We start from the raw sequence: 52,247 nt of genomic DNA on the forward strand, positions 1-52,247 counted from the left end.
ATGACTGAAGTAAGGCAACAGTAAATATGAACCTCTTGAGAGCTTGGAGGTCAAAGTCAACCTGAGGGTGCCAGTTGCCAGCTCCAACGGCACAGAGGCAGTGAGATGAGGTGATTCAGTCTGACATTATGTACACTGGGGCCACTGCACCTGCCACCCAGCTGCACGCACCTCCCTCAGCCCTGCCTGATCAACAGGGTGCCAAAGGACCTGTGTACAAATGACATCAGTAGGGGTGCAGACAGGAGATGGAAATCACAGCAGTCATTTGGCAGGAAAAACGTAACATAAACATGTATTAGTAACAAGGGATTCACTACTTAGAAGGAATAAAAGCTCTCTAAAGAATACCCTAGGGCTGTGGGAGAGATCCAGGGTAGAAGCAGACTTGGCTGGGACTCAGACCTCAGAGAGGGGGTTCATGGAGTTTTCTGGGCCACCTCTGGTCCACAGCCAGGGCCAAGGTTGGTGGGCAGGAAGCACCCCAGAGTGTCAGGGAGCACTGAAAGCAATCAACAAAGCTTGTTGGAGGGTGAGGGCCCCTGGATGTCACACATACCACTAGCAGCCATGCCACAAAGCCAGAAGCACCCAGAACCGGGAAGAGAAGCCCCTTCCTTCTGCAATGTCCTTCCAGAATCTTCTAGTGACAAATCTAGCAAAAGAAAAATGTTTACAGGGTGCAGCTCCAGGATCACAAAACAGGGCAGAGCGGTGTGGATTTGGAGTTGAGAAGTAACAAAAGGACACCTGGCTGTAGCACTGTTTGCAATAGCCCCAAACTGGAAATAACCCAAATGCTCATCTATAAAAAAAGGTAAATAAACAAAATGTGGCAGAGACATACAAAAGAATAGTACACTGCAGTGAAAAATGACTGAGTTCTAGCCACACTCAACCACATGGCTGAATCTTAGAAACATAAAGTTGAGTGGGAAAAGAAGTTGCAGAAGACAAATTCTTATAAAGCCTAAAAGGAAACAAAATGATGTTATATACTATTTAGCTATACACACATATATGGTAAAGCTAGTTTTAAATGAGCAAAATAAAGAAACATAATATCCAGGGAAGTGGTAACCTCCAGGGTTGAGATGAGGATGGGAGTTGGGAGGAGCACATGGTAGTTTCAACCATACTGGTAATGTTCTAGTTCTTATATTGATGGCAAGCTCATGAGCATTCATTTGATTACTATGCCTCCTAATTTACATGAATGTAACATTTGTTACATATGCACCTCTATATGTGTCAATTATTACTTAATAAAGTAAAAGGAATCAAATTGTCTAAGTGAGTCAAGGAATTATCTGGTCTACCAGCAGCTCCTGTTTAAAAGGCCTGGACATCTTAATTGGTACAGCTCCATATGAGCCAGCACATGCCAGGTTGTTGGCAAAACAAATGCAAATTTGCAGAAACATAAGGAGAATGTCCAGCACAAAGGAAGCTATGGTTCTCCATCACTCTGTGGGGATCAGATCACACCGGGTCATCTGTCCTCAGTCTTAAGGGGTCTTCCTGAGAACACAGACCATCTGGAGCACTTTCCAGTAATACATGATGGCTTTCTTGCAGAGTGAAGACCAGGCTTCGCCTGCATAGTTCCAGGGCTCACAACTTGGAGCAATGGGAGGAAGTTGAAGGATGTTGGATCTCGGCTCATTTAAAACAACCACGTGTACAACTGAAAATGAAAAGTGTTGATGAGGATGTGCATTGCTGGTGGGGATTTAAAATGGTGCAGCTGCTGTGGAAGAAGGTATGGCCATTTCTCAAGAAATTAAACTTATAATTACCATATGATTCAGCAATTCCACTTCTGGGTGTGTACCCAAAAGAACTGAAAACAGAGGCTCCAACAGATATGCGTAGACCAGTGTTCATAGCAGTGTTATTTACAGCAGCCAAAAGGTGAAAGCAACCCAAGTGTCCATCGACAGATGAATGGATAAACAAAATGTAGTATATACATCCAAATGGAACATGATTCAGTCTTAAAAAGGAAGGAAATTATGACACATGCTACGACATGGATGACCCTTGAGGACGTTATGCTAAGTGAGACAAGCCAGTCACAAGAGGGCACATACGCCCCGATTCCACGTCCATGAGGTAGTAGCCTACTACTCCGGTGACTGCCAGAGTGGTCACAGTCATGGAAACAGAAAATAGAATGGTGGTCGGTGGGGTTAGGAGGAGCAAAGATGGGAAGGTATTGCTCAGTGGGCACAGAATTTCAGTTTGGGAAGATAAAAATATCCTGGAAATGAATGGTGGTGATGGTTGCACAACAATGTAAACGTACTTCAGGCCATAGAACTGTGCACTTAAAAAATGGTAAATTTTATATTATGTATATTTTACCACAATTGAAAAAACAAAAGAGAACCGTGTGTACCAACTAGCATGGGCTGTCTTGGTGAGTTCCCCGTAACTGAGAAGGTACTCACACAGTTTGGTGAGCATCTTGTCAGGAATAGTCTAGCCTGGGGGCTCTTACAGCTTCGGCCAAAAGCTCTGCTTGCAGGAACCCAGTGTGGGGTTCAGCCCCAGGGAAAGGTCTAAAAGCAGGCCTCCTCCAATCCAAAGGGCTCAGCATCCCCCCAGGAAAAGCAGTTGGGTCTCCCCAGTAGCTACACCGCATCACAGACACCTAGGGCTCCTGGGGAGGAGCTGCCTTGGGAGGCTTGGGACCCACCTGGAGGAAGGTGGGATGGTCTGGAGACTGCTTTCCTCCATTAGCACAGGCCCCTGGGAGTGAACTTATCTGCTTTGGGGTTTGGGCTTGAGCCTCAGACCCTCAGTGTCACCAAGCTACCCTCTGTTTGCATCCATCATGGTGCCCATCCCTAGCAGAACCAGAGCCCTGGGTAAGTCCCACTGGGGGTTACCTGGTCTCCACCCCTGACCAGGATTCTGGCCCGCCACCACTGACCTCCAGGCCCCAGCCCGAGCAGGTTGACCACACAACTCCCTCCAACCCAGCCAACTTCCTCTGTTTCTATAGTGGTCAGGGCCCAATGAGGTGAACTTCAATGCAGTCTTATTGATAGCATGAAAATTTCGAAATCTAAACTGAACTGCAACAAATATCCAGACAGTAAGAAAGAACTGAAAGCAAACCTCAGCCAAAGCTTCCTGACAGGTTAAGAGCTTGGTCCTCAACAAGAACAAAGCCTGAACCAGCTTTCAGGCCACATTCTGCCTTGGATTTCCTAGGAGGAAGAGTTTTTACAAATAACGATTTGAATTCCTTAGCTGTCCTTATCCTTCAAGACTCAATTGAGGAGCCACCTCTCTCAGAGGCCACTCCTGCCTCCTCAGGCATAATCAGGTGCCCGTCCTGGGTGCCTTCATGGGGTTGCCTCTGTCTCAGCACCCGCTGTGGTTTTCTCCCCACCAGGCCAGGCTTTCTAGGACCTGGCACAGCACCAGGCCTGCAGCAGACACTCCACACATGCTGGCTGAAAAAGTGAATGCATGCACGAAAATGAATGCAGGAAAAGCAGAATTTTCAGCCATGAGCCCAAATTTTGCTCGACTCCTGAGTCCTGGTGGTGACTAATCTCCATTGTGGACCCAAGAAAATCACAAGCTATTTTCATGAAAAAACAAATAGCAATTAAGCCCTGCCTTTCAAATATGTCCACCCCAACGATCACACATGCCTGTTGAGGCGGGAGATGTGAGACATATTGAAACATACAGGTGTACAGATCTCTAGATAGGTAGAAACATTGCCTTGTGAGAACGGAAAAGCTACATCTGGAGATTCAAGGTGAGCTATATAGTTCTTATTTTCCTTTGGAGTGACATAGTTCTTTCAAATACCCCTAATGAGGTGAATGGACTCTGAGAACAATCCACAGCAACATGCACCAGAGCAGTTCAAAACATGGAAGCCCATGAGCTGAGGCCTTGGGTCCTGGGTCACAGGCTCTGTGCAGCTTCTCTGCCTGGCACAGACTCTTTCCGAGGCTCACATTCACAGCAAATGTAATTACACTTTAATGGCACTCATCTCATTCTGTCACTTTTTCCATAGCTCCTATTTTTAACCAGCACAATGGGAACATTTGTCCTCTGATTCACTAATGAGCTCTTAGGCCAGGAATCTGGCTTTTTAAATGACAGTACCCTTAATCCTATCGCTGATTTTTTAAATGAAATAGCAGCCTGTAATTAAAACAATGTCACACAGGCAACCTCAGTGGGATAAGAATAGCAAGTCAGCACTGATTTCAGGTAATGGGATCTATCAGTCGCTGTGCCAGACAGCAGGAATGGAGAACAGGTTCTGATCCTGGCTTTGTGGCCTTGCAAGTCACTTCAAAGTCCTGCACTGCAGTCCCCATGAAAGGGGCTCTGATTCTCAGCTTCCTTTCAGGCAGGCTCACCCAGCGGGGGTGGACCACAGTCAACCCTAGGCTCTCTCTCCTCTGGAAGAATCCTGGGGTGGCAGTCCTGCCCGCTCAGGCGATGCGCATGTGACTTCCAAAGCAGAAGGGGCTGTTGAGGGTCTCCTGTTGGACCAAATGCCATCGAGAAGTGGAGTTGATGTCACCTCCCCTTGAATCTTGACCTGCTGGGGACAGCTTCAACCAGAAGAATGTAGTGGGAGGGACTCCCTGTGATGTCTGGGGCTACACAGCTTCCTTCTGGCTCTCTTCACATGCTCTCGGGACACTCTCTTGGAACCTGGATCACAGGATGTGCAAAGCCAGGGCCATGAGCAAGGCGTGAATGAGTCCCAGCTGAGTGCAGCCTCGAGCTGGCCCCGCCAGGCCCCAGACACGTGAGCGAAGAAGCTTCCAAGGACACAGCCCCAGCCACCTGAGCTCCTCCTAGCATTCTGAGTCTTCCTTGCTGAGGCCCCAACACCGTGGAGGAAAGGCGAGCCATGCCCACCGGGTCTTGATCCAGGGAATTTGTGAGCATCATAAAAGGGGGTTGTTTATGCTGCTATGTTTGCGGTATATTGTTGGGCAGAAATAACAACTGGAACTCCAGGTCTGAGGAATGAGTTCATGTAATAAACACTTACCTAGTGCTTCATATGTGCGAGGCCCTGATCTAAGCAAGATACAAATATTAACTTGCATTGTAATTATATTAATATTGATAACAGCCCTGTGAGGTCCATACTGTGATCATCTATATTTTACAGTTGAAGAAACTGAAGCTCAGAAAAGTTAAGTAACTTGCCCAAAGTCGCACAGCTACCAAGTAGCAAAGGAAGCCTTCAAACTGAGGGGATCTAGCTCCGGAATGTACCCTCTCACTGTCAGACCACTCAGTGTAGGTACTTTGGTTCTGGCCACATCTTTGTAGCCTAAACTGTGCATCGACACCACCTACAGGCCCCAGCATCCACTCGGCATCCTTTGTTTCTTTCTGCAGTGCCTTGCTAAGTAGTAATCGGATGCTCTGGGGAAACTCACCTATTTTGCACACCGTGAGAAAAGCCTCATAAAAAGATCATTTCTCTCAGAAAAGGGCAAGTTCACTGTGCACCTTTCAGACCAGCCTCACAGTGACTCCTGGTCCTGACCTGATTTTTTGCAGGCCCCAGGCAGGGGCCCATTTACTTTGCTGCAGCCATGCATGCAGCCAGAGATTGCTTCTTGAGCTGCAAGGCCCTGCTTGGCAGTCATTTTGTTTGGGTCCACGTTGAGTTCCCTGAGTTCTTGTGTGCTCATTCAGCAGGCTTTCTGTCTCCAAAAGAGGACACCACCTGACAGTAGCCTTGGAGGCCCTTCAGGAGCTCCTAGGTGTTGGAATTCTTTGCTTCTGTAAACATTTATACACATCCACGAGCAAATCCTGATCAATAAAGGGCAATCCTTTGTGGTCTTTTAGCAGACACTCACTTAAACTCTACTTCTGCTATATTTCCAAGTTTTTCCTAGAACCATGGAGTCAAACCCTGATTGTGGCGCCATTAGAGCATGCAAAAATCCTATGCAGAAGCCTCCTCGGCTCTAGGTTTTTTGTTGTTAGCACAATAAGGTCGATTCTGACTCCAGCGACCTTGTGGACAGCAGAGTGGGACCCTCTACAGTATGCGCCATCCTCTCACCTTCCAGCGCTATATCAGACTCCACTGCCATTCATAGGGTTTCATGGCCAATTTTTTCGGAAGTGAGTGGCCAGATCCTTCTTCCTAGTCTGTCTTAGTCTGGAAGCTCTGCTGAAACCTGTCCACCATGGGTGACCCTGTTGGTGTTTGAAATCCTGGTGGCATAGCTTTCAGGATCACAGTAAGCACCACAGGATCACGCAGCCACCACAGTGTGACAACCGACAGATGAGTGGTGTGGTTCCCTGAGGGAGAAATGAATCTGTGAGGCGCCAGTGAGAGCGCGGCATCCTCACCACTAGACGTCCCCTCTACCCTAGATGTCAATTGAAAACTAACAAAATCTTCCCTTTGGTTGATCCTTTCCTAACAAATAAAAACCCTGAACAAAAATGACACAGCTTCTTATCTACTGTTCTATTTGCAAAAGAGAAGAGACAAACTCATTAACTTAAAAATAATTGTCAATACATGGCCTCCAAATATCATTGATTCTTCCCTCCCTCCTTCCCCTTCCATCTCTCTTCTTTTCCGTCTTTCTTTCCCTCTCTCTCTCCCACCCTTCCTTTTTTTCTTTTCTTAAATTGTGTGCTTATTGGGTTTAGGGTAAGAACTATGGAAGTTCACAAATACAAGTGGATACTGGGAGAGCTGCATCCACTGACATAAGCCACACGTGTTACAAATTCACCTCTAGAATCCCGGAAGAGGACAGGAATGGCCCAGATGCTACACAGCCCAGCAGGTGAATGTTGCTCAAATCCCCTTTCTCTTTCCATGTGGATGCATTCCTGTAGTTTAGAGGGTGCATCCATTAAGAGGGCCGATGAACAGTCTGAGAGAACCCAATCAACTGTCATGCAGTAGAGACTTTGATAGAGAAAAATCAATGCAAACAACCCCAGCATTTAGCACCTCCACGTGGAGGAGAGTGGTCTTGGAAGGGGATACACAAAACACTGAGAACAAAAAATCCCCATGTGCTTTACAGCAAGACTACTACTCACTAGGACACCAAGAAAGTAAAGGATCATCGAGAGAGAGATGAGCCTTTCTTAACATCCTAAGAAAATGGAAAAGAGCAGAGAAAAAAATAGATTCTACAAGGAGGATTATGTAATCATGGCGATACAAAAGGGAAGAAGATTATGCGAAGTTCCCCAAATAAGAACGTTAAAAGACGTATTTTAAGATTCTTCCCAAATTGTACTGATAAACTTACCTCTAAGTTTCTGGGTCATGTGAAGCCCAGTTTATAATCGCAAGTCCTAGGACCAAGCAATTCACCTCACAGGGGCAAATCCATCATGATGCCAAAGCCTCATTGCTTTCAAAAAATAGGATGCTGATGATGATGTCGGTGATGCTTACTAACATTACAGCATCGACGACAATAAAACATCGGCAAACTCTTCTAAGTACTTTACACATCTTAGCTCATTTAATCCTCACAATAACCTTATGAGTTGAATCCTTTTTGCAGATGAGAAAATCGAGGCACAGGGAGGTTAGACAGACCCTCACGGCACTGTGAGAAGCTACCAGCTCTGCTGCAGGTGACGATAAGGATGAAGCCTTTGCTCCATGGGAGGTTGGTCCTTGGGGTCATCTGGAGTCACCCTAGGTTTCAGGGTGTGGTCCTCAGCCTGACATATTCAAAAATACCCTTTGTTAATTCAGGGGTAATCAAGTCTCAGAGATGGATTTGTATGAACCATCATAATTTCAGATTGAATTATAAACCAGAATACCAATTTATAGAGATTCCTAAACTTCCATTGCTTCCTGGCTCCGTAATTTTTTCCCTGTGTCCCTGAGCCTAAAAAAATATCTAACAGTTTCTTTTATTAAGCAGTTAGGGCCAAACAACTTAATAAGCATTTATGTCCTAAAAATTTTTGGCTGTTTGAAAAAATATGTATATATGTGAAAACTGAAAGAAAAATAATCTACTTGCTTTATTACTTCTTAATGTGACGCGCGTGCCTGTGGGACACTGCACTCTTTCTCCAGCCTTGGCATTTGACACCCTCATTTCCTGCTCTGTGTTGGTTTTTGAGCTGTACCTGCTTTTATCACAGCAACTGCATAAAAACCCAGCTTTGGAAAGATATGACATCATCAGACGAAACGCAGCGCAAGCCAATGCTGAAGCAGTGAAGCACCTGGAGCTAGCAGTCCTTTGGGGTTCCATAATGAGCAGGATTGCGTGCTTCCCTTGAAAATTTAGAAGATCCCACTCCTGTGAACTTGCTGCGGGGTCTGGGGCACCTCAGCGCAGTTTGGGAACTGCATTAATTTACAGTAAGAAATATAACTGCCGAGTGTACTGAATCTCTCACATTTTCTTCCCCGTCGCACTGGGAAACCAAAACAGAGTCAGAAAGCCTTTGGGACCCAAAGTCAGTAAGGGGGGTAACCTGGGGCAGATAGAGCGACTCTCGCTCTGCTTTAGTTTCTGTAGTTACATTATGTCCAGGATGGTACAGCTTGCCTTCCTGTGTGTGCGTGTTTGTTGCACTGTTTCATTTGGGTATCTCAAATCTCAGAATAGAACAAAAACTTGCAAGTTTTTTATTCTTTTCTATAACATTTGCTAAAAAGCAAAGGATTTTTTAATTATTCAACTTTTTACTAACTACAAGTTTTTATGAAAAGTATATATATGTATTTTGAAATGTTTCTTTATTTATTTTTTTTTTTTGGTGAGGAAGATTGGCCCTGAGCAAACATCTGTGCCAGTCTTCCTCTACTTTGTACGTGGGATGCCGCCACAGCATGGCTTGATGGCTGTAAACCCCAGGCCATTGAAACAGATTGCACAAACTTAACCACCTTACCACAGGTCCGGCCCCTTCCTTTAAAATTTTTTAATCAGCATCTCAGAGAAAGTTACTTACAAAAAAATAAATATTGGTTTTTAATTTTAAAAAACAGCATTTGCTTTGATAGGTATACAAGGAAGAATAGCAGGACTTTTCCTGTTAGGAAGTTGGTATTCTCAACATTTTAAATGTCAGTAAACAGGGCCGGCCGTGTGGCCGAGTGGTTAAGTTCATGTGCTCTGCTTCAGGGGCCCAGGGTTTTGCCGGTTGGGACCTGGGCGCAGACATGGCACCACTCCTCAAGCCATGCTGAGGCGGCATCCCACTTAGCACAACCAGAGGCACTCACAACTAGAATACACAACTATGTCCTGGGGGGCCTTGGGGAGAAGAAGAAGAAGAAAACAGAAGATTGGCAACAGATGTTAGCTCAGGTGCCAATCTTAAAAAAAAGTCAATAAACAGTTAATGATCTGCTTCCAAAATTAAAAGCTAGAACGGTCAAGTTAAAATAGTCTATACCTCCTTCATCCACTGGGCTATAACTACCTCATTTCCTCAATTCTAAGCACCTTTCGCGCTCAGTTTTAACTTCTCTGAGGCCAGGGTGCATCTTGCAGTTGCTGTTGGCCAGGTGGCAACAGTGATCAGGCTGTTATTGCTTGCCACCTTCTGGTTGGATCAAGGAAGTGCCAGCATCAAAACTAGCAGAACATGGCGGCAGACCTGGACTCTTAGCAGAAGGACATTTTAGGAATATCTTAACCAACTCATTTTGCTTGTTTTCCTTTTTACATATACACAAGAGTGATATAGGATAAAGATCTATGTTTGAATATGTCTAAACAAGCTCTTTCAAATGTATAAAATAGAACTAACTTCCAGGCAAGTTCAGACTCATCTTGGACCAACAGCATCCCACCTAAAAGGCTCACCGTGTCTGACTGCTAACGTCCTTCTCCCAGGCGCAGACACGTGCTCACTCTTTGTGCCAGCACAGCCCAGAAGTGCAGGGGAGTTAACTCCCCTGGGAGTAGCCTCCGAGCAGTGAGGGCCAGGATTGGGAGATCAACAACCCAGACTCCCATCTGAGGGTGGACGACTCTACGTGCTTCTCAGAGGTCCCAAAGGGACTGAGTTCCCACTGCCCACAGGACTGACCTCAGATTCCCACCCTTACATTGGCCTTTCTCCTTCCATGCCTCCCTCCCTCAGCCCCTCACTCCTGCATCCTGGGGTCTCCTCTCAAACTCTTCACCCAAATCCTTGCCTCAGGCTCAGCTTTGGGCAGACCCAAACTAAGACTTCTGCCCTGGAGTTCGTGCACCTTACTACAGATATGTGACAATCAAGAACTGAGCACCACCTTTCTTACATTAGTCACAATTTCCATTTTGATGTGATTCATGAACATATTTTTTAACTTTATTTTTTAGTATAGTGTTAGATTTACAGAAAAATTAAGATGATAGGACAGACTATCCATATACCCTGCATCCAGTTTCCTCTATTATTATATCTTACACTAGTGTGATTCATTCGTTACAATTAACACATCAATATTGATACATAATTATTACCTAAAGTCCGTATTCTATTTAGAATTCTTTTGTTTTGACCTACTGTTCTCTCTCTGGTCCGGGATCCCAACCAGGCACATTACCCTTAGTCGCCATGTCTCCTCAGGCACCACTTGGCTGTCACAGTTCCTCAGATTTTTCCTTGTTTTGGAAGACCTTGACAGTTTTGAGGAGTTCTGGTCAGATATTTTGTAGATTGTTCCTCAGATGGGGTTTGTTAGATGTTTGTGAGGAAGACCAAAGAGGTAAAGTGTCATTTTCATCACGTCATCTCCAGGGTCCATACCAACAACATGACTCATCACTGTTGATGTTGACCCTGATCACCTGGCTGAGGGCGTGTGTGTCAGGTTTCTGCACTGTAAGGTTACTCTTTCTTCTCCCCTTTCCATATTGCGCACTTTGGAAGGAAGTCCCTACGTGCAACCCACGCTTAAAGAATGGCATATGTTAAGTCTGGAGTACCTACCTCAGTTGGTTAAAATTCTGCATGGGAGATGGTCTCTTCTCCACTTATCTATTCAATATTTATCAGCGCAGACTCATGGATATTTACTTTATACCTTGGGTTATTTATTTTCTTGCTCATATGGTTACAGCTTTAGCCATCAGATCTCTCAGTTGGTCTCTGCATCCTTTTGACATATTCCTATCATTGTGGGTTTTTGTTTTTAGCACTTGTTTATTTTCTGACATTACAAGATGCTCCAAGCTAATCTTGTATATTTCCTGCTCCAGTTTTAGAATCAGCCATTTCTCTAAAGAATCCTGGTTCCTTTTTTGGAGAATGGTATTAGAGACCAATGTTTGAGTGCTAAGTGTGGTCTTTGCTGCTGGTGTGTCATTGCTTTTAGGTTCCCTCAGCCGACGGAGGAACAAAATGTGTTTACTAACCTGTGTTTATACACTACCTAAATATATAATCATCTGCATCTATATTAAGCTAAACATGGGTTCACGCTGATGTCTCCATCTCTAATCCATCACCACATGGATCATTCTAACCTCCCCACCTTGCTCATCTGCAACATCATCTCACACTCTAACACTGAGAGACCTGGCTTCCCCATCTGCTATCCATTTATTTAGTGGTCCCATTCTAGTCTATATGTATTATAGCAGTATCAGAATTGTTCACCCACACCATTGTGAGAAACAACTTTATCAAGTAGTGTACCGTGCTTATGCAGTTTTCTTTCCCTTTCATCTTACAGACTCCACGCACTTCCAAGGTTACTTAGGTCAGCACGTCTCCCCCACTCCTCCTGTTAGATTGTTTCATACATTATTTGTAATTGCTAGATTGTTTTGACACATTCTGCATTCCACCCAGGGAACCCAACTCCCTGAATAAAAATTTTTAGATTTGTGTACGTTAATATTCACTCTTTGTGCTGTAAACTTCTATGGGTTTTGATGAATGCATATTGTCATCTCTCTACCGTTATTGTATCGTTCAGAATAGTTTCACTGCCCTAAAAATCCCTGTGCTTTACCTAGTCAACCTTCTCACCCTCCCCCAAGCCCCTGGCACCACTGATCTTTTTAACATCTCCATAGTTTTGCCTTCTCCAGAATGCCATAGAATTAGAACAGTACAGTACACAGCCTTTTCAGATTGGCTTATTTGATTTAGCATCCATGTTTTTTGTGGCTTGATAGGTCATTTCTTTTTACCACTGAACAACATTCCATTGTATCAATGTAACACAGTTTGTTAATCCATCCATCTATTGATGGACATTTTGGTTGTTTTGGTTTTGCCTATTATGAATAAAGCTGCTATAAACATTTGAGTAGGTTTTTGTGTGGACATAAGTTTCAAATCAGTTGGTTAAATACCTAGGAGCCTGAGGTCTGGGCCATATGGTAAGATTATTAGAAATATTATCCATTTATATTTATTGTGATCACATTTTAGATTTATTTCTAACATCTTATTTTGGACTTTATATGGTTCTGCCTTTTGTTTCTTTTTATTCTTCCTTCTGGTCTTCTTTTGAATTAACTGTTTCCCCTCTCACCCCCACTACTTTAAAAGTTATACTCTTTTTCTTTTACTGTTACTTTGAATAAAATATTTTTTGCATGCATATCCATGCCAATATCTTGAATACTTTTTAAGGGTCTAGGAACATTTGAACTCCCATTACGCCTTCTTCAACTTGAATGCTATTTTTTCCTGTTTTTCAGTTCTGTCTTGCTCTTAATGTCACAAACAAGACATCATCTGTATTGTTTTGTCAGGTCAATGTTCTTTTCAGATTTACTCATGTTTTTGGTCACCATCGTTTCTTGAACCTCAGACCTTTCATCAAATCATTGTCCTTCTACACAAACTTAATCTTCTAAATTTCATTTAGTGAGAGTCTATTGGTTACAAACATACTCATTCTTTGTCTGAAATGTCTGTTTCATCCTCATTCCTAAAATACAGCTTCACCGGGTATTAACAATTCTTGGTTAACAGTTTTTGTTGTTGTCTTCCCTAGACCACTGAAGATACTGTTCTGGTCTTCCAGCTCTCATTGCTGCCGTTGAGATGTCAGTAATGCTTACTGCTATTGTGTTGTACGTAATCTGACTTTTCTCACTGACTACTTTTACAGATTTCTCTCATATTCTGCAGAGGTGTGGATTTATTTTACTTAACTCGCTTGGGATTTGTATAGCTTTCTAAATCTGAGGGTTGGTGTCTTTCATCAATTCTGGAAAATTTTTCTTTATCTTTTCAAATATTGCCTATTTCCAATTCTCTCCTAAAACTCTAAGAGACATGTTAGACCTCAGCCTCTCCTCCACATCTCTTAACCTAACTGTCATATTTCTACCTATTCGTCTCTGTGTGCTGCCTCCTGGGTGATTATTTGGCTCTATTTTCCAGTTCATTAATTCTCTCTTCCAGTGGTTATTTTCATAAAAGATTTACTTTTCTACAAGGAACTCTTGTTCTTTACTCTATTTATTTAAAATGTATTCATCTTATATTTTATATCTGAAAACTCCACTATCCTAAGTCTTTGCAGGTCTGATCATACTATGTTTTCTGCTGGCTTCCATTCAGGATGCCTTGAGGCATCCTGCAATTTTGTGGGTTTGTGATTTATGACTGTGAGCTCACGCTCCTTGGAGCTTTACTGTGGAGCAGGTGTGAGGACTAAAGCTGTGTTCTAGTGTGGGTATGCAGTTGCTTTGGTTCAGGGGCATTACCAACTTAGGATCCCTTTAAGAACTTGGCTCGAGAAATTTTTAGACCACATGTACCATGAGAATTCAAACTGCAAACCCATGTGAGGGAAGTCTTGTAAGCCACTTCCTAGGGACAACTGTGTTCTTCTTCTTTCCAATTAGTGCCAGTTCCCCCAATACTCAAGGCAGTCCTTTGAGATTCCAGCTGTCTTCAAGGCGATCTCCTATTAAGACTCCCAACTTTGGTGCTCCCCAGGACTATCTCCTGCCACCTGTACCCCACAAGTCCATTCTAAGGAAGCTCGGCACCACTGAGATTTGGGATGAGCCCCTGGGGAGAAAACATGCCGAGGGCCTGCTTCTCTCTGGAGTTTTGTTCTCACTTCGTTCTCGGCCTCTGAGAACACCTCCCTTTCTTGCCAGCTCAGTGGCACATTTAAGAACAGTAAAAAAAGTTTAATCCAACATTTTGAGTTATTACCAGGTGGGTTGTTCAGAGTATCTAGTCCTCCACACACTGCAAATGGACGTCCTAAAGTCTGATTCCTGAAGCTCCCGAAAGGCAGTGATGATGAGGTTGAGGCAGGTGACAGAGAGTGCTCTGTTTGTCAAGCAATTGGAAAGTGGGGCATAGAAAGCTACAATGGTGGAGGTTTTCTTTGGAGATGGGTGGCTTTTTCAGAAAATGCATCAAGTGCTACTAAGAGAGGGCAGTTTGTTAAGATGGAAGTTACTTCTTTCCAACAGAAGTGCAGAGAGGGTAGTCAAGAGCCAGGTAGTGGCTCCACAATGTCATCAGGAATATTACTCCCACTGCTTTGCCTCTATAAAGATACCCTATGGCCCAAGTAGGCTGCAATCACATCCACATTCAGTCAGAAAGCAGGAGGTCCAGGCCCAAAAGGGCACATGCCAGTTGTCTGCCCCTCTTGAGAAGCCTGCCCAGAACTCCCAGCCAACCTCTGCCCCCTCCCTCTGGCAATCCGTAGCTCCAAGGGAGGCTGGGGGTTTAATCTTCCAGCTGGTCCACTGCTGCTTGAATAGAACTGGAGAATCCTGGATACTTGGCAGGCAGGCAGCAGTCTCTACCACGGGACCTAAACACGCTTACTGCCTGAGGCCCCACAGCAGGGAGAGACTGAAATCAAGACGATGATTTACCGGAACAGAGTCCTAAACAATGTGGGAGAGAACAGGGTCTAAAGCACAGAGGGAGGACGCAGACTTGGAGAGAAGACACATCTTCACTTGAGACTGAACGGAACAGAAAGAGAAGACAAGCCGCTGTGCAGGTACGGGGCGGTGAGACCGGAAGCCGAGGGGTTCCTTGTAGCTCACAGTGGCAAGGTCTCCTGGAGGTCGGTCACTGAGCGTAGGGGGAGCATGCAGAGGGTGGAAAGCTTGGACCTTCTGCTGTGTGAATGGAAATATGAAGAATGCATGTTGAAAGCCACCTGTCAAAAAGGTTATATTCTTAAGTAACAACCGGCTTCCAAAAGCAGGACAGAATCACTTTCATAGGAACACGTTTCTAAAGTAGGTAACACAGTCATGACACATTTGGCTGGTTACACTTGAAAAGCACTGTGTCAAAATTTGGGCTCGCTATATAAGAAAACTAAATTAGAGCTGGAGGTAATAAATGACAAAAAAATTTAGGCACTGGTGACAGAGGACACCTTTCTAACAGCCCTTCCACATCTCTCACACAGCACCTCTCCCATCCAGTACAACTTCTCGCAAGTACCTGATCCCCGGAAGCCGCTCTGTGGTAGGTCTCTGCCTAAGGAACGGTCTGCAACCTCGGCGAGTGAGAATGTGAATTTAGGTCTGCAATGAGCTAGGTGTATAACCTAGCTACATCCTTTTCCTCCTCTACAAATAAGAAAATATGGAAGAATCAATTGTATTTGACTATATAGTCTTACTCCATTTCCCTTCCCCCATTTACTATCCCCGCTTTCTGGAAGTTGGATCACTTAAGAAAGGGCTCCCTGGCACTTACTGAACACCCTCCTCCATCACCCTTTCCTCCAAATACCAGAAGACAGACTCCAGGTATCTTTCTTGTCTGCTTTCCCCTGGTCACTGTGTGTTTCTGCTGTGGAATTAGATGAACTCAACACCTAACAGGCAAGTTTGTATCACCTCTGTCACGTCATGGATGAAAGAGAAAGAAGTTAATGGTAAATATTCCAGGGCAGTCTCCCAGAATGAACTCACCTGGAGAAACGTGCTCAGGTTCTAAACCACAATCCTAATTTTAGGATAGAGATGCTTCTCTCTCCCTCTTTTTAAATCAAGTTCAGTCAGCATGCCTAAACAGCTGCCTGGGGCCTGGCTGCCAGACAGGCCTCATTAACCAAATCCGTGGACACCTGAGCTTTTGTTGAGTTCAAACTGTCTGAGTCTGGCACGGAGGCCAGATCACGAGGCAGTTTTCAGACTTACACAGATCAGAGGCAAAGTGAATATTTAGAATTACATCCTGAATGGGCTCCACAGTGGAATAATGCGGACGCTGCCTCCCCACCACCCTCAAGCACAGCTGGTCTCTCTTCCTGGGGAGCTGTGTGCACTGCGGCTCCCAGGCAAACGCAGCACCCAGGCTTTTCCGCTTTGTTCTTCCCTCAGCACCTCATCGCACTGCCAGCTAACAGACAATCTCAGAAGGCAGTTCTCCCACAAAACCCATGGGGCCGGCACAGAAATGACAGAACTGAGCAACCTCGTTTCAACCCTGCAACCAAAACGTCATGAAAAACCCTTTAAGGTAAACCGTTACAGAGTATGTTTTTATCAGCAGCGCTGGCTCTCATGTGTGTAGAAAAACAAATATCCACCAACGCAGACACTTCTGACAGATAAAATGGGTCACGGAGGCTTGACATTCTTTGAATTAGAGCAAAAATAAATTGTACAATAACCTGAAGGAACTCTGTACCCTCTCTGATTCATATTTTTAAGATTCAAACCAGCATTTAGTACTACATCATTCAACACGAATATTAGGGAATATTTTCCCTAATTTTTCTGTCAATGTCAACTTGACAAGGACTCTGGTTCAGAAAACACCTTGATACGTTTTTGATTGACTGAGATACAGTTTATTTATGTGTGTGCTGGTATCCACCTATTTCCAAAAAAAGAATTTAAGGTGGATTTCGACAGTAATTAAAATCACCTGACATGTCAAGAGTCTGAGACAAAAAACTATTTTAACTAGAAAAAAGTATTCTGGCCCAAAGGGCAGTAAATTCTAATCTTTCAGTTATTGCTTTGATAAGAATGTTTGTTTCATAAAAATTATTGCCTATTCCTTCTAAATAGGATAAATAACATTTTTTCCTATCAATCATTCCTTTGAGCTAATAATCCTGTTGCTACCTTTATAAAAGAATAAAAATAAAGAATAACGTGACTGCCAAGTTTAGTTTGTAATTTTTCCACTGTATAATTTATTCAAATTATTAAAAAACTCTATATTCCTTTTTATTTAGTTATATGTGAACAAATAGTGATAGTTTTACAGCTTAGTTAAAATATAAGAGAAGAAAACATACACATTTGCCATACCAATAGCTCGTTTTTATTGTTTAAGGAAATGTTATTAATTTAAAAAGAGAGTTCCAGGAAATTTAATAGGATTCCCAGCAATGATTATTTCTGAAATCCATGAGATTTGAAACATAATTATAAAAGGCTAAAAACCAAAGGATACACTCCTTTTTAAAAAAATGAAGATGATCTGTCACATCAAGAAAGTCCGGCGTGTCCCTGCGGCTGCAGCCTTAGTCATCCTCAGAATCGCTGTCTCTCCTCGTGGGGACGGAGCACCGCACTGAGGACAGCAAGGCGTCTTCAACTGGTTTCTTAGGGTTTTCCTCCAGGTCTGTCTTGATGGCTCCAGACTCAGACAATTTCCACTCCAACTCTGCACGACAAAGAAAGAGCAAATCACCTAAGACACAGTGCGCAGGGGCCCTCACCCTCAAGTCCAATAAGCCAGGGTTCTTTCTAAGCACAAATTACAATTATCAGCATTTGATGACAATTTAATTTTAGTGCCATAATTTTAAGGTAGGTACCTAGAAAAAAAAAAATGAGACTTTTAGGAAGTAAAACAAAAATACTTTCAAATACTTTTTCAGAAGATGAAATCAAATGAGATATTACATACATTTGAAACTATATGGTAATTAAAATAAAAAACAGGGGCCATTCCCGTGGCTGAGTGGTTAAGTTCATGCGCTCCACTTCGGCGGCCCAGGGTTTCACTGGTTCGGATCCTGGGCAGGGACATGGTGCCACTTGTCAGGCCACATTGAAGCAGCGTCCCACAGGCCACAACTAGAAGGACACACAACTAAAAAATATACAACTATGTACTGGGGGGATTTGCGAAGAAAAAGCAGAAAAGGAAAAAAAAAAAGAAGACTGGCAACAGTTGTTAGCTCAGGTGCCAACTTTTAAAAAAATAAAATAAAATAAGAAACAAAGACTAAACTTGTCTTCTAACAACTAGTTTTCCAACTTGCACAATTTCCCAGGAAAGAAATCAGCATAGATCGTTTACAGGAAACACTTTTCACAGTCTTACTGGCAATCTAATCATTAAATCTAATTTTAGTTAACAAAAGGAAATTCTTAAGCCTCATGTCCAATATCTCAATCTATTAGAGTCAAAGGATGAATGTATGATGACATTCTAGAAGCGATACATTTGTTCCAAGTAAAAAATAAAAAAGACCAGAAAATAAAGAGGGATTGACTATAATTCCCGTATTTCATTCTCTTATAATTACTGAAACTCCACATGGATGTGAGACCTTGTGAAGCAAAATCAAGTGATGTGTTTTTCCACTGCAGAGAAGACCCTGGGCAGAACTGAGGCCCCATGTGAGAGATTCCACAACAAAGAGCCTGCTTTAAAAGTGAGGCTCTGCTAATGAGCTACTTCCGCAGACTCTGACAACTCATGCTCCTGAAGTCACATTAATTTAAAGTGCTCCACAGAGATGACCACCACCAGTATTTTCACCTCTGGGTACCTCAGCTGAATGTTATAATTCAACAAATTTCTTACCAAAAAAATCTTAAGATTTCTGATTCTGGATTCAAGAATATGTTTAGACCCCACACACGTACATGCGTCTAAGTGCATGTATTTAACGTTATTGTTCACTTATATGCAGTAATCACTGTTTTATAAGTTTACTAATCCTCAAAGACTTCTCCTAGAAATAAAGACTGTAACTACTATTGTACACCTCTCTCTCCCCTCGTGGTACGTTCAAAAGGACCAAAATAAGATGCAAAATATATTTAGTTTGAAACGCTGTACGCCTCTGAAGACTGGAATAGTGTGTAACTGATGTAATATTTGTGTGTGTGTGTGTGTTTATACTTTTCCCAGATCAATACCTTATATAAGAAGTTATATAAAGTAGTATATAAAGTCATATTTTAACATATGTTTTTAAATACTACTAAAGCATAGTTGGACATATTATTTCAATAAAGAGACAAAGAATTTGACTTAGCAGGATGCCTCGGGCCTCAGGTTCTCTCTTTCACGTCATGTATGTCTGTGTAGTTTGACACCTCCGTGTGTAACAGGTGGTGGAAAGGAATACAAAGACACATCCTTTAGGAGTTAAGAGGCAGAATAAACTTTTGATTTAATTTAAAAGCTACTAAGCTACTCAACTGAGAAAACATTTCTATAGAGATTTATATATATACACATAATATATACAGATAAGATTCTGTCACTAATTTGTTCATATGAATTAAATAAAACATGAACGATGTGATGTTCAGCTACAACTTAAAACATATTCAACTGTAGGGGCAAATAAAACATATTAGACGTTGATTTTAAATATATATATTTTAAAGTCCATGTGCCCTGTCTTAACTGAGAATTATGAGAGTCCAGCTGTAAGTGCCCCAATGACTGGTCTAAGATGAGAGATTAAATGTGCTTCTTCCCTTTTAACAATCACTCACACAGGACACAGGGGCAAAGGTGAATTTGACAAATCATCGTAACACATGTCTAGGAAACAGGCACCCTCTTCAAGAGAAATATCCCCTCGCCATCTCTACGCACTGGCATCACTCACGTGCCCTGGACTATCTCAAAGAGGCCCTTACCATCTACTGTCAGGTTCATGCCACCAAACACCAGAGGTCCAATAAACTGAGCCTTGATATCACCTTCAAGGTAAACAAATACCGTGGGCAGGTTCTTATCAGGATAATTGGGTATGCAGGTTGTTGAAATGGCTTTGATAAACTTGACATCAGGAAACTTCCTGGCAAGTGCACTGAAGTGCTGATTTATCAGGGCGCAGAGGGGAATCCTATAAAATAGAAATAGGAAACAATGTGAGAGGGGAATCCTGTAAAACAGAAACAGAAGCAATCGTGATTCTGCATTCAGAGACAGAAGAAAGCTCAACTACCCTCCACCCTACATAAAACCTCATAATAGCTTCACAAGTGATTCTGCCACTCCAGCCAAGAGGAATTAACATTTTAAAAAAAACTTTCTACTACGTTCAAGGAAAGCGAAGAACTCGAAATCCAAAGTCCAATTTAATTTGATCCAACAATATGTCAGAAAAGCAGCTTCAATGTAGAGATAATTGTTATGCCCTTCTATATGAGAGAACATTCAGGATTTAGAAGGTGTGAAACAGGTCAGAAAGCATTTCCTGCTTTAAAGAAACTACCACACCAGCGCTTGACTGCACAGTACGGAGAACAGACCGGAGGTGAGGAACACTGAGGACCACTGCCTCTCTCACCGTGACAATGATTATAAAGGTCTCCCGCATCATGAACAAGAGTGATTCATTACACGGAATTCTGAAACGCCAGAGTTTCCCTAGAGGGATAAATAACAGGAACTCCTTTTCAATAAAAGCCAAGTCTTCACTGCCACACTGTAACAAAGGCATTCGTATTAGCCACAAATACTAATGTGAAAGCCTGAAGACAAAAATTAGGCTTTAAGGTTTTGGCAAATCAGCGACGAAAACACATAAACAGTAGTAAAAATCCCTCCAATGTGGATTAAGCCCGAGATGGTCGAGACATAAATTCGGGTTAACATTTAAAGACAGTGATAAGATCAGCTCACCCTTGTTTGTAGAGGTGCAAGATGACCCACAAGCCCTCACCGGCTTTCGTAACTTCTTGAACATAATCCTTTCCTGAGATCTCCAAAACTTCTCCAAATTTATTCTTTAATTTAGTTGCTTTCCACTCAGCCAGTCTTTGCTGTCTGCACAACAGGAGAGAGAGACATCTTACACACACATGCATGTGCACACACACGCACCTTTCAGACAGCAACTTTTATAAAGGTCCAGGTCTATTTATTTGCTCCATGGCAAAAGTCTAAGACCAGAAATCTCTAACATTATTATTTAATTATAGTCCTTTCCTAATGTTATCTCAGTCAGAAAGTTAATTTTTCAAAGGGCACATATTTTAGTGCCACACAAAAAATCGAACAGTCCCTCTGGGCGGCACTAACCTGTACATTTCAATAGCACGTTCGTCCTCCTCATTAAATTCATCTTCATGGTCCTCCAGTTCTTCCAAAGTCATGTCTTCATACGTTTTCACTGAATGTAGTTACGTTAGCAAAAACCGAAAAATTTAAAAGATAAACATGCAATTTTTTTTCCTTCGCTTTTCTCCTAAAGATGTGCATGCAACACCAAAAGACCCCCAGCCCACCAAAACCTAAATAAAAAGTACTTTAGGTATTACACTAGGAAATAAGAAGTTGAGGGTGTTTTAAGAGAGAACCATGTTGATATCTGTGGGCCTGACTCTCTTACGGCCACACAATAACAAGGACATGAATGAGACGTTTCCCCAGTCTATGAAACCAGAGAGCTGTGTCTGCCTGAACTCAGCTGGTCTGATCTTCAAGCACGGGCACAGACTGGGGTGTCACCAGTTCTCATATCTCTGAGCAGGTGGGAGGATACCAGTGGGTGCCCCCCGCCGCCAGCACACCCTTCTAGAGTTAAAGCGATTATCACGCCATTGCTTGCTCTTTTCCTGAGAGCGGTAGGCAGCTCTATCTTTTCTTTTACCCAATGGCTAAAAAATGTGTATTTTGTTTCTATTGCCATAAACACTTGCTTCCTGACATCAAATCAGGCTTTTGTCCCCTGAACCCCACCCCATCACTACACAAAACTGCTCTTATCAAGGTCAACAATGACCCTGACTTCTTCACTGATGAGGGAGCGGCCTTTGATCCAGCCCATCCTGCCTCCTTTGTGCAAGGCCGTCCTCCTCACCTTCCAGGCGCCTCCTCGCCTCCTTCCTCTACGGCTGCCCCTCCTTTAGACCCTAAGCCGATTGACCCCTTTTCTTCCTTATCTATACCCACTCCCTTGGTGGCCGCATCTCACAGCTTTAAATACTGCCAATATGCTGACAACTCCCAAATCTATGCCTCCAGCCCCTATTTCTCTGATTGGGAGAAAGACACCCAACTGTCCACTTACCATCTCTATTTGTCTAATAAAAATCTCACAAGAGATGAGCCATCCTCATGCCAGTTGGTGTAACTCCATCCTTTGGGCGCGAAGCCTTGCAGTCACCCAGACTTTCTCTCACGCCCCTCATAGGCTCCATCAGCAAACCCTGTTGGCCCCACCTTCAAAATATATCCAGATCTGACCACTTCTCACCACTTCCACTGCCACCACACTGGTCCAAGCCAACAGTATCTCTTGCCTGAATGACTGTAGTAGTTTCCAGACAGGTCCTCCTACTTCCTGCCTGGCCCCCCCCACAGTCCATGCTCACTAAGGCAGCAGCAGGATGGTGCTGTCAACATGGCGGGCACATCACCACTCTGTTCACACCTCCAACGACTTTCACTGTAGTAGGTGTAAAGCCAAGGACATTCCTAGAAGCTACAAGGTCCTGAATGGTTTGACCCCTAGTCGGCTCTCTGACCTCACTACTTCTCTCTCGCAGTCACACTGACTTCCTCAGGGATGCCCCAACGTGCTTTTCACCTGCTAAAGTAGCTCGGTTCACCTCCCTCAGGTGACCCAACGTCATCCCCATGAGGCCCTCTCTGACCCCATCCAGAATTATACTCACCCCTCCAGCCCTTTCTAGGCCCTTTCCCTGCCATATTTTCCTACATTTCACTTATGTATTACTTGTTCTCCTCTCCACCACTAGAATGGAAGTTCCACGAGGACAGGGATTGTCGTCTGGCCTGTATGCAGCTACACCCCACTGCCTAGAGCAGCACCTGGCACACAGTCATCTTCCAGTAAAGGTTCGCTGGATAAATGTTTGTAATAAATCTTTCTCCAAATTAGCTCCAACGTGTAAATGGGACAAAAGTACTAGCCTCTGTGATCAACAGTTCTCAAACGTTGCTGTGACTCAGAAAGCCTTTGGGCACTTGTGTAAATGCAGATTCCTGGGCCCCGCCCCCGGAGATTCGGATTCAGTAGGGGCTGGGCTTTTACAGGCACCCCAGGGATTCTGATCCAGAGGGTACAGCTCCTTTGAGAAAACTCCTCTCCCAGACCCTACACATTGCAAACATCCTGTGCTTTCCCAAATTAAGCCATTTTAATATTCTAAAACCACAAAGATAATAAAGGATAAGCTCAGGAGAATATGAACATCAAAACTTTGAGCAAATTTTCATGACGTTATCCAAAGTGAATCAGAGACCAGAAATTCAAGACTCAGAAATACTTTCTTCAGGATTATCACGTGCGCCTCTGACACAGACTAGGAATTACGGAAATGAAGGGAGCCTCTGATGGCCCCCTAAGTCTGTGGCCCAGAAAGGTGAAGGCCAGAGACATCCTGTGACTCGAATGAGTTCCCACAGTGTCCGATCCAGCACTCCAAGCCCTGGCTCCTGCGTCCTGCTCAGAGGGTCCTTCTACCAAAGCAGTCAGAGGATTAGACAGCTGTCTCCTAACCCAGACAGACACAGAACAAATAAGGAATCACCCGCTGACTGCTCACCAATTGACTGCTGAAGGACTCGCTGCTCCTCCTCCTCTTCAGCCTTCTTTTCCAATTCTTTCAAACTTTCCTTTGAGGGCAGGATGCCCTTTTTTCGTAAGATGTCATTCCACTCAGTGTCTGCGTTGGGGTCCTAGAGCAGGTGGACCGAGGATACCATGAGTGCAAAGCCCAGTATGGAAGGTGCCATGTTGGGCAAGGGGTCAAATGGGAAAGGTGTTGGGAAGAAGGATTCAAGCCAAATTATTTTGTGGCCTATTTCTGAGAAAGTATCAAAAGACCCAGAGGCCCTGTTCCATTCTTCTCGTCCTCCACTCCATCCCCCACTGAGGAGCTAGTCTTGGGGCAAAAATCAGGATATGACACACAGGTTGGCATCAATGCTGATACCAAGGCTCTGAGCTGGTTTCTGTTCAATTATTTTTATTAATGACTTGGAGTGATTCATCCAACAGATATTTACTAAGTTCCTACTATATGTAAATTATTGTCCTAGATGGTAGGGAAGCATGGTGAATGCCAGTCACCTTCTTATAGTCGAGAGGAAGAGACAGGCAATGCACAATTAAACATACAAATAGATATATACTACAAACTGTGGCAAATACACTGACTAACAGGCTGCTGACCTAGAGAGTTACAGGCGGCCTGCATTCCACAGGATGGGCAGGGACGTTCTCTCAGAAGAGGTGACAATTTACCATCATGGGAGGATGAGAAGGAACCAGACATCAGGAGAATTTAGGAAGTCATTTTCCAGGCAGAAGGACCAGCACGTGCACAGGACCCAAGAGCGGGGATACTGAGCATGGCCAAGTTCTAAGCGGCTGCAGTAGAATCTGAGAGGGCGGAGAGCCCGATGCCAGGCTGACAGATTCTCCGATGGCCGAACCCCAGAGGAAGAGCTCAGACCCCATGCAACAGCTCACAAAAGCTGACACTTACCGAGTACCAGGTGCTGAGCACTCTCCCAAGCCCTTTACCTGTGTCTACTTAGTTAACCCTCACAAGCCACAGAGAGGCGCGGCATCTAGGAAGACACTGCCTCGCTAGAACAGGTCAGATTTGCCAGGATCAAATGTCAGAAGGATAAATGTCACAGGGGGGTCTTAGCTCCAGAACGCAGCGGCCCAAACACTGGTTTTGCCTGGCTTGGCAGGAACTGCTAATGGACCCAATTTGGAACACGAAATCAAGGAGCCCTGTGGAAAGGGCACTGGGACAAGGCTCCAGCGGTAGCCCCGTGTCACGGTCTTGCTGAGATACATCAAAAGAAAAACGATCAGAATCCTTTCAACGGAGTGGTCAGGGGAGGCCTCTGAAGAGGTGACATTTTTAAAAGGGACCTGAAGGATAGAGAATGTGCGGGAGGCCAGGGCAGCCCTGGGGCTTTCTTCACCATTTGAGGGGGTCTGGCTTGAGGCAGATTGCTGCATCTGCAGATGATCATCTTCTCCAGCCTCCAATACCTCCTGCCCCAACCAAACCCACACTAACCCCATTTGCTAGTTGTCACTGTCAGAATTCCTGGCCACAGCACGATGCGGGAGGCAGCAGAATGACTTTTAAAGGAGGGTCCTTGGACAGTGACAAAATTTAGCTGTCACCTATTTTGCTCATAAAAGCATCCATCCACGGTGTCTTCATGCATCTTCTTTCCCTTTTCTTTGGGTTTTAGTCAAATTCCCTCAGCAAATTCCAAGTACAAAAGAACAAAACTAGGGGATTTGGTTGTATCCATTTTATGACAGTAACTGCGCAGAGGGACCCTTGAGCTGAGCTCTGGAAGCCAGGGAGCCCGAAAGAGGCGCACCTCTACCTGAACACCAAGGTTAGGGGGAAGAGGGTGTAACTAACCCCACAAAGCTCGAAGAAGAGTCAGGAACACTGTTTCACGTTATGGGACCCCCAGGCGGGGCTCTTCACTGCTCCAAGCCTCAGTTCCCACATCTGTACAGGGGGTCCACAACACACCTGCTCAGGTGCTCACTAACAGAGTTAATAGTAGGAAGTAACTTTGTCAGGTGGGACGGGCGAGTCCTTCACAGGCCCCAGGGGATCCTATCTCAAGGAGAGGCAGCGCGAAAGCACCGAGATTTGCGGGGCGGGACACACAGGGGTAGGGACGCCCGGCCCGCAGGTCCCGACGGGACCACGCCCGCCCTCCCGCACTGCGCCTGCGCCCGGCCTCCACCCGCGTGGCCTCCCCCGTGCCAGTGGCGCCCGGCGCTTCCCGCAGGCCGGGCTGGGACAGTCCCCCATCGGCGCGGACCCAGTGGGGTAAACAAGCGGCCGCGGCCTCCAGGCCTCCCGCCCTCGGCTCGCTCACCTGCATCTTGTCTCAAATGCGTCCAGCCAAGCCGGCCGCAGCACCCCCGCCCCTCAGCGCTCTTCCGCGCACGCGCGCAGCCGCCGCCCCGCCTCTTCTCCCAGCGCGGCCTTAGCCCCGCCCCCAGGCGTGAGCGGGGCGGAGCCAGGGAGGACGCGGGGCCCCTGGGGCTGCGTGCGCTCCCCAGGGACAGGCGCGGAGGCTGTGCGCATGAGCGGGGCTGGAGACGCCTACTGTCTGTCCTTGCCGCCGCGGTCACGTGACCCAGAGCCAATCGCGGGCGCTACCGTATTAGGGCAGGTTTTCGGTCTGGGAGCAGCGGGGCCGGACGGAGGAGGTATGCGGTCCCCGTGCGCCCTCTCCAGCCGCAGACCAATCGTGTAAGAGAGGTCTTGGCCCAAGATGTCAGGAATAGTATCTTTCAGTGACCCAATGTTACAACGAAAAATGATGCAGGGCCACCTCGAATTCACTCGCTATCATTTCAGCATCAGAGAAGGCAATTCATTCATAAGACGTATTTATTGAGGGCCTACTATGTGCCAGGCACTATTCTAGGCTCTGCGTATACGACAGTGGTCATGACAGAAAAACACCAGAAAGGCGAAAGTCATTTCACCTAGTTGAGCCCCAGGCGATCCATATTTGCAAAAGTGCTTAGCGCCATCAGGGGCACACAGAAGGCACTGAATAAAACTGAGCAGGGTCTGAATGGTACAATCCAGGCGCTGGGCTCCAGGCTTTTGTTTACGGAGCACTCCAAATTTGAGCTAAGAAAGCAGTGTCCCTCCCTGGATGCCTGGGCTGACTTGCCGCCTCGGGGCAACGAAGCGGACGGAGAGAACACAAACCCACACATCTGTGGGGTAGGCGTAGGACTCCCAACGTTGGCTGCGTATTAGAAACACCTGGGAGGTTTCAAAAACTGCAACTAGCTACCCCGGAGCTCCATCTCCTGTCAAATTACATCCCTGGAGATGGGGGCTGAAACTTATTTTCTTAAAGATCCTCAGGTGTTGCGAATATGCATAACCATTAATATAGAGTGAATCAAATGATTCCTTGAGGGCAAAGAACTTTCACTTAATTTATAAGGCTCCTTAAGAGTTACCTAGCTCCTTCCCATAGAATTATAGGCCTCTTAAAACATTTGTTTATTCATTTATCTAGCAGCACACTGAATGAATTTTCCCTGGTCTCACCATTAAAGTCAGGACCCAGACTAGTTCGGGTGGATTTGGCCCCATGCTAAGGTTTGCGTCCTCCGCAGCAGCAGTGTGGGTGCTCTTAGATCCTTTCCTGATTCCCAGCCTTAGCTATCTCCTGAGGCCCAAACTCACCTCCAATACATGATCCCTCTCTCTGGAGGAGATTAACAATCCAAAATCTCAAACTTTACTGCCTTTGCTCCGCAAGAAAGCTGCCTATCCCACTTTCGTCGAAGACTGGCGCTTTCCTCCTGTGCAGTCGGTCCCACCTCTGCAGAGACTCTGTTTTTCATTCCATCACTCTTGGCTCCGAAGAAAATAATTAGAGCTCAGGAGAAAAAAATAGAGCCATAAGAATTAGAAAAGAAAGGAAATGGAAAAAATATTTCCATTTGTGGATGATTTGATATGATTATCGTATTTGGAAAACCTTGGGAGAATCAAGGCTTAAATTCGTATTGACAATATGAGAATTCAATATAGGAGCAGGATATAAAATTAGCATACAAAAAATAGCCTTAGTCTGTATTTACAATAACACGCTACAGGACATAATGAACCCTGATTACAATAACAACAGAAAAGAAAAAAGCACTTAGGAATAAGCTCAAGAAGTGCACAGAAACCTACATGAGAAAAATTATAAAGCATTCCTGAAGATGCAAAAGTCAACTTGGACGAGAGGAAAGAAATCACTCATTTTTGGATAAGATGACTCAACTCACAGAGATGTCAATTTTCTCCAAGTTAATGTGTTAAAATTAACACAGTCTTATTTTAAAAACTCAACAAATTGTTTTCTGAGGCTAGAGAGGTTGGTTCTAAAGTTTTTTATGATAAAATAAACAAGGAGAATGGCAAACTGAGGAGCCCACCCTTGGCTTAGTGGTTAGGTTCCAGGGCTCTGCTTTGCAGAAGGTTGGCAGGTTGGGATCCCTGTGCTGACCTAGCACCACTCGTCAAGCCATGTTGTGGCGGCATCCCACATAAAAAAATAGAGGAAGATTGGCACAGATGTTAGTTCAGCCACAATCTTCCTCAAGGGAAAAGAGGAAGATTGGCAACAAACGTTAGCTCAGGATCAATCTTCCTCACACACACACACACACACACACACACACACACACAAAAGAATGGCAAACTGAGGGGACAGCTAACCCTACGAGATATTAAAACAGTTTGGTACTGATGCATGAATAGACAAATCGATCAATGGTGCAGCAGGTTCAGAACAAGTCTGGAAATAGAGCCAAGCACACAAACATTAGTGTATGCCCTAGAAGGCCTCTCAATCTGCCGAGGAGGGATGGGCTTTTTATCATAAATGGTGTTGGGACAATGGGATAGCCATTCGAAAATAAATAAAATTGGATACATGCTTCACAGTGTATATCAAATTAAAAGTTAAAAACTAAAAGTACTGGAAGAAAACAGGGGATAATTTCATTATAACCTAAAAATGGAAAAAACCTCTGATGATTATTACTCAAAATCCAGAAAGTCAAATGAAAGAAATGATGGATTTTACCACTAAAAATTTTTATTTTTGCATAAGAATAATGAATACAAGCATGCCAGCTTTGGTGTAAAATAAAAGGTTAAGTAAGAATACACATGTGTATTCATATCTGCTTAATTTTGCAAAAAGAATCACAGACAGAAGAAGTCAGAAATTAATGAAATAGCAAACATGGTGGTCAGGTGGGGTGAGAGGAGGGTGGGGATGAGGTGGTAGTGACAGAAAGTCGGGAGTGAGAATCCTCTGATAAACCTTTATTTAGGGGCAGATAAGTTTTGTGGGGCCCAAAACACATTCCGTTTTGGAGGCCCTCTTTTAGAATACATCACTGATCTGAAGAAGAAAAAAAAAAGCCCAAAATTCATAGAAATAAGAGATCAGATTTGTGGTTACCAGAGGTGGAGGGTGGGGAAAGGGGGAAATGGAGGAAGGTGATCAAAAGGTACGAACTTTCAGTTAAACGATAAATGAGTACTAGAGATGTGATGAACAACATGATGACTATAACTAATACTGTTGTATCATACACAGGAAAGTCAGCAAGAGAGTAAATCTTAAGAATTCTCATCAAAAGGAGAAATTTTTTTCCTTTTTTCTTTTCTTCTTTCTCTTCTTTTTATCATATCTAGTGAGAAGATGGATGTTAGCTGAACCTATTGTGGTAATCATTTCACAATATGATATGGCAAGAATAGTAATTTTATTATGCTGTATTTCCTGTCTTTATAATTTGTGATACAATATAAACGTTCAAAAAAGGGAGAACTCAAGTATAATTTCTGTATTGAATAGACATCGACCTGTATAAATATTATGATGACATTTTGACCAAATAAAAAATAGAAAGTTAAAAAAAATACAAAATTATGAATATAAAAGTAGGCATGAAAGTGAATATTGATTTAGAATGGAAAAAGAAACGATTACAAATTGCCAATTTTAAAAGGCTGACAAAGTGGCCAGCCTGGTGGCATAGTGGTTAAATTCATGCACTCCACTTTGGCAGCCCTGCGTTTACGGGTTCCAATCCTGGGTGTGGACCTACACACTGATTATTAAGCCATACTGTGGTGGCGTCCCACATACAAAATGGAGGAAGATTGGCATAGATGTTAGCTCAGGGTCAATCTTCCTTACCAAAAAAAAAAAAGAAAGAAAAAAAATTGACAAACATCACAAAATCTAGAAAAATAGCATAATATTTGTATTAATTAACTGCCTGACATGTCTATATGATATCATAGACTAACTTCTGGCTTGTATACATCAAGCCCGTCTCTTCTAGAACCTCATTCCAAGGTCAGAGCTCCATAGATTACAGTCATATCACTTTACGTTTTCTGGCCCTGCGACTTCATGTCACATCACTGCGCAAGAGGCCAATGGCAGTATTCCTGCAAGTCCTTTCTACCCTGGATGGCCAGCAACAGTATGCATGGAAGTTACTGCAGATACATAAACGTATATCAGTACATATACCCCCATTCAGTTTTCCCTTAGCCAGATCCGCAAAATATGCATGACCGATCTAATACGACCTGACAAAGAGAAGTGGGGGTCAGTGTGAGGGAGGGGAAGCTGGAGTAGAAGGCAACGGTGATCTGAACTGGTGATGGTTAAAATACCCTATTTTTATAAACATTCACAAAAAGGCACACAGCCCCTGTGAACACATTGCCAGAACCCTTTCCGGTACCTTGGAGAAGCCTGAACAAATGAGGGTCTCGGAATATATTTTTATCACTTGGAATTTTTATTTTTTAATTCTTGAATGAAGTCATTTAGACAGATTTTTGTCGCATGTTACTTTTGTGCATACGTAAAAAGGAGAACATAAAGGAAATAAATTGGTTAAGGCATTTCTAAGGAAATGACAATTACACAATTGTTACCTGGCTAATGGGGATTATAAGACCTTCCTAATTTCAGAGATGTTGAAATGTGAAAAAGAAAAACATGGTAACACACAGACAGTTACCATCTTGCTTAAGAAACAGAACAATTCCCAACACCGCTGAAGCCGTTGTGTGTACCCCTCTTTTCTTTCCATCTGGAAAGAACTTCTGACCCGCGTGTTGTGTCATCGTTTCCTTGTTTTTCTCTCCAGTTATTGTAAATATATACAATATGTTGCTTGGTCTTAAAGTTCTCTATAAATGAAACAATATCATATGTATTCCTTGGATGTGCTTTTTCAGCTCAACATTATATGAGATTCATCAATGCTAATGCGTATAGTGACTATTCGTTTTCACTGTTGTGTAATATCACACTGTATGTTTATACAACAATTTACCAATTTTCCTGTTGATGGGCATTTGGTCTGTGTTTCTATTACAAATTATTTTGTCATACACAATTTCAGTATCATCCCTTGGAATGTGTATATATAAATGAGGTGTATACCTAGGAATGGAATTGCTAAGTCACATGATAGACTTTCCTATTCTGATTGCCAACAAAAGCCACTGCACCCCTCCTACCTTCCGTGAGGGGTGTGAGTCCTATCCTTGCTCAGTTTGTACTGGACCAAACGACCTTGGTGGATGAGGGCAGGGAGAAGAGGGGAGAGAGATGTGTCTTAGTCTGCTTGGGCAGCCATAACAAAATACCATAGAATGAGTGGCTTACACAACAGACATTTATTTTCTCACAGTTCTGGAGGCTGGACTGTCTAAAAGCAAGGTGCTGGCTGATTCAGTTCGTACTGAAGGCTCTCTTCCTGGCTTACTGACAGTCAGCCACCTTCTTGCTGTGTCCTCACGTGGCTGAGCCTGCACACGTTCTCTGGTGTCTCTTTTGTAAGGATGCTAATCCTATCGGATCAGAGCCCCACCCTTATGACTTCATTTAACCTTAACTACTCCCATAAAGGCTTATTCCAAAGGCTAAGCCGCATTGGGGGTTAGGGCTTCGACATAAGAATTTCGGGAGGACACAATTCAGTCCATGCAAGATGATACTTCCCTGCCCACAGACTGTGACTTTCAGCCATAGCCCTGGGGAATCAAAAGTGACAGCAATTGAGGCAGGATGGAGCATTCCTATTGGCTCTGTTGGGCTCTGATGTGACATGGGGCTCTGCTTAACTGGAGACTAGGTCTCAGGCTTCAGCCTGTTGACATGAGAAAGTCCACTGTGAGTTGGAATCTGCTCCCTGGAGATATCTGTATATTGAGCATCAAATTTTGCTGTCTCCTTGGTCTCAAATGGTCTGGTACCCATGACTTCCAGCCCTGCCCCCTTGGCCGCCCCCAGGATGGCCTCCATGCAGCTTCCCTCCATAGAAGAGAGCACAACATCCAGCTCTCCACCACGTGCTTTGTAATAGGGCTGGCTTTGAAGTTCCTAGTGGTAGAACTAGTTGTGTGTTGGTGCCCCTGACTTGTGAGATGTCCTGGACCCCTTCACTGTGGGGCTGCGACTGATGCTCTTTTGAGGGGAGGAGCTGTGCCTGGCCCCTCCGGGGCTCGTCTCCCTGATACAGTTGTTGCTGTATTTGCCCCGTGGAGATCTTGAACATGTCCACTGCGTGGTGGTTATGGGTTGTGAAATAAAAAAGATTCTCCGCTCACGGCTATCTTCTTTCCAAGACAGCTCTGCATCTGGCGCTTGAGCCTCCTGGGGGCCTTCAAACCTCAAAGCAATTTTACCTGCTTGTCTTCCATGGGGAAGACGCCTCACCACCTAGCCATATGTATCCTCTGCAGCCCTCTGTGACCTGTTGCTGTCACACACCCTTTTGTCCTTACTCCCCAACAACCCCCCTTAGGAGAAGGACACCAGTCACCATTTTTCTTGTGCAAAGCTTTAGGATGGCATTCACCAGAAACAGCATTTGACGAAATCTAACACTCATTCATGATAAAAACTCAGCAAACAAGGATTAGAGGGTAACTTCCTCAACTTGATAAAGAACATCTACCAAAAACATACCCTGACACCATACTTAATAGTGAGAAACCAGATGCTTCCCCAATAAGATCAGGAACAAGAAAAGGATGTCCACTCTCACCACTCCTACTCAGCATCACACCAGAAGTCCTGGCTAACGCAATAAGACAAGAAAGCCACTAGGCTTTGCTGTAGAAAATGAAAAGCTTATTCTAAAATTCATACAGAAATGCAAAGGACCTGGAATAGCCAAAACAACTTTGAAAAAGAACAGAAAGTTAGAATACTTACACTACCTGATTTCAGCACTTAATATTAAGCTACAGTAATTAAGACAGTGTGATGTTGGCATCAAGATAAAGAGCTCAATCAATGGAGCAGAAGGGAGTCCCAAAATAGACCCTCTCATACACTGAATTTGAACAATGGTGAGAATGCAATTCAGCGTAGAAAAGATAATTGGATATCTATATGCAAAAAAAGAATAATGAGAAGAATATAGAGCCATACTTCACACGAAAACCCAAAATTAACAAGATGGATCATTGACTTAACTCTATAACGTAAAATTATAAAACTTCTAGGAGAAAACAAAGGACAAAATCTTTGTGACTTTGTGTTAAAGAGGTCTTAGATTCAACACCACAGCATACATTAGAAATCATCAAAATTAAGAATTTCTATTCTTTGGAAGGCAGTGTTCAGAGAATGAGAAGATTAACCACAGACTAGGAGAAAATATTTGCAAAATCATGCATCTGATAAAGGACTTGTATCTGGAATATACAAAGAACTTTCATGGGGCTGGCCTGGTGGTGGAGCGGTAAAGTTTGCATGTTCTGCGTCTTGGTGGCCCGGGGTTCGCTGGTTCAGATCCGGGGTGCGGACATGGCACCTCTTGGCACGCCATGCTGTGGTAGGCGTCCCACATATAAAGTAGAGGAAGATGGGCACAGATGTTAGCTCAGGGTCAGGCTTCCTCAGCAAAAAGAGGAGGACTGGCAGTAGTTAGCTCAGGGCTAATCTTCCTCAAAAAAAAAAAAACCAGAACTTTCAAAACTCATTAAGAAGACAAAAAATCCAATGAAAAAATGGATTAAAAATTTCATCGAAAAAGATGTATGAACGGCAAATAAGCACACAAGAAACTCTCCACATTGTTACTCATTAAGGCAATGCAAATTAAACCACATCAAGCTAGTACACACCTATTAAGAGTGGCTAAAATTAAAAAGGTTGACTATACCAAGTGTTGACAAGGGTGTGAAGCAATTCAATCTCTCATATGCTTTTGGCAGGAATGTAAAATGGTGCTTTGGAAAACACTTTGGCAGTTTCTTAGAAAGTTAAACACACATCTGTCTGCCATATGATCCAGCTATTCCAGTTCCAGGTTTTTTTCCTAAGAGGAAAAAAGGCATATGTCCATTAAAAGACTTGTATACAAATGCTTATAGCAGCCTTATTTGAAATGGCCAAAGGCTAGAACCAACATAAATGCCCATCAAATGATAAGTAGATAAACAAATTGTTATCTATCTGTATAATGGAATACTACTCAGAAGTGAAAGGAATGAACTATTGCTATGCACAACCTCATGGATGAATCTTTGTAGGGAGCCAAACCAAAAACAATACATATTGTATGATAATATTTATATCAAATTCTTGAAGATGCAATGTAATCTATACTGCCAGATAGCCTATCAGTGGTTGCCTGCAGGTGGGAAGAGTGTATGGAAGGGCCAAAGGGAAAGATTAAGGGGAAGCTTTGGGGGGTGATGGATATGTTCATTATTTTGATAGTGGTGATGGTTTCACTGGGATATACACATGTCAAAATTCGTCAAATTGTACATTTAAATGTGTAGTTTATTGTATATCAATTATCTATTTTCAATATTGTATCTCAATAAATCTGATTGTTTTAAAAGGTGTTCAAATTTGAGCAGATTTGGCTGCTCTGTATCTCCTTTCTTAAGAACTGCTATGCTGAGAGACAGGAGTTGGAGCTCCAGGTTGCAGGGTTCTCCTCATAGCAATTGCCAAGTCCTGCCTATTCTACCACCTGAGTTTTTCTGGAATCCCCTCTTGCACCTCTTAGCACTTCTCCTGCCTGTACCCTAATCCAAACCATCAGATCTCACTCCTAGATTCTTGCACAGCCTCCTTTGGAATTACTCTAGTCTCATTCTCTTCTAGTCCATTCTACTTATTGAGCTCTTCCTAACATGAAAATTTCATCTTGCTCATGTTTAAATCTATCAACAGCTCTCAATGACTTTTTAACAGGGTACAAACCCTTTAATAGGCCCTACAAGGTCTTGTAGCAGGCAGTCCTCTCTTCTCTCTATTGTCATGGCTCCCTTGGCCTCTCCACTCTGCATTCCAGCTGTCTTGCCCATCTTTTTCAGGTTCCTCCCTTGCACAGTATTCTCTTTTGCTCCAAATCACACACTTGAGTTCTCTCTGTGCCAGCAAGCTCCCAGAATACTCACTCTGCCACCTCAGCCAAATGTGACAATACTCTCTTTCCTGGTCTTCCTTTCACACAGCGGTTCTCAAGCCTGCCAGACCCCACAACCCTTAGGTAAGAGATACCATGTGTATCTTCTTCACTATTCTGAAGTGAAGTTTATAGGTAACATAATTACTAACAGAGCAATTTTTAAAAAATCAACGTAATGCCTTAACTATAAAGTAGAAAAATATATTTTCAATATGTAAATCCTCCAGTGAACCTACACTAGGATACATAATCAAGTAGTCAGGTGATTGTACCAATTTCTGATGAAAAACACCAGTTTTTCTTTATTTCTAACACTTTGAAATGAGTTAAATAAATATGTTTATGTATACACAAGTAGAATCACCATGTATACAATTGATACAGAGGTAGGTTAATACTGGATGTTGCTTTGGTAACTGAAATATTACAGGCAGAGTGACAATTTTCTAAAATAGTGAACAACTTGGTAAAATTCCAGTCAAAACAAAGTACAGTCTTCCCCAATTTAAAAGAGAATAGCTTGCCTAGAAAATTTGGTGTATTCCTAGAAAAATCCAGTTAAAAGTGCACAAAAATGTATGCTTGCATTTAAGCAGTTTTTTACAGCTACGTGAAGGCCCTATGCCTTGTGGAACAGCTAGTGTTCCTGAGCCCATGAAGGCCAGCTGTGCTCCTTTCCCCATCCGGTCATTGAGGCCACGCAAAAATTCTCACTAATTTCTGAGATGTCCCCTAGGGGCTGTCCCTGCCCTCCTTGGAAACCACTGCCATAACCCAACCCTGTCAAGCTGATATAGTCAAAGTCAACTTCAGTAATCCTAAGGTCAACAAAGAGGACATTTCTTAAAATGTAAGAAAATACTAAGAAAGATGTGGTATTTTCCAAAGCAAAGGATCCTTATCTCATTGGTACAACTTTCCCCAAAATGAGCAGATTTTTTGGACTCTCAAGATCTGGCAGTAGTGCTCTTTTATTTAGAGAATAGTGTGGAATAGCATGGGGACAGGACCCATGGGCAGGAGGAGCTGCTGCTGCCCCCGCTACTGCTGCAGACATGGGTGCAGAGTTAGGTATGTGAGACATCTCTTTACAAGACAAAGGAAAGAACATGTAAAAAAGTTAAAATGGTATCAGTGCAGGTGGGGTCTGGCCATTGGGTGGTCCCACAACTTTTAGATAAAAATCAAATCAGATTAAGTAAAGGCCAGAAGCCACCACCCTAAATCAGTTACATGAGGTTGCCAGACAGTAACCAACTTAAGTCCTTGCCTTCCCCATTAAGAGTTTCCAGAGATAAGGCCATCCCACCTTCCTCCTGGTGCAGAGGCAGAGGCATGTTTACAGATGGAGATTTCCCTTACAAATGTAAATGTTTCCCAACAAAGGGCAAGCAAACTCTGCTCCTCAGAGCCTGCTTCTCATCTGCAGTTTTAAAAGTAACCAGCCTAAAATTCCTCATCAGCTTGTACATAAGAATTAACACATGGAAAAAAGTTAATCTCTTTTACCAGTTTTTTCAGCTATAAAATGGGGACAATGACCTCATGAGGCTGTTGTAAAGAGTCAATGATTCAATTCCTGTAAACACTCGGGACAGTGCTCAGCATGTGGTCGGTGCTCAGTGTTACCTATTTTCACTAGGCCATGTCACAGGACTTACATTACTAGAAAATAAACATGAAATGGACCCTCTCAGGGAATGCTCTTGACCTCACCTTGTCTGACAGGATTGAAGGGCGTGTCTAGAGCTTCACCTGCTCCAGATAAAACGGCCCCCCTCACCCATACCTCACCTCAAATTCAAGCAGGATCTAAGTTGGCCCACAGGGCTCCACTCCCTGAATCCCAACTCATCTTTCTCTCTAATTTCTCCACTCCGACCATTTTTGGCCCATTGACCTGCCACCTTTTCACTGTTTCTCAGGCTCCTGAAGCTGTAAGAAGGGTAGTGAGGATTCATGAATTCATGACCCTTCATTTTGATCACTCTAGACTCCCGTGGGGGACTGGAATTGGCCACCCAAAGATATTTCTCTTTGGCATGAGGATTATTTTGGGCTGGTTACTTTTAAAAACTGAAGACAGAAGAGAAACTGAAAAGTAGAATTTACTTACCCTTTGTTAAGAGATATTTACATTTGTAAGGGAAATCTCCATCTGTTAAGGTGTCTCCCTCTCTGTACCAGGAAGAAGAGGGATGACCTTATCTCTAGAAACTCTTATCAATGCGGAAGGCAAGGACTTAAATCTGCATAATAATCTTACTCTTGTTTACCACACTTGTCTGGTAACCTCCTGTAACTGACTTCCCCCACCCCCAACATCCTTCTTTGTCTTTAGCTGAAGATGATATTTAAGGTGGTGGCTTTGGCCATTTTGGCGAGTTGCTCAGCTTGCCTGAGCCTCTCCCACATATACATGTTATAAAGCTGTGTTTAATTTTCTCCTGTTATTCTGTCTCATGTGAATTTAATTCGTTCTCCGTCCAGAAGAACCCAGAGCTGGTGGAGGAAATGTCTTCCTCCCCTACACTCCCTTGCTCTTTCATCAAACTTGCACTCCATACCCCAGTGCTAGTTACATCCCATTCCTTGCCCACTTTGGGCCTATACTGAGCTATAGAAACACACACAACCAATCTGACTTCATCTTGCTTTAAATTTGTGACTGTGAATTTCCAGTGGGCTCCCTATTTCATATCTTCTCTCTTCTCAAAATCCTGGTGCCCTCTCCCTCCCCCCATTCTCAGAGGATGATCTTGAGTTTATTACACCAAGAAAAGAAAAGCAATCAGAAGAGAAACTCCCGTGCTCCCACTTCCAGCTCTACCCATCCACATGCACTTGAACCAGTTGAATCTACTGTCTTCCTGCCTTGTGATTGTGCTGTCTGTGCTACTGAGATAGGGAAGCACCCCCTCCTCCTTGTATACTGGAATCCCCCCCCCCCCACATCTTTTGTTCACAGCTGAACTTTGTTCAGCACTCATTCCTCCTCCCACACCTGTGCCCACTGTAGGTTTTCCCCTCTTTAGTAGATTATTCTCATCAACACAGGAACATGCTGAAATATTTCCAATGTTAAAGACAAAAAAACCCTTCCATGACCCCACATTCCCCTCGGCTACAGACACATTCTTCAGAGCCGCTTTCCTGCAAAGCTCCCAAGGACTGTGCCATTGTCTCCACCCCCTCCTTCCCATTCTATTCAACTCACTTCAGTCAGGCTTTTGTTCACTCATTAAAGAGGCTTTTGTTGAGGACACCCTTGACCTCTGCAGTGGGAAATCCAATAGCTCATTCTCTATGCACTTCCTCTGCCCTCAGCAGATTTGACTTGGTCGCACACTGCCTCCTCCATGAAACCCTTTCTTTGCTTGGCTACCTCGGACTCCAGGCTCTCTAGATTCTCCTACCTCACTGGCTGCTCCTTTCAGCTCCCTTGCTGGTTCCTTCTCCTCTTCCTAAAGCCTAAGCTTGGGATTTCACAAGGATTCAGTCCTTAGCTCTCTTCTCTATCTACACTCTCTTCTTGAAGTATCTCAATTGGTGGCACGATTATAAACACCATCTATGTGCTGAAAGCTTTGGAAATGAAACTCCCCCCTTGGACTGTCTGCTGTACTCCAGGCTCATAGACCCCATGGCCCACCTGGATGGCTGTTAGGTGTCTCAAATTTAACATGCCAGCCCCAAGTACCCCATCCCAATCTTCTCCCTCCAGTATTCTTATCCTGGTAGCATTAGGCTCAGACCCAATGCCTCAGTTTCTCTCACACCCCACATGTAATCTGGCATTAAATTCTGTCCTCCCTTCTCCCCTCCCTCATCCTCTCTGTTCTACCACGTTACTTTCATGCTCTCCTGGACACTACAATGTCTTGATGGATCTCCCTGCTCCACTTTTACTCCTCTTCCTGCTCCATAGTCCATTCTCCCAGGAGAAGAAGGGACCTGTCCAGTTGTGATATCAGATATTACTTTTGTCAATGAAAATAATCCATAACCAATCTATAAACGAAAATTTGGGAGAGTTTATTCTGAGCTAAAATCTGAGGACCATGGCCTGGGGCCTTTCTTCCCGAAGGAAGAAAGGGCACCAAAGGAGTTGGGTGCACAGAGTGGTTATATACCCACAGAGAGGATATTTCACATAGGATTGAAATGTCCCTTTTACAATAGTAGTGAGACTGCTCTGTCGGCACAGCGATTGATGGAAACAGCAGATAGGTCTGCTGTCTTAGTGAACACAGCAGGGTGGCAGGTCTGTTGTCTCGAGCTGGGTGGTCACAGGTGAGCTGGGTGGTCAAAGGTGAGTGCAGCCATCAGTTCCTAGGCTAAGGAAAGATGATTATCCTTAAGGAAATGCCAATGTGGGGGGAAATTGCACCTTTATCTTAAGGCCATTTGTTCTTGCCATAGTAAATGTTTTAAAGAAGATATACAATGCGTGCTCAATGGCCACAGTCAGGCCCTTTTGGGAAAAAAACAAAGTCAGGCTGAATTAGGTTTATACCAAATGGCTTCCTCATATACTTCGATATAGCCTATTGCTTGCCATTTCTATTTGTCACTTTTGTCAACCTTCCTTTGGCACCACATCATAATTAGAATAAACTCCAGAGTTTCAATACATTCAGGCCCCTGGTCCCTCCCTGACTTCCCTGCCACTCTCCCCATCTCTATGCTCCAGCCACACTGGCCTTTTGCTCCTCTGTGAGCGTGCCAAGCACGATTCTGTCTGGGCTTTTGTATCTGCTGTTTCCTCTGTCTGAAAACCTGGCCCCAGATCTCTGTGTGGGTCACTTTCTCACTTCTCTCAGTTCTCTGCTCAGACATCTCTCCTGGGAAGACTTCTCCATGACTCTTTCTAAAATAGCAGCCTTCCCCTCCACGTCACTCCTGACCCTTCTTTACTTGTCTTCATAGAACTTCCCTGCTACTATGTTTTATAGTTACTTATCTATTGATTATCTGTGTCTCGCCTCTGTCTTGTGTGCTGTGTCCCTGAAACCTAGAACAGGACTTGGCACATCACACTGGTGGTGCACGGGGATGCAAAGTGACAGCGGCTTTCAAGCTTGGTTTTAACGATGGAATCCTTTCTCCCCTTCACATCAAGGCCACGTATCCGGTTGAAGTGGCTGAAGAGAGCCCCTCAGCTCAGCCTCTCTCCTCTCTCCAGCTGAGCCCTGGGCTTCTGTCTCGCCCACTTGAAGACCCCTCAGGAGCCTCTCTGGCTTCCAAACAGAATCAAATCTGAAGATTCCATGCCTGTGTTACCAACTTGTTCTGAAACCCCTTCAACAGAAGAGGTTCCCCTTTTCCCTTCTTCTCCCCCTCTGTTTGGTGACACATCCCAGGTTTTGGGGCCAATTCATCTGATTTGATTACCTTTTCCTCTAAATCACACTGATAAGTAAATGAAAAGCAATAGGATATATTGGAGTATATGAGAAAGCCATTTGGTCTAAAACTAACTCAGCCTACGTTTTTCCTAAAGGGCCTGACGTGGCTTATTGAGCTTGCATTGTACATCTGCTTTCAACCTTTACAATGTCCCAAAGACAAGAATGATGCCCTTAAAGATAGGAATGCAGCTTCCCTCCGTGTCATCATTTCCTTAAAGATAAGCACCTCCTCCTGGGAACTAAGGGTTATTCACCGAACTGCTGTGCTCCCTTTGTGACCACCTGATCACCACCTGCTGCGCCAGCAAAGCAAAGCAACCTCGTGGCTATTGTAAAAGGAACACTCCTATCACGTGTGATGGATGCTCTTTGTTCCACGACAGATATAACCACTCTGTACACCCCACTTCTTTCATGCCCTTCCTCCTTGGGGAAAGAAGGCCCCAGGCCTCATACCTGGCTCATAATAAACTCACCCCAAATTTTGAATTATAGATTGATTATGGATTATTTGTGTTAACAAAACTAAGTTGTAATTTTGAATTCGGTAAAAGTAAAGAAACCCCACAAACAGCTCATTCTCTCTCTCTTTTTAAAATCAGTATAGGCAATGACACCTACTTAGTTTTTCCAAGTCAAATTTAATCTGACTTCTGCATAGAAGGACTTCAACCTCTTTCTCACCCTTGGCCCCCTCAGGTTGGAGGAGAATCCGGGGGATTTACCAGGTGCACAGAGAGCAGCCAGGGTCCCACTCCTCACACCATGGTGGTGGTCGTTGTCCTGCTACATGACATTCCTGGTGACCTGGCCCCACAGGACAGGAGCTAATGCCTGGAAGAGAGCTCCCCAAACTGACCACAGGCCAGTCCCTGAAACCCCACTGCTGCTTCCACACCAACAGGGCTTTTCTGTGCAGCCTCAACACACAACCACAGCCCAGCTGCACCTGCCACTGTGAGCAAGTCTCCATGGCTCCCAGCATCCTCAAATCTCTATCCCCTCCCCCTGCTCAGGGAAGATGCCTCTCCTCTCCCGGCACAGTCTTCAGCTTGCAACGTCAGTGTCCTTCCTCTCCCTATTAGCCTCTGCCTCCCAATCAAACACCACCTGTAGTTGCCTTCAGGGGAGTTCCCAAAACAGAAAGCAACTGTGCTCCCTGCCCCCAGTGCAACAGGGCGCAAGAGTACCCAGCACACAGAACACAGACTCAGCTGCCTTCTTGATGTGTGGAAGTCAAAATTATTTTGAATCTCTTAAAGAATTAACATCCTACCATACCAGGTTTTTATTAGTAAAAGGTAAACTGAGGCACATTAATTTTTTTTTTCAAGAGTTTGAGCGTACATCAATTCGAATTAGGCAGCACCAAACTGACAGTGGTTAGATGTGCTCCACCAACATGAGCGAGGGGAGAGGTTTTTATAGAGAAGATGCAGAAGCAAAGCAAAGCAACTATTTGATTGCCCATAGCCTAAGCAGTTGCCTTACTTGGGAGAGCCCCCTTGGCTGTTTGTCATTGGTTGTTCTTAAGTTTTATTTTTTTTGGGTTCAAGTGCATTGACTCTGGGTTAGGTCTGGTTTGCTTATGTAGACTACCAAGGCATTAAAGCCACCTCAGTCCAAGGCCTCTTTGTTAAATTACTTTAACAAACACTCGTGAATACATGCTTACACACCCACATGCATACTTCAGGGCTTTCTTCAAATAACGACCACATGGCTGACTGAGGTTCTCTTAGAAACCCAGAGTTCCCTCACCCACCCAGCGCCCCTCCCTCCCTGCATGATTCTAGCCCCTGTCTAGAGCCAGAATACCTGGGTACATATTCCAGCTCAAACACTCACTACCAGTGTAATCTTGAACAGCTTAGCTTCTCTGAACCCCAGCTTCCTCATCTGTGAAATGGGGCAATAATAGTAGTAGCTTCCTCATAAGGCACTGCTGAGCATTGAATGAATGCTTACAACTCTCCTTGGCACTTAAAAATTCTATAAATATTAGCTGTCATAATTATTATTTGGATCATTTTCTACCTCTCACCTTAACCTCAAAAGATAGGTTTCAAAGATATGTACAACACAATACGATGAAAAACAAGTAAATGAGACATTCCAGACTAAAGGCGTCTGAGAGGTTGGAAAGCACAAAGCAGCCAGGAGTGGTGTTATTACTTAAAACACGCGCTGCGGCGTCTCACCCAGCTGCCGGGGACGGCTGAAGACTTGACCCGGAGCCTCCTAGGTAACGAGGGAAATCCCATCAGTTTCAAGATTCACAATGTCTCTAAGGAAAAACGAACTACTTGATCAGGGGAGAAATTAGCTTCTCTTTGTTTTGAGACCTAAGAAAACGTTCCATGTGGTTTAAATTTTCGTTTTTCTCCTAAAAAGACCTTAGGGAATGGTGATGGGAAGAGAACCAGACTGCGTAAGTCCCACGTCAATTTAAGTCATACCCATTTGCTACTGTTTCAAAAAAATCCATGCGGCAGTTCTCAGCCAAACCTAGGGACCATAAATATCATATTGACTAAGAGAAGGCCAATTTTAGGCTGAGCTTGGCAGCTCGTGTTTGATATGAAATTACGTTAGGACATTTAACATTGACAGCTACATGCTGGTCCTTGGCAATGAGGCCAAGTACCTCTGGAAAGGCTAGGACTGTGAGCAATCCTGGGTGGACTGGCTACTTGAGGGACTTACTCCTGGCAGCAGACAGGAATGACCTATTCTGGCAGCAGATGGGATCATGTGCTGCCTAGGAAGTTAAGAGGAAAGGAGGAGAGCAGGTAACAGTTAATGACCTGATGAACCTGAGAGTCTGGTTCTGCAGTGGGGAGTGAGCTCCTCAGGGAAGGCCCACCATCCCTCTCCTGTTGTGAGAACCAGCTCTTAGCTTGCAGCCAGCATCTAGGTAAAGATGGTACAAGCAGGAACCAGTAAGCTATTATCTGTTTTTCAAACAGCCCGGGAGAAAATGTGATTATGTTGGCAAAAAGCAAGAGGATTTTAAAAATAAATGTGCTTCCCAAGAGCTCTCAGTCTTCCAGACCTGTGAGGGTGACTGCATTGGACACCTGGCCCAGCCAAAGCCTGACTCAGGTGGAAGACACGTGGCTTTGTCACCTGGCACCTAATACCTGTGTCATTGGTTGGAAGGGTGGGTTGGGGATTCAGGAGTGAGGATGGAAGCTCACTGAAGAGGTGAAATATGTGGTTGCTAGTGTAAGGGTTTGTACGGAGGAAGACAGAAAGATCTCTGGTGGGTGAGGGTAGGAATGAAGAAAGGGGCCGTCAACTATTAAAGTGTTTTGAAAGCCACATGCATTGATTGTTTGAGAAGAATGTAACCTAGCTGTTTCACCTGGGTCAGCCATCTCAGACAAGGCTTTCAAATCAATGGAAATGCAGACTTACAGCAGACATTTACAACAAACCATGGTCATTGCTTTGCTGTGCAGTTCCACTTTACCAGGAAAATTTCTTAAATGCCTCTCTTCGTCTGTTCTGGCACCTGTGCATAGTCAATAAGGAAATGTGTTTAGCTACGTTTGTGAAGGAAGAAAACTACTTGAACTAATCATATCAAAATTCAAAACTTCTCTCAATATTGTTAAAGCTAATTTCTATACCGCTCAAAATAGAGTTGTTCTAAGGAATTAATGCAAAATTTGCTCATTTTCAAAACAAGAGTTTGTCACTTCTGCCTTCTCCTCCTTACATGAGTGAAGTTAAGGATATTCCTTCTCTCTATCATGACCAGCTGGGTTGAGCAGCCAGGGGCCTGGTGGAGGCATGACAGGACCTGACCCAGAGTTTGAAATTTGTTGCATTCACTCTGTGGTCCATGGTACACAGGGCAGAGGAGCAACGGCCTGCAGCAGTGCTCTGTGGGATGGCTGGGTGTGCACCAAGGCCAATGCATGCAGTCAAAGAGCTTATGAACTGAAGGAAGCCAATACTAGGGATGGATCCAGGGGTCTGAAGGAAGTAAGTGGAGGAATGTTCTTCCTAAGCCAATTCACCAATGACTGCAACAGATTTTTGTGCAATGTCCCTGGCCAATGACATTGGAGCACCTAATGATATGAGAGGCATGGGTGGCCAGACAAAATAGACAGACATAACTAAACTCACTGGGGGCCAGTCTCCCTCAAATTCTTAGGTCTTTGGTAAAAAAAAACAAAATCTGGAGATTTAGGAGAAATAAAGCAAGCATTAAGTGCTGTCTTTCATCTTTGTATAACAAATCACCTAATCACTGGTTAATTGATTAGAATATTGCTATGTTCATTTAGGAACATAACGAACATTTATTGAGCTCAACATTTATCAAGTTTCTATCATGTTCTATACCCAGTGGCAGGTGCTAAAGGTCCAAAGATGAATAAAACACAATCCCTACTTTTGCGGTGCTCACTATTGAATAGGCAGTCATGTAAATGAATAAGGTTAATCAAGTGTTACATACGTTATATCAGTTAGCACTTGCTGCATAACAAACCACCCTCAAATTTATTCCACTCATGATTCTGAGGCTCAGCTAGATAGTTCTGGGCCGAGCCAGCTGTGCTGATCTCTGCTGAGCTCTCATGTGTCCTACGGTCAGTTGGCAGGTTGGCTGGAGGCTGCACCAGCTCCTACGTGATGTGAGTGAGATGTCTCACATCATGTAGATGTCTGATGATTGACAGGCACAACCAATGTGATGGGAGTGGCTGACTAAGCCGTGTGTCACTCATCATCTGGCAGGCTAACACGGACTTCTTCATATGGGAGTCACAGGGTTCTGAAAAGCAGCAAGAAACCAAGCTCAATTCTCAAGCACTTTACAAGCTTCTGTGACACGTTAGCTATTTTGCACTTGCCAAAGCAAATCATAGGATCTGACCAGAATCAGCGGCAGGTGTGGGAAGGTGGGAGAGAGAAGAGGGAGATACTGCCTAGAGGAAAGGGACTAATTTGGGGCCATTTTGGCACTCTCATACATGGGTTGTCACGGAAATGTATAGGGGACATAAATGAAGAAATCGATTCTGTTGGAGCAGCAAGGGCAGGAGACTTCCTGAGGAGGCGCTACTAGGAAGAAAGTGAGATCAGAGGTGTTCACTGGGCGGACACTGACGCTGCAGGAGCAGAAGGCACAGCGAGCAAAGGCACCAAGGCAGAAAGCCATCAGACGCTCTGCAATGAGTGCTTTGAGTGTGAGGGGGGCTCAGGGATCGCTGAGGCAGAAGAGCTAGGGCTGAAAATGAAGTGCCCACACGCCATCGATCAGGAGCTGTTGAGGGTGAGTTAGGGAAAATACATGAATCAGATTTGGGTTTTAGAAACATTTCATCTAATCAGCTGAGCAAAGACGTTTACAAATGAATGGAAAGGAAAAAATGAATTGAATTTCTTGGGCAGAATGAAACGCTGTGAGCAATTTTCAGAACCATGTTCCAAACAATGGATTAACAGAGTTTGAAAGATCAGTTTAGGAATTTATACCATGACATTTTTTAAGCACCAAAATACTGGTATTTGTGAAGATGTAACACTATCACTTCCGTGTTTTAAAAAACTGAAATCTGATTTATTTAAATCTTGTGAGTGGCCAGCCCTGTAGCCCAGTGGTTGGGTCAGCACACTCTGCTTTGGCAGCCTGGGGTTCACCGGCTTGAATCCTGGCTGTGGACCTACGCACCGCTCATCAAGCCATGCTGTGGAGGCGTCCCACAAAGAAGAACTAGAATGACCTACGACTAGGATGTGCAACTATGTGACGGGGCTTTGGGGAGAAAAACAAAGAAAGAGAAAGATTGGCAACAGATGTTAGCTCAGCCACAATTTTCCTCTACAGATAAGAAAATTGAAGCACAGAGACATTTAGTAACTTGCTGAAGGTCACACAGCTAGTAAGTAGCCTAACTGGGATTTAAACCCTGCCAGTCTGACTCCACAGCCCATGACTCCACCTCTTCCCTACATGGCATCTAATTCTTTTTAAACTTGAAAGCGTTGAATTAGAAATTCTGCACAACATGGACACATCCTTGACTTAATAAAATTGACTTCGTTGTGCTTCCAATTTGCCCACATCCTTACTGACTATTTTGACTTTGTGCTTTGTAACTTGCCAGTTGAAGGTCATTGAGCAAGGTCTCGATGTCTGAGCAAATTCAGAAGCATAGATTTAAATATGGCTCTGATTTGAAGGGAGAACGACTACAGAAATCAGTGGGATGAATTTCTGACTGAGCCATTCCATGTGTCAATCAATGGTGAGGCAGTAATTTGGGGAGGGGCGCTTTTTTGCCCAGCTAAAATCTCTCTGCCTACATGGCTCTTCTCCTGAGCTCAGCCTGGCTGTGTGATGATACTTAGAAAAAACAAAACTAACCCTTGAGCAGTGCCTCTACGGCAGACGTTTTCACTTCATTTCTCATTTGATCTTCACAGCAACCCAGCGGAACAGGTATTATTAGCTCCAGTTTTCCAAATAAAAAACTCAGATTCTCAGAGCTTAAGTAACCTGATCCACTTACACAGTTAGCAAATGACTGAAGCCAAGGGCCCTGAGGCACAGCTGTTTCAATCTTTGAAACGTGATTGAATTCTGACTCAAATCTCGATGCGTTCTCCTTCTTACTAGGAAACCTGCTACACAAAGCAGAAGGAAAAGCTGTCTCCTTCGTGATCTGCCCCCGCTTTTGTGGTGTCCCATCCATGGTTATGGTCTGGGAAGGACTCCTCCCCACTGTGTTACCTAGTTCCATTTATGACCAAGGTCCTGGTCATCCATGTTAGGGACTGATTGAATGTAGTGTATGCACTCAAGAGGATGCTACCTGATGCCCAGGTGTGTCACCCCAGCCTCCTGAGGCATCCAGAGGAGGTGCTAATGAAAGTGAGGTGTCACAGTGAGAAATGAACAGCTTTGCCTGGAGCAGCCAGACTGGGTTGTCTCTTTTCACTCACTCAGTTGAAGCAGGAGGCTCCTGGTGACAGGACTGTGTCTTGGTTTAAAAGTTTTCATCTGTGAACCATCTGTGATGGTTCTGGTAACAGATATGCTTTTAGTTGCTGCAAAAATTAGTTTGAAAATTAAAACTGAAAGATTCCAAGGCAATGCATGACAATATGGGTGGGTTTCTTTGGGTGGTAGGAAAACAGGAAACTTTTATTTACATTTCTGTACTTTGCAAGTTTCATGTAATGACCGTGTACTGTTCTTATAGTGAGAAATGGCTTACAAGTTAAACAGACAAGATAAAACTCCCCACAAGAGGGACATTACTAAGGAGCATCAGGGACCACCAAGCACAAGGAGGGTCTCCACTCTGTGAACTCAGCACCTGGAGGTTATCTTCCCTAAAATGTTCTCACAGTGCTCTCCCAGAGTGCTCCTAGAAGCATCAAGGTGACACACTTTGAAAATCCCCTTTCATTCATAGGTCTTTTTCAGCTGTGTCAACTCCCAAGTCTGTGAATGATGACTAGATTTTGCCAAGAATCGGAATCAAAGTGGCCAGTCAAATACTGCTGCTCCGGCCCACAGCACCCTCCACAACACTTCCTCTGAAAGATGGAGGAGTGGTTATGAGGCCGGCATCCTCAGCTCTGCCTGCACTTACACCCTCCTACGTGCCAACCCTCCTGTGTACTGACAGGGCGGGCCCGTCACTGGGCAGGCCCTGCTTTATGCTGGCGGTAACTCAGCTCCAGTGAATGCGGAAATGCTCCTGACAGCAGACACCAATACAAGTTTGCTCTGTCTTTTCTAATAACGCTGCAAGCTCATTACTCAAACTGGAATAAGGAGACCAGAGATCCCTAATGTCTGCTGAGATTCAGACGGAGGAGAAGTGGTGACTGCAAAATGTCCAATGAAGCATGTAAGGAGGGCGTGAGGCTCTCGATGGCTGGCCCAGGGAGTCTCTCTCCAGCGTGGTCTGTTGGTGGGTTCAGTGGAGAGGAGGGAATCCAAAGTCTCAGTTTGCTGCGGGGGTTAAGTTTTCTGCCAGTCAGTGTTTGTTAGACATTCCCTGGGAGACGAAAGACTAGAACTAGCTTTCCAGGAGACCTGGTTTCTACAAACTGCTGGCTCCACAGGTACTTCCCAAAGCCCTGAATCACTCAGCTCAGGGGAGAAGAGTGAAGACCCCGACTGAGGACACATGAAAGGGAAGGCTGTGGACACAGGAACGCACCTTCACCTGTGTCCTGTGGGGACCTGGTTCAGGTCCCACAAGGAGGACTTTGCATACCTCCATTTTGCACCTACGGTGTTATGCAATGGTTACCTCTGGAGACTGTCTCCTTAGTCTGGTAGCTCCTTGATAAAGGATTGTGTATCACTGTGTCCCCAGTTGGCTCAAATGTTTATGGAAGGACTCTTGCCTGACCTCATCTACTTCCTTCCACTAGTCACTTTTCTACAGGTCATAGCCGTTGTGTCCAGAAGGAGCCAAGAGCCAAGAGGAACAGAGCCTCCCAAGCAGGCCTGTATTTTCCCAAGGCTGCCTCCATGGCCAGCTGAGGAGGGGTGGAATTCAGAGAGTGAATGTGGAGGTGCCCATCTACATGGCTGCCACACTGCACTACCCCTCAGGCCAAGTGCAGGAGCTGGCCGGCAGCATGGCTCTGCAAGCCAAGAAAAGCAGGGTGACCATACCCAAGATCGAGACCAGTCATGTCCAGCTGGCTGTGCACAGCAATGAAAGCTCAAGAGGATGTGCTCCTGTGTGGCCATCACCAGCGTGGTGTCTTCCCCTACAGCCTTCTGAGCTCATTCCCAACAAAGTGGTGAAGAAATCCAAGGTCCTGTCCTAGGAATTCTGATTTGAGGGCGATCAATCTCTTGGCCTTGTTCAGTGTCACACAGCCCCTGTCTCAATTTAAGATGTGTGTTGTCCTATAAATGAGCATCACTACATTTTAGAATGTATTTGAGTTACAGGTATTTTTAGATTTAACCTAAGTGGTTACTTATAAAGCACATCCTGTAAGATAATAAATAGGAAATTCTTCCTTATGTATTTTGCCTTCACCATGTACATGCAAGACCAAGGATATAAGGATGTCTTGCCCTAATAAACCGTGATTATTTCTGCTGGTTATTCAAACTGGGGTAATGCTGGCGTTTAACCATGTGGTCCCTCTAGAGGAGGCTGCTGGGAAGGAGTTGTCCAGCAAAGGCCACCTGAACTTGGCCTCCGGACCTTTGGGAGCTGACAGTATCCCGCTTACTGTCAGTCTCAACCATTGCCACGGACCACTGTCTGATATAGGATGTATGACAATTTTTCACTTTTATGTGGAACTTGGCTTTTAAAGCTTTTTCAAATATATAACAAATAGGACACGATTTATCCTCACAGCAACCACGTGAGATGGTATTTTCATTTCATAGGGTTACTGCTCAGTGTCTCACAAAAGATGGGGGGTTGGGAGGAATACAACATCAAGGTCTTCTGAAACCAAGTCCAGGGCTATTCTCCCCATGTGATTCTGTCCCTGAAGTCCCCTGTGAAGTCTGTGATTGGCTCCAATTTATAGAAGAACAGAGGCAGGACTTGTCTGGGTTTTTTGAGAATCTCGGCTCCATTTTATAATAATGAACACAGGCTCCTTTGTCACGTCAAATGATTCTTGAAGCCTCACAAGTGCTTACTATTCCATTATTGAGCCCTGGGAAATGCGTGGCTTAAAATACCAAGATGAGTCACAGTAGGACAGAGAGAAAGAAGGTAGAGATTCAGAAATTGTTACAGTAAGTCAGTCTCAAAATATGGTACGGATCTTACCACAGTCAACTCTCCTCCCCAGCATCGGTCCCTTGTTCACTGACTTCTGTAGACCCCCAAGGAGCACATTCCTCAGCAAGAACAAGCAGTGCTGGATTCTGCTGCTGCCCTGGCAGTGACAGTTTTGGTGTAAGAGGAAGCAGAGTGGGACTCCTGCTGACTAGAGATGGTGCTTGAAGCCCTGACAAAGGCCGTGGGAAATAAACTCGCCTTGTTCTAAAGAGCTGATCAGCTGGGGCCAGACAACTCCTTTGGACTTTCTAAGATGTGGGTTACCTGCCTTTGTGTTTTATTAGCTAGTTGATGTCTGCTGATGCCGTGGACAAACAGATTTGCCTCTGTGCCACCCTGAGTAGGGAATTGGAGTAGCTTGCTCAGTCATCGTTTGCTTTCCAAGGAAACACAAGCCAGGCTCGAATCCCCATGCCTAATGCACTCAAAGGGGGCTGCACGTCTGGTGAGGGGTTTCCGGCACTTAAGAGGTGTTGAGGCTTCTGCTGGGCTGAAGGGACCAGAGGGGATAGAAGTAGAGTCAGTTCCCAGGGAGCTGTGCAGAAAGGCTGCTCATCACAGACCTCTAAGGAGCTCGCATGGGTGCCCTTTCCTGAAGAAGTCCAGGCCAGGAAATACTGGCGGGAAAAGCAGCAGAGGTCACCAACCCCCGTTGTAGGTAGTTAGGTAAAAGTCGTTTACCCTTCCTCCTCCGTTGTCATTCCCTGTCCCCAACACCAGAGGAGTCAGATGCTATCAAGGAGGAAGAAGGGGTATCCCAGGACCAGGCCAGCTTCCCCCTTCCCCCAGGCGTCTCCTCACCCCAGCACTGGGAAGACAAGGGTGTCATGGGCTGCATTGTGTCGCCCCCCAAATTCATATGTTGACATCCTAACCCCCCAGTACCTCAGATTGTGACTGTATTCAGACACGGGTCTTTTAAGAGGTAACCAAGGTTAAATAAGGTCACTAGAGTGGGCCCTAATACTATATGATGGGGGTCCTTATAAGAAGAGATTAGGACACAGATACATACAGAAGGACACGTGTGACCTTCACAGGAAGAAGACGGCCATCTACAGGCCAAGGAGAGCGGCCTTAGAAGAAACCAACCCTGCCAACTCCTTGATCTCAGACTTCCAGCTTCCACAAGGTGAGAAAATGAATTTCTCGTATTGCAGTCCCCCAGTCTGTGGTATTTTGTCATGGCAGCCAGTCCTAGCAAACTAATACAGAGGGCATGAGGTCTACATTAGACGGGCAAGGGTTTAACTCACACTGGACTTAAATAACTCGGTATCTAGAAAGCGTGTGAGATCTGCCCACTGAGACATCAGACAGGGGAATTTGAAAGATCACAGTTAAAATCAGTAGTTGACACGAACCAGTTTGATTCTTTTCAATCCCTGATGTGTTTGGACTGCTCACTCCTCCCCCCAGTCTGGCTCCCTTCTGTGAACTGAAGCAAACGCTGCTTTCCTCAAGTCTGGAGGGGAAACTGGGCCTATGTTTTCTTCAAGCACTCTTGTGAGATGGCGCAGATGTGTGCCCTGGGCTGGTTGCCGTGGTGCAGGCGGTAAACACTGGCCCAGTGTCCAGAGTTCTTGGGTGGTTCCCTGCATTTTCTCCAGGCTGCTCTGAGGGCGGTCCCCAGACACTAGGGCACTCGGGTCTTTGGCCCAGCAGTCTGCAGGTACGTGAGGAAGCAGCTGACACCTGCCTTGCCCTGTCATCAGCTTACACAACCACATAACACGGAGAAAGGGCTCTGCACCCTGAGATAAACTACCCACGTCACTGTGTGCAGCAGCGGTCCCCAGAATAGATTAAACCGTGAGTCCCTCCTTGGAAGCTACTGAATTTATCCTTGACTTT

General features: G+C 44.4%; 1 protein-coding gene across 1 annotated transcript; it reads right to left on the reverse strand.

The window, feature by feature from the left end:
* Positions 1–17,242: 17,242 nt before the first annotated feature.
* On the reverse strand, positions 17,243–26,312 carry PDCL3 (phosducin like 3). The gene is made up of 6 exons (XM_014854055.3): positions 26,047–26,312; positions 23,718–23,850; positions 21,226–21,316; positions 20,827–20,970; positions 19,836–20,044; positions 17,243–17,610 (listed from the first exon to the last, which is right to left on the reverse strand). The coding sequence occupies exons 1-6, from the start codon at positions 26,050–26,052 to the stop codon at positions 17,468–17,470; spliced, it is 726 nt and encodes a 241-aa protein (XP_014709541.1). The 5' UTR covers positions 26,053–26,312; the 3' UTR covers positions 17,243–17,467.
* Between the last annotated feature and the right edge of the window lie 25,935 nt (positions 26,313–52,247).

This window comes from Equus asinus, chromosome 6 (genome assembly GCF_041296235.1).
Source record: "Equus asinus isolate D_3611 breed Donkey chromosome 6, EquAss-T2T_v2, whole genome shotgun sequence".
Classification (NCBI taxonomy): domain Eukaryota; kingdom Metazoa; phylum Chordata; class Mammalia; order Perissodactyla; family Equidae; genus Equus; species Equus asinus.

Bases quoted from the DNA above. Each gene is read 5' to 3' on its own strand.
- PDCL3 (XM_014854055.3), bottom strand. The intron at 20,971-21,225 runs GTTAGTGCCGCC...CCTGTTGTGCAG, and splicing joins CGTGCTATTGAAATGTACAG to ACAGCAAAGACTGGCTGAGT. The intron at 17,611-19,835 runs GTAAGGGCCTCT...TTTGTCGTGCAG, and splicing joins CATGAACCTGACAGTAGATG to AGTTGGAGTGGAAATTGTCT.